Here is a 72,089-nt window from a genome sequence, read left to right as displayed (position 1 = left end):
TCATGAGTCTTTAAAAGCTCTCGATGATCTTTCAAGGTAGTTTCATGAGCTAACTTAAGATTGTTTAGTTCTTTAGTTAGACGCTCAATCTCCTTCTTATCATCGTCATTCGTTTTATCCTGATTAGCATGATTAATAGCAAGTTTATCATAGTTTTCATCACTAGAATTGTCAACAAGTAAATCACCATCACCTAGCAATTCATCTTCATCACTATTGAAATCAAAATACTCGGGTGTGATACCTTGGGGCATTTAGCCACGAAGCATCTTCCAATCCCTTCATTTGGTGAATCAAATATGTCGTAGGACTTGTATGACACAAGTGCGAGACCGGCAACACCTTCATCTTGAGTATATTCGGAGTCGGAGTGATAACTTCTCTCAGGATGGTGGTCGGAGTCGACGCCAGATATCCATTCACCAGCATGAGCTTGATGTCTTCGTTTTGTATAGCTCTTTGATGACTTGTACTTCCTTTCCGAATCCTTGCTTTTGCGAGAGGGTCTTCGTTCATAACGATCATCTCTACTCCTTCTCTCTCTTGGAGGTGATTCTTCTCTTCTGCTTCTTCTTTTAGGTGAGTCTTCTCTTCTTTTGTAGGGAGTCGTACACTCATTGGAGTAATGTCCGGGTCTTCCACAATTGTAGCAATTACATTCACGACTAGAAGATCTTTTGTAATTGTAGGACCTTGACTTGGAACTTCTTTCTTTGCTTCTACTCTTGTAGAACTTGTTGATGTTCTTCACCATTAGGCTCAATTCTTCATTGAAGGCTTGTTTCTCACTTGATGATGTAGGAGCATCACATGAGGCTTTGTAAGCACCACTAGACTTCTTGTGAAGATCTTCTTTATCCTTGAGTGACATCTCATGAGCAACAATTCTTCCAATAACTTTGGTTGGCTTGAGATCTTTGTAATTGGTCATCATTTGGATCAATGTGCACACGGTGTCATATTATCCATCCAAGGCTCTTAGGATCTTCTTGATGATGAATCTATCGGTCATCTCTTCACTTCCTAAGCCGGCAATCTCATTTGTGATGAGAGCAAGCCTAGAGTACATTTCAGCGACGCCTTCACCATCCTTCATTTTGAACTTGTCAAGCTGACTTTGAAGCACATCCAATTTGGATTCCTTGACGGAGTCGGTACCTTCGTGCATATCAATCAAAGTATCCCAAATTTCCTTTGCATTCTCAAGACGGCTGATTTTGATTAATTCTTTGGGGCACAATCCGTTGAAGAGGATATCGCAAGCTTGAGCATTGTATTGCAAAATCTTCAATTCTTCCGCTGTAGCTTCGCGATTTGGTTCTCTCCCATCGAAGAATTCACCTTGCAAGCCAATACACACAATATCCACGTTGATTCTGATAGGTGGTGCTATCGTACATCCACGTTGATGGAGACTTCAACCCACGAAGGGTAACGGTTTCGCGAGTCCACGGAGGGCTCCACCCACGAAGGGTCCACGAAGAAGCAACCTTGTCTATCCCACCATGGCCATCGCCCACGAAGGACTTGCCTCACTTTGGTAAATCTTCATGAAGTAGGCGATCTCCTTGCCCTTACAAACTCCTTGGTTCAACTCCACAATCTTGACGGAGCTCCCAAGTGACACCTAACCAATCTAGGAGACACCACTCTCCAAAAGGTAATAGATGGTGTGTTGATGATGAACTCCTTGCTCTTGTGCTTCAAATGATAGTCTCCCCAACACTCAACTCTCTCTCACAGATTTGGATATGGTGGAAAGATGATTTGAGTGGAAAGCAACTTGGGAAGGCTAGAGATCAAGATTCTTATGGTAGGAATGGAATATCTTGATCTCAACACATGAGTAGGTGGTTCTCTCTCAGAAAATACTCCGTGACTGATGCCGGGCTAGGAGTGAAAGGAGCTCCCTTTTACTCCTCCTATTGAGGTGGATGCATCGTGACATGGACAGTTTGTGGAGCCTTGGACATGGATGCCGGGGTGGCGGACCCGGATGGCGGTCCGCATGGTTGGCTCTCCGGTGGGCACCATGGCGGCGGTGATGGCATTCCCTCTTGGTCGTGTGGGCGGCGGGAGGTGGTGCAGCGGGTGGCTCGGGCGCGCTATTTGTCTCAGATGATGGCGTCGCCCTGATCCGGATCTGGAGTGCTGGGCTCGTCGCGCTTGCCCTGGGGACCTCGTCTAGTGACAGGGGGAGCTGCCAAGCGAAAGCTTCCCGCTTTGTCGCTCACGACTGCGACACTCGGGGGCGACGTTATCTTCTTGAAGACGTCATCGTGGTCCTCCTCTCCGTGTCCGGGTTCCGGGTGAAAACCTATGTCTGTTCAGGACTCGGCAACGGCGACGCATAGCGTCATTCTCCCACCTGGGGGCATTGTCGTGGAACTTAGGTGATATAGGGCTTAGTGTGGTGTTGTTCTCAATTCCTCCTGTACTTTATTTCGGTAGCGTAGTCGCATGCGTGGTGCGTGATCCGGTTAGCCTGGGATCGACATTGTTGGAGGGCTACCCCATCCCCTGGTATTGTTCGGCCGTGTACTCTGTATGATTGGTGCTTTATATATAAAGCGGGGAGAAAGCCTGTTTCGAGAGAGAGTGTTGGCTGACTAAAAGACGACATGTTCAACAGTTAGGTGTGGCGGAGATACGCATGTTGAGATGGATGTGAAGCCACACAAGGAAGGACCAGGTCTGGAATGAGATAGAGGTGGGCATATTCAGCGCAGGCCTCCAGAAGCTCCAGTGCATAGCGGAGGACTAATGCGTGCTGATACTCGAGAGAGGTCGGGTAGATCGAACTTGACATGGGAGGAGTCCGTAAAGAGAGATTTGAAGGACCGGAGTATCACCGAAGAACTAGCCATGGACACAAGTGCATGGAAGCTTGCTATCCATGTCCCAGAATCATGAGTTGATTGCAAGATCTTATGGGTTTCACCTCTAGTCTACCCGAACTTGTTTGGGACTAAAGTCTTTGTTGTTGTTGTTGTTGTTGTTGTTGTTGTTGTTGTTGTTGTTGTATGCAGTCAACTGTCTAAATCGTGTGTTTATGTTGCGTAGGTTTTGCTGCATAAAAGAACTGCAAAAACGTCTTATATTATAGGACAGAGGTAGTACCTTTTTAGCAATCATGTGTTACGCCTCGAGTGTTTGGGCATCTGTTCTTAAGAATCCAGAAGGCATGCTTTGATGATATGTTGATTCAGATGTCTAATTTTGTGCTGTAGATGGTGTACTATCTCTAAGGTAAACTTTTCAATTGCTATTTGCAGGAAAAGGAAGTAAGAAGAGTACAAAAACTCGGTTTTACTTGCAGATGCTCATTCCTGGAGATATGTAATGAGCAGATTTTGGACTTGCTTAATCCAAATGCAACAAATTTACAGGTAATCATTAAAATGTAGTATCTGGTCGTTGCATCTGCCTGCGCGCCGGGGCTCCCCTGGTACGGAGCGCCGCCGCTTAGTCATCCGCTTGCTCGAATCCTGACGCCATCGGCATGGACCATCTCCTACAGACCTACCATGCCCGTGGTCGCCGCTGACAGAAGCACGTTCGTTCTGGGCTGCTGATACTATCTCTCAGATACGTGTACAGAAATGTTTAAGTTGTTGTTGCTGCTGCTCTACCTCCTTCTCTCCCCCTGACCGTGCAATCTGCAAAGGCTGCTGCTCTTCTTTCTCTCAGGAGCTTCTCTCTTTCATAACAAAATACAAGATCTTGCAATAGAATTAATGTATCAATCCAAAATGTGATTTTTTATTGTTATGAAAAATATTTATCTAATGTCAGGTTTAATGCAGAGAAACCTTGACAATAATGTGCACGTATTGTATTCTTGATGTTGCTATTTCATGCCCTATATCTGTTTACTCATATGTCTACAACAACTAACCATCTGTTTTTATGTTTCTCTGCCTCCATCCAACTAGGGCTCTTTTGTGTGTGCAGGACAATCCCAACGATTGTCCATTCATTTCATCCGTCGTGTACATCTTGGAGAACGGAAGCACCAAACTTCATGTCCCGAACCAACCGGTATATTCTGCACCTACGAATAGCAAAGTAGAGCATGCAACAGGCAATACTCAAAATTCAAAGTATAGGCTAGCTTACAGTTCTAGAGAGAAGATAGGTCAGTTATCACATTACAAGATATTTTGTAAAGGGGGGCTCAGATCAGATAGATGCAAAGGTGGTTGGTGATAAGGGTACATTCCATTCCAGCTCCATTATTCATGTTGCTAACCCTCTTTCTTTTTATAACTGTTCATGCTCCTAATTCTCTTTCTTTCTTTTAACACTTGCCAAACTTAGTAAGCTGTTATAAGATGACAAAGTGAAATTCCAAATTACATAAAATGACATTAGGATGCAAGCATATTACACTTTGATTGTAAATTTGCATTCGGATCAGACCAACTACTAGAAATGTCCAGATGATATCTGCATGTCCATTTTATTTTACTGCTTTTATTTTGCCTTCCTCTCCCTAAAATAGTAAGTTGTTTTTAGCAGACCTGGATAAGCATCGGACCATTCTCTTACTTAATTGATCTGCTTTGTGGGACTTCATTAAACCAACTAAGTAAACAGATTTAATTGCCTGCTATTGGAAAAAGAGGAGTGAAGATATTTTTAACTGTTCATGTACTTTCTGTTTTATTTGTACGGAGGCTCATACTCACTCAAACATTTAATGTTTCCATATAGTCTTTTGTTTTGTTACAGAGAATGTATCATCGTAGTAAAATAAAATAAAATTAAAGTTTGCTTGTGGTTGATGCATTTGTAGAATAATGTCAACTTTATTATAGCAAGACCAAATTAGGTTAGGCTGCATATGTTGCACTTTTCCGATATAGAATACATTCTACATACCAATAAGGCAATAAGCATGAGGTATACCATTAATGTCATGTTTTTTTCAGATTTTTATTACTAAATAAAGGGAGCATCACTGATAATTAAATTTACATGTGGTGTTTTGGTTCAGATTGCAGAGCCCAAACCTGATGTTACCCCATTGTTTTGTAATGGGCAAGTTAAGCTTCTGATGCTACATAGTTGGCATGCAGCAAAATCTAGCAACCATTGGTGCAGTGCCAAATAAAGTAACCACAGCCGGTTTTATCAATAGAGTCGTATTTCAAAGGCACCCCTTCGCGTAAGTATGAAACAGTTCTTCGGCTTAAGAAACTAGAGTCTTATCTTACTAAATTAAATCTTATTAATAGCTCATTTTTATTAGAAATTCATGATCCAGGACCATGAGAAACCAATACTTACGTTGTTCAGGGAAGCATTGAGGATATCGTGTAGAGGATAACACGTGCCAAGGGTTATCTAAGTTGAGTTTAATTCGGACTTCAATCGTGGTATTTTCTGACTGTCTAGGTCGGTCGGTTCCAGTTACTATATAGCTTGCTCTTCCTAACAAAAGTAACACAAATTACTATACCTTGAACTTTGCAACCTTAATATGGAAGTCATGAAACAACATTATCCAACTGCAGGTATGAGTCAGAGGTAGTTTATACTAGTGGAAAGAAAACTCAAGAAGTAACCTGGGGATTTTATAACATTATAAAAGGCATTGCAGCATTCAATCTTAACCTGATGAAAAGGTGCGATTTAAAATTGTAAAGAGTTGCAACAATGATTGATGCGTCTGACGAGAGGGCCAAGAAAAATAACGTATAAGCTGTGTAGACAATACATGCACATGGGTAGTTATTTTGAGGGCTTCAGACAAATAGGCCCAGTAGGGATCAAATCTCTTTGGCCGTGCAAGCTTTACTGCCTTAGAAACAAGCTTGCTGAGTTTTTTTTGTCAAATCTACTTCCAATTCTGTACCTGTTGTTACATCTCTGATAGCCACGTTCTCTATGAAATGAAATCGATTTTCATTGTTGCTTACAAGCTTTGTCTGGTTTTGTTAGGAACATCACGATTTTCATCGGTAATATATTCAGTAAAACTTACATGCATGCATGAAAATATACTTATATATTCCTTGGACAAGATGCTCACAGTTTTATCAATTTTGTTGATGCTTCCAGAAAAACAGGTACAGGTTCTTCTGTTCACATGCTTTGATCTTCAATTTCACCTGATCTTTCTTTGCGGAGATATATATTTTGTCGTAGAAGTTGATATTCCATCAGTTGGCAAGTTAGTGATTTTATTTAGAGATGATGTTATTTTAGATGCTGACTATTTACTTGAGTGTCATACGGGTAATTTCTTGGAAAATCTTGGGTGTCTGCTTAGCTACAGATAAGAGTAACGTATTCATTGGAACATTGTGCTACACTCCTGCAATTATATGCAGAACCTGAGAACCAACGGATGGGCTGTGTTCTGCCTTATAACCTGAAGTTACTTTTATTTGCAAATGATAGCAAAGATTAGGAGAACAGTTTAAATAAAATCAACACTGCACACCATCTTCAATTTGACGTGTGATTATTTTATTTTCATTTATAGATGACTACATTCCAAAAGCTTTTTAATATGAAGAGATTACCCTAAAAATAACAATCGGGGTTTTCATTCAACTTGCTTCTCTGGTGCATTATATTTACCTTATTAATTAGCAGGATTTGAGTCCACATCAAAACTCGCTCCAACCTTTGCTGTTTTTCTCAAGATCAAACCTCATGAACACCTACCTCGGCCTGCTACTCCCTCCGTTCCAAATTACTCGTCGTGGTTTTAGTTCAAATTGAACTAAAACCACGACGAGTAATTTGGAACGGAGGGTGAACTAAAACCACGACGAGTAATTTGGAACGGAGGGAGTACTTCATAATAATGACTGGATATAAAATGGTTTCAGAAAGTGCAGGCTTGCCAGAATGAACCCAAGGGCATTGACCATGATGTTGTTGCTAGGATGGATTTCAGAGGGTTAGGCATGTCGGAGAAGTGCATTCCGCTTTAGGTGCGATCTTTTGGTCCAACCCAAGAGATGGTTGTTAGCTTGTTGGTACATGTACTTGGATCTCGGGATAGCGCCGGGCACAGCTCTATCATGCAAAGCTATTTGAGTGATCAAACTCTGTTGTGATGAAAGGTGTTCTTGTTGTAAATTGGCGATCATCTGAAAAACATTTCATCTTTGAGTAGTATGATAACGATCACTCACATGTCTGCCTCGGGTACAAGAAAGCAATCGAAGTACGCTGTTTCCAATGACACGTTTATCTACTCTTGCTGGTTCTCTGCCTGAATTGTTTTGAAAAGGATTTCATTTCAGTGTAATTAAAAACATATGCATTGTACATAATTCTAAGATGCTGGCCATTCGGTGAAGGATTTGTTCGAAGCAAATAGTATCTTTCTTCTCAAATGAACCTTACTTCCTGGAACACAACAGTTTAGTTTTGCCAAAGGGAATTTTCTTATACACAGTAGAGTGCCGCGTGTTGCATCATCGTTCATAGGGATAGAGATGAATGTGACTGGTAATGTCTGGGCAAGCAAGCAATGCCTCGTGAATCGGGTGAGGAGGCTGGACAGGAGCAGGACAATGCTACACAAATTCACCGACACGGCAAATACGCACACTACACAGCCCTCTCCATTTGTGATGAACTTTGAGGACAGCTTCAACCAACAAGTAAGCAGCGGAATAACATAAACAACATGCACGTGTGACACAGGATTTAACGTGGAAAAACCTCCTCAACTTGAGGAGTAAAAAACCACGGCTATGGACCGACCGGTTCACGCAACTTCACTATGAGAATGATGAGTATAAAGTCTTCTCTAGAATCTCTAGAGAGATTTACAACACACTCTCCATGTTGCCAACCGGCAACAGCAACAACAACCACAAGAAGCAAGATTTCAGTAAAGCAGAGTTTACACAGCTTCTGTACCCTTCAGTGTTTTGCAAACTGCTCTTAAACCGCTGAACCAAACAGCACAAAATTTGACAGACAAGTAGACACACAAGTTCTTGAGATCCCCTCAAAATTTCAGCTCAATCCGACATCGTTTGCCTACCCAAACTGTTCGTTTCCCAAAAATACTCTGTTCTGAAACTGCAGCAGTCAGAGCTGACAAAACCACTCTCAAATCTGATGCTCCACTGACCCAATTCTCAAACCAGCTAACCAGATCGAAGTACTCAAAGTAAGGAACGAGCTCACCAAGTTTGGTGTCGATCCAAGCACGTTTGAGCCTCCAACCACCAGCTTGAACACTGTCTAGTCAGATGCAGCAAATCTGGACAGAACCTCTGTTTCTTCTTTTCTCTCTCTCTCAGGTTGTGGTTTCTCTTGTGTGTACTCTCTCACACTCTCACGAATGGCAGCCACCACCAGCAGGGGGTGGGGTGGCTAGGGTTTTCTCCTTGCTCCCTTCACCAGGAAACACTCACAACCGTTGGATGCAGAACAGATCAACGGTTCATATGTGTTGGACTTGTGTGGGTTGATGTTGGGCTGCCAACACACCTCCATGTGGAGGGACTTAGCCCAACAAACTCCCCCTCCCGACATCATGGAGGGTCTCACTGCCTTCCGGCAGCCATGCCAGCGAGCCGGCGGCATACTTCAAGTTTCTTCCTTGTCACCACTTTAGTCAACATATCAGCCCTATTGTCATCGGTGTGAACCTTCTCAAGTTGCATTTGCTTGGAATACAACACATCTCGAATCGAATGATAACGGACTTCTATATGCTTAGACCTTAAATGAAAGGTTGCATTCTTACTCAAATGGATAGCACTTTGGTTGTCACAAAAGAACATATACTTGTCTTGCTTAAAACCAAGCTCACGAGCCAACCGTTTCAGCCACAATAGCTCTTTGCTCGCCTCTGTTACTGCAATGAATTCAGCTTCAGTTGTATTCAATGCCACACACTTTTACAGCCTACTTTGCCATGACACCGCTCCCCCTGCATAGGTAACCAAGTATCCTGAAGTAGACTTCCTTCTTTCAACATCTCCAGCCATGTCAGAATCTGAAAAAGCAATCAGCTTGGCTTCACCACCACCAAAGCAAAGTTTCAGATTTGTGGTGCCCCGGAGATATCTCAAAATCCACTTCACGGCTTCCCAATGAGGTCTTCCTGGATTAGACATAAATCTGCTCACAATACTAACTGCATGAGCAATGTCAGGCCTTGTACACACCATAGCATACATCAAACTCCCAACCGCTGAAGCATAAGGAACATGATGCATTTCCTTTTTCTGCTCATCAGTGGTAGGACATTGCTTTCTGCTCAACTTGAAATGGGCTGCTAGTGGACAACTCACAACTTTAGCATTTTCCATCCTGAACTTCTGAAGTACCTTCTCAATATACTTCTCTTGAGACAAGTACAACTTGTTGCAATTTCTGTCTCGCTCAATTCTCATTCCGAGAATGTTCTTTGCTGGACCTAAGTCTTTCATAACAAAACATTTGCTCAACTCCTTCTTCAACTTAGCAATCCTAGAGACATTCTTGCCAACAATCAGGATATCATCAACATAGAGCAATAATATGATGAAATCATCACCTGAGAACTTCTGAATAAACACACAATGGTCTGAGCTACACTTCTTGTAGCCTTGCTCCCCCATGACAGTTTCAAACTTCATGTACCATTGTCTTGGTGCTTGTTTCAGGCCATAGAGACTTTTCTTCAGTAGCACTGTCATCCCCTTCTCACTCATGTGCCCAAGTCTCTTGTGCCATAGAGCACAATGATCATCCTTCTCTAGTGCATTGACAGAAGCACTAAAGAGCTTAGCATGAACATGATACAACACTGAGACCATTTTACCTCTTGCAACAATCAAGTTGCCTTTGGTGAGCTTGTACTGCCCTTTTCCAAAACTGCTCAAGTAGTCATCTCCATCAAGCAAACCAACTGAAATAATATTGAGATGAAGTGCCTCAACATGCCTCACAGATCTGAGGACTAACCTTGTACCATTTGCGGTCTCCAAATGCACATCTCCTTTTTCAATGATAGCTGCTCTATCATTGTTCCCCATCTTCACAACACCAAAATCACCTGATATATAGTTAGTGAAGAGCTCTCTGCGAGATGGGTAGCACCGCTGTCCGGTATCCAAATCATCTCGTCACCATCCACAAGGTTGGCGGTTTCATCAGAAACAACAGTGATCTTCTCCTCAACAGTGAAACCAAATCTGCCCCCATTTTCTTCATGCATAACAAGCATGATGTCCCTGTCAACTTGCTTCTGATCTTGCTTCTTCTTTTTCTTTTTGTCTTTCTTCCACTTGTCACATTGCCACTTAATGTGGCCCTTCTGATGGCAGTGATGGCACTCATAATCAGCATATTTACTTTTTGATTTGCTCCTACCACTTTCTGCCCCTTTACCTGGACCTTTGCTCTTACTTCTCCCCCTGGACTGAGTGACCAGCACCTCTGAATGTCAGGAAGAACTAGCTTCAGCCACCTTTCTTAACTCTTCATTTAGTACACTGGTTTTCACAAGATTCCAAGTGATAACTCCATTAGGTGCTGAATTGCAAACCGTGACCTTAAAGGTCTCCTAGCTGTCCGGTAATGAGCCTAGTAGCAGCAAAGCTCACACTTCATCTTCAAATGTTATTCCCATCAAAGAAAGCTGATTTATAATGCCTTGGAATGTATTCACATGATCTGCAATTAAAGTGCCCTCTTTGTACCTCAAGCACATCAATTGTTTGATCAAGAACATCTTGTTTGTACCTTCTTTTCGGGCAAACAACTCTTCCAATTTCTGCCATAAGGTGTGTGCATGTGTCTCATCAATTATATGGTTCAAAAAATTGGCATCGACCCATTGCCGAATAAACCCACAAGCTTGGCGATGAAGTACCTTCCACTGACCTTCCTCAATGCCCTCCGGCATCTCAGTGGAGAACACTGGCTTCCAGTATTCTTTCACATACAACAAGTCCTCCATCTTGCCCTTCCATGCTTGATAAATTGTACCATTCAAATATATCATCCTGCTGGTATTCACTTCCATCTTTCACCACAAGAAACTCAGCAATTTGCACAAGCAAACCAAGGCTCTGATGCCACTTTGTTGGAGCTGGACAGCAACAATGCGCTGGACAAATTCACCGACACGGCAAATATGCACACTACACAGCCCCCTCCACTTGTGATGAACTTTGAGGACAGCTTCAACCAACAGGTTAGCAGCGGAATAACACAAACAACATGCACATGTGACATAGGATTTAACGTGGAAAAACCTCCTCGACTTGAGGAGTAAAAAACCACGGCTGTGGACCGACCGGTCCACGCAACTTCACTATGAGAATGATGAGTACAAAGTCTTCTCTAGAACCTCTAGAGATATTTACAACACACTCTCCACGTTGCCAACCGGCAACAGCAACAACAACCACAAGAAGCAAGATTTCAGCAAAGAAGAGTTTACACAGCTTCTGTACCCTTCAGTGTTTTGCAAACTGTTCTTAAACCGCTGAACCAAACAGAACAAAATTTGGTAGACAAGTAGACACACGAGTTCTTGAGATCTCCTCAAAATTTCAGCTCAATCCGACATCGTTTGCCTACCCAAACTGTTCGTCTCCCAAAACTACTCTGTTGTGAAACTGCAGCAGTCAGAGCTGAGAAAACCACTCTCAAATCTGATGCTCCACTGACCCAATCCTCAAACCAGCTAACCAGATTGAAGTACTCAAAGTAAGGAACGAGCTCACCAAGTTTGGTGTCGATCCAAGCACGTTTGAGCCTCCAACCACCAGCTTGAACACTGTCTAGTCAGATGCAGCAAATCTGGACAGAACCTCTGCTTCTTCTCTCTCTCTCAGGTTGTGGTTTCTCTTGTGTGTACTCTCTCACACTCTCACGAATGGCAGCCACCACCAGCAGGGGATGGGGTGGCTAGGGTTTTCTCCTTGCTCCCTTCACCAGGAAACACTCACAACCGTTGGATGCAGAACAGATCAACGGTTCATATGTGTTGGACTTGTGTGGGCTGATGTTGGGCTGCTAACACACCTCCACGTGGAGGGACTTAGCCCAACAGTGTTCTCCTCCGGCTGAGCTGCTAATCTGTGCGCATGGCGGCATGACGTTGTCAGCCATTGCTGTGCTTGGGTCGCCTCCAAACTAGTCTTATGCCTTTGATGAGGTCGTCCAAGCCCAACTCTGCCATGTCGAATATGAGTTTATCTCTGGTGGTTGTAGGAAACGCCAGCTCTAGGCTCTCCTCAAGCAGTGGGTGTACGTGGGTGTTGGTCTTCGTAAATCGTGTGCCGTCGGATGTGGATTTTTAGAACATCTGCACCCGGGCCCTGCTATCTTGGCTGTCCAATATTGCTTTAAGATCTATGCAGCACAACAAACTTTTTATATGAAATTTTCTCTTTTTTGTTTCTCTCACATAGAACATGTCTTGTAGTTCAAACCTTTGCCACGTGGCAAAGTTTTCTATCTAGAATCTAGGATAAATCTTTCAGAATTTTTTGTCAAACATAAATATACAAAATAAAAAAATCATATTTTGTATATTTATGTTTGACAAAAAATTCTGAAAGATTTATCCTAGATTCTAGATAGAAAGCTTTGCCACGCTGCAAAGGTTTGAATTTCAAAACATGTTTTATGCGAGAGAAACAAAAAAGAGAAATGTGTTTGCACGAATCGCGATGCGCAGAATGGATGGCTAGATAGGAAAGGTGCAGATGTTCTATTATATGTTTTCCGTGTGCCGCCGCCTACCTCTTTCTTCGAGCTGATGGAGGCTGACCTCGGCCGGTTGGATCTTGCAGGTCGTTGCTCCGGCGAGATAAATGCCGTGCACGGCCGGCCATGATCCACCCAGCCCTCACGTCTTGGCCTGAGTCATCTGTAAAGAGCAGAGTAGGATTGGGAAATCGGCTATGGTGTAGTTCGAATTCACTCCTCATGCCATCGTCAAATGTGCGGTTATAGGTAAGATACAAGTAAGCTATAATCGGAGGGCGAGAATGGTTTTTACTAGCTGGGGCTACACGGTACCCCTTATCTCAACCTTCCAATCATGCCCATGTTTCATCGAGATATGTGCACACAGCAGTTGGCGCCAGACGCTTAATCCTTAATCATCTGCATGTGAGGGAACTGTTCATGACATGACGTCGCATGTGCCTCTGACTCTCTCGTTTCTTCCCGTGCATGCAACTCTTCTCTCTCTTCCTCTATGCTCTCTTTCCTGCTACTCTCTCTTCTCTTACTTTTTTTAAACTCATGTCATGAACAGTACAACATCCACACCCTGGCAGTCACACCTTTTCATGAGACAGAGTAGTGAGAGAGGGACGCTGAGGAGAGAGAGTATGCGTGTGCATGCATGTCAGACACCGTGAGAGAGATAGAGCTTCTCTTGTGCATGCGCATGCAGAATTATTTTATGAGAGGGAGGCGAGAGAGAGAGAAATGTCCAGCAAATGCTGCATGTGCATGCAGAGTATTTTATGAGAGGATGAGACAGGACGTGGGGAGAGAAAGCAATGTCCAGCAGAAATTAATGTTCATGCTGAGAGAGTGAGACAGCTACAGTCTGCTAATTGTCTGACCCTGTCGCTGAGCATTGCACATATCTCGAAGTGTACCGACGCTAGAGATAGTGGGTAGGCAAATTTGACAATTTTGACCTCGAAACGAAATAAATTCACAGAATGAATTGGGTGCGAAACTATTTCACAACCCTAACCCTTTTGTGTAGCGCCCGCCACACCCTACGGTACAGCGCCTAGCTCCGGGGCGTTGCACCTCTGTCCACCGTGGCAGCCCACGGGCCCGCACCCAGCAGTGCAACGCCTCCGAGCTAGGCGCTGCACGTGTAATGTGCAGCGCCTAGCCTCTAGGCGCTACACGTGTAATGTGCAGCGCCTAGCGGCTAGGCGCTGCACTGTGACTTATCCAGCCACTTGGCTGGGCCCCCCTCCCCACCCCCCCCCCACCACACACTCTCTCACTCTCTCCCCGAGCTTTGCCCCCTCTCCCACTCTCCCCCCTCTCAAATCTTCTTCCAAATCTTGCAAATTTGAAGAATTTGTCCGTGGATTTCGAAGTCAAACCCTCCCTCAAGGTAATAATCTCCGATCCCCTTGTTTTGATCGAAGTAAAGTTCTCCCATTGCTCATTTGTTGGTAGTTTGGGGAAACCCTAGTTTTGTTTGGATCTAGAGATTTGCATGGAGATGTGAGATGTTTGTTTGCCAATTTCTATGATTAGGCTTTGTTAGTATGCTAGGGTTATTCTTATGGGTGTTCTTATGTTGGTGCTAGGGTTAGGTTTAGGGCTAGGGTTATGGTTAGGGTTATGGTTATGGTTAGGGTTATGGTTAGGGTTAGGGTTGTTGTTTCATATATATATTAGGGTTTGTATTCGGTGTTAATCCATGGATTAGTACTCATGGAAGCAATGTTACCTTGTGTTCTTTGAATGCTTATAGGGATGGGAAGAACATGTGTGTTTGTTCATCATGGGGACAAAGACGCCTTTTTGAAAGGCAATAAATTACCGGACCCGGATGAGCTAGACATTGTGTTTGATAGTAGTCCTAGCTATGCGGAGCTCTTGCAACAAGTTAGGAAAGATTTGAATTGGATGGACCCTAGTGATATCATTGAGTTGGAGGGAAGGCATAACGTTGGTTTTGGAATGCACATCCGTTGGAAGACAATGCGTGTCAACTCGGAGCAACGTTGGGTTGCATACAAGGAGACGGTGGCCGAATCACTAGACAAGGCTCTTGAGTTATTTGCAACGAAGAAGGTTGAGTCAAGTTTGCATTTGGACTTGAACCGGAACCCCTCCCCTTTGGTTGCTAGTAGCCCCCCACCCTTGAAGCAAGATGAAATTGTTGAACCTCTTTTGACCCAAGAAGTGAGGCCAACATTGAGCCCGTGTAGAAACAACCAAGATGAATCTTTACAAGAGGACAATGATGAGTATGCGGACGATGACAATGAATTTGATCTCCATGACAACATTGTGGGTGATCTCGACAAATATCATTTGCAAGAGACAATGGACCATTCCATCCCTTTTTCCCGTGCATATGCATCGGACTCGGATGACGATGGTCCCGATGAACAAGTTGATGCGGAGGGGTTCACGGTGAAGGAGGCCGAAGCTTTCGAGAAGGTATTTGGTCAGGATCATCGGACTACATTGTTCAAGGATGTTAGTCTCCCGGATGAAGCCATGGTAGATGGTGGCCAATGTGTAGCTCTTGGGGTTAGGCCAAGCTCTCACCGTGATTTGGTAGACGACAAGAACCGGATTGCTAAAGGTTCTAAGTTCGACAGCTTGTTGGATTTGAAGATGTGGCTCGACAACTCTCGGTTACGCATTATCGTCCACACAAGGTGGTGCACTCGGACGTCAATGTGCGCTACACGGTTGCATGTGCATGTGAAGATGAAAAGGAGGTCCAACTTGGACTTACAAGAGGCCGTGGTGGTGGTAGAGGTCGTGGAAAGGAGGTCCAACAAGGAGTGGCAAGACGCCGTGGCGGTTGTCCGTGGATTGTGCGTGCAAGACCATGGAAAGGAGGTCCTACTTGGCATGTAGTGAGTTGTGTGCCAACTCACATGTGCCAAGGCAAAAGGGTGGATGGCAAGATTGTGTCCCAAGACCACAAACAACTCACGTCCGAGTTCATCGCTTACAGGCTCTCGAACTCAATATCCACACTTCCAACAATGAGCGTCCAACATGTCATTGACCTTGTGAAAGCCATCTTTCATTACAAGGTGAAATACGGCAAGGCATGGAAGGCGAAGCAAGCCGCATTTAAGATGTTGTATGGTACATGGGAGGAAGCATACAACCAAATCCCTAGGTTGTTGTTAGCCATGGCCGCGACAAACCCGGGCATGGTTCATGTGGTCGAGCCTCATGGGCACCAAACAACGGTTCATGAAGGAAGGAAAGTCAGAGTATTTGGCCGTGCTTTTTGGCCGTTCGAGCAATGTGTGAGGGCTTTCGAACATTGTAGGCCGGTCATCGCAATTGATGGCACGTTCTTGACCGGACAATACAAGGGCACCTTGTTGGTTGCAATAGCAAGTGATGCCAATAACCGGGTGTTGCCATTGGCATTTGCTTTGGTTGAGGTGGAAGACAATGACAACTGGGAGTGGTTTCTGCATCTTCTGAGGACGAAGGTGTTACCCGCTCAAAGGGAAATTTGTGTCATATCGGATCGGAATCAAGGGATTCTTAACGCCGTGGAGATTGACATTCCCGGGCATGCTCCGTTGCACCATCGATGGTGCATGAGGCACTTTTGTTCGAACTTCTATAGGGCATGTGTCCTTAAGGAGTTGGCCGATGATCTTCAAGATTGTTGTCTCGCTTTCTCCGATAAGCGCTTCGCCACTTTGTACAACAAATTGCTCGCACACAAAAAACTTGATCCCGGGGGGTCAAGAGTTTCTCAATAGGCACATTCAATACCGGAACAAGTGGGCACGTGCTTTTGATGAAGATGGCCGGAGATACGGTCAAATGACAAGCAATATGGCCGAATGCTTCAATAGGGTGCTCAAAGGTGCACGTGGATTACCCGTGACGGCAATAGTTCAATACACATTTGACAAGATGAATGCGTACTTTGTAAAGTACTCGATGGAAACCGATGCACAGATAGCGGGTGAGAACCCACGGAAGTACAAGTACAAGTTCCCACCCAAAGTTGATGAATGGTTGCTATTTCAATCACGGAAGGCGGACTCAGAAGAAGCTATATTATATGAGAATGAGGAGTGGAAGTACGAAGTGAAAGAGCCAGGAGGAACCACAAACGATGGCCGGCAACATGGAGGTCGGGCTTTCAAGGTGTCGTTAACACAATGTGATTGCACTTGCGGGAGGCCATTGTTGCTTCATCTCCCATGCTCACATTTGTATGCCGCCGGCCGCGTTAGGAATGTGGACATCAATCACCCACGCACCGTGAGGGAGTCCGAGTTCTTAATCATGACGGTCAAGAAAACATGGGCTCCCCGCTTTTACCCATACTTTGACCAATCACAATGGCCGGAGTATCGTGGAGTTCAACTATGGCCGGATCCGGAGTTGAAGGTTGTTAAACGGGGTAGACGTAAGACAAAGCGTCTTAGAGGCGACATGGACGGATGGGGCCATGGTGGGCGCCGCGAAGCGGGAAACGACCAATTCCAAGAGCCTCGTGAGAGCTCCCGTTGTGGGGAGTGCAAAGGTCAAGGACACAACAAATGAAAATGTATGAAACCAAAGAAAAGGTCCAAAAAAAATGATGCAAGCACAAGCCAACATGGAGCTACACAAGGGAGCCAACCAAGTGGTAGCCAACCTAGTGGTCGCCAACCTAGTGGCAGCCAACCTAGTGGTAGCCAACAAGTCAGGTGCCTCTTTATTTATTATTTTATATTTTTGGACGCTGATTTTTTCCTTTTTGATAAATGAAGTATAATTTTTTTGCATTAAAAAAATCACGAGCAGCAAGCACTAGCATGGGCACAAAAGAAGTTCTGTTAATTTTCTAATTTAACTGTCTATATCAAGAGTGAGCGTGCGTACAAACGTTGGCAGTGAGGCTGGGTGCGTACGATTTTTGCCCATGCCCGGCCCGTCCCAGCCAAGCCCAGTTTCCAGCAAAGGCTTCACGTCGACCGATGCAGAAACTGGTGCATGGATACCCCTAAAAAAAACTGGTCCATGTATCGATGAAAGAATAAAAAACTAAAAGAAAAGAAAAGGATGTATGAGAGAAAAGCCTGGAGGGATATCCCACAGCTCCCAACGAGAGAGCGACATAATAAAACAGATAAGACACCGAGAGAGAAATATGCAGCGCCTAGCCCGGAGGCGCCACACTCTATAGTGTAGCGCCTGCGGGTTAGGCGTTGCACTGTAGAGTGCGGCGCCTCCAAGCTTGGCGCTGCATATGTCTGTAGCTATCCAGAGAACAACAGAAGTATGGCAAGTTACAGACCTGTGCAGCGCCTAGCTTGGAGGCGCCGCACTCTACAGTGCAACGCCTAGCTCGCAGGCGTTGCACTGTAGAGTGTGGCGCCTCTAAGCTAGGCGCTGCACAGACACTTAGCAATTTTTTTGCCTCAAACTTGAGGCCTACCTACTGTGCCTCCTCCCCCCTCTACTGGGTCATTTGCAGCCACAATTCAACAATTCGTATAACAAACATTCAGGTTCAAAAAGGGTTCACCACAGACATCATTTCTTAGAAAGGACCATCACAATAAGTTCCAAGTTCAACGACATAAAAGGTACCACCACTACAAATTCAACGACATAAAAGGTACGACCACTCCAAGTTCAACGACATAACAAATTGCACTCAAAGTTCAACATTATAAAAAAACTAAGATGACTAGTGCTTTCCACGCTTGCTGGCTCCTCCCCCCCTCTTGACGCTTATCTTCTTCACCTTCCTAGGAAGAGGAACCCGCTCCGGCTCCGGCTCCGCCTCCGGTTCGACATCGTCATCCAAATAGTCATCCAAAGCCGCCATCCGCGAGGTGCCGACCGTCCTTTTGCCTCTTTGGGTGAAGTCTTCAGGGGTGTACTTGTTGATTCCCCTCCTAGGCTTCAACTCGTATGCAGACCGAGCCTGGTACGTCCCCATGGTCATATCATCAGCAACATATGCATCAACAAAAGATATGGAAAGACCGTGTGTGAGGATATAGTTAGCAATGCATCAACAAATGAGTATATATCGTCATGACATACCTCTTCGGTGACCACACCCACATCCTCATCCTCGAAAGGTTCATCATGGCTCTGCCCCGAAGCGGGATCTGATTGTGTCACCGACCTAGACCGTTCTGGTGATGCATACTCGGGGTCAGAACAACCGAAAAGGTTTGATAGCCGCCTTAACTTTTGGTCCTAGCGCTGCAACATGTACAAGTGAATGAGACATGGAACGTACCAACAAATGCTAAGTGCTAGTTTGAAGGAGATGTGAACCTTAATGAATTCTCGAAGTGCACCTTCCCCATCGCTTTTGCCAGCCGGGGTTGTTTCCAGAATAGTCTCGGTCTCGTCAGCTGCTTTCTTGATCTGGGCACGCTATGAACAGAAACGGTATCAAAGTGTTAGGCAAGCGAAGATGTGAAAAGTGCGAATGGAAAAACAAAAAGGGCTAACCACAAAGTTCATCATTGGAGCTGAAGGGATCACCGAGTTGCCTTTCCTGACTAATGCGTTGTACTGGTGCTGGGCTACCTCATCAAAAACGGTGGGTTCTTCCAGAATGTCCTCAGCATACGCCGGCTGGCATACCTCCACGCGGGTACTTGCAAGAAACCATGCGAGATAGTTGTTGAATGCGATCGGGCAGTGCTCACGAAGCTGGGCTCGTTTTCCAGCCCTTGCTTGCTCCACACTAAGAGCGAACTGCACGACATACTTCCTGTGATGGCTGGCCCAATCCTTGATCTTCCGCTGCTTTTTCCTATCCAACCTGCAAGTTAGAAACAGAATATTAGCATCATCGAAACCGTCGAGAAGCTGCTAAGTGCTCAAGGTTAATTATATCTTACGCGTGTAGCAACTTGTCCGTGTCCTCCCACTCCGGCGGGTGTGGCTGGAACAAACCAAACTGGCGGAACACCCGATGTGGCAGGTGAAGCTCAACCGCCCAGTTGCATATCAGTGGGCACCGCATATGCCAGAAATCCGTATCCCTAATGCACATCGGATTAAGCCTGAACTCTATAGGGTTACCAAAACTCTCTCCTTTTCCATACGGCTCCCATTCCACCCGCATAATGGGATTGAATGCAAAATTGATATCGAGTGAAGATACAAGCATGATAATCACTTATGCAAGGTCGGTTCACCTGCTCAGGCGTGATCGCGTCCAGCTCGCTCTTGTACAACTTGTACATTACCGAGGGATCATCCGTCGTCTCATTTAACACATCCCACTTGTAAGCCCAAGTGGGTAGCCGTAGTGGGTCGTCTTTATCGTCCCAATCCTCGTACTTCACGGTCTTAGGTCGTCCAACCGGCAAACGCTCCCAGCTTCATATGGAAAGTGCGAGCAGACAACCACCAATACCTCCAGTGTGCCTACAACTGGCATCGTCCAACTGCACATAAAAAAGAATATGGTCAAATTTGCCGCAAGAGCGCATTGATAATATATCAATGAAGTGAAAAGGAAACAACTTCATACCTGTCGATACAAGTAAGCTAGTGTCGCCGAACCCCAACTCCATTTGCTATCGAAGACGGTCAACGCCTTCAGCCACATCCATGGAGCATTCTTGCCTGTGCCATCAGCAAACATTGTCCTCGATATCACGTACCACATGTAGACACGAGCATATGTCTTCACCATGTCCTCATTAGCATAATCGGGGCAATGAGCGAAGTTCGATGATATCCACGTGAAAGTAGCGCCCGCTGCGACTCTTTCCTTCGTCTTATGTTCCCTTTCTGGCTCCCGAGGCTCCGGAGGAACCATACCGATAAGGGCTTGCATCTGCGCGCGCCACCCTTCAGAATCGGTGTTCATACATAAAGGATTGCCATCGATAGGAAGACCGGTGATCATAGCAATATCCTGCAGCGTCACGGTCATCTCCCCGGTCCGAAGATGGAAAGTGTGTGTCTCCGGCCTCCAATGATCAATAAGCGCGGTGAGTGCTGCAGCATTGTTGGGTGGCGTCGACCGGCGGACCAACTCAATGAAAGGGAGAAGTCCTGCCTCCCTAACATAAGGTGTGTACCGCTCATCATAGCGCATCCCTCCAAGGCTGATCCCGTGAGACCGAAACTTCAGAGGTGCAAGCTCCTACAAACAAATCATAACATTACATATGGGGCATTTGTGTTTGAAAAAACAGACGAAATTCATAACACCGGCCACTTTTAGTATTACCCGCTGCTGCACCGACATAGCGTACGACCGGTGTTGTTTGTCCCAATGATCATCGAGAAGCCAAACCATCCTAACAATTTCAACAAAGCATTCTTGTCAACACGATTATCTTTTCAATTCAAAAAACTAAAGTAGGCCTACTACTTGCAAGATTCAAAGCATATGTATCCAAAACATGTCAACCTATCTATCCAAACCACATTCTAATCTAACAAGGGTTCCCCAAATATAATATATGCAAGATTCAAACAAAAGTTGCCCAAATCTAATACATGCAAGATTCAAACAAGGGTTCCCCAAATCTTCAAAATATAATATATTCTATGGATAGAAAGAAGGGGATCGGAGGAGAGTACCTTCTACGATGGATTGCTGAAGAAATGCACAGACCAAATCGTCGGATCGGAAGGATTTGGGAGAGGGGATTGAGAGGAGGAGTGCAGATGGCCGCCGCCCTGTTTTTCTGTAACTGCCAATGGGGAGGGTGGGGAGGAGAGGGCTGGCGCGTTTGCAGATAAGTCACAGTGCAGCGCCTAGCGGCTAGGCGCTGCACATTACAGGTGCAGCGCCTAGCTCGGAGGCGTTGCACTGCTGGGTGCGGGCCCGTGGGCTTCCACGGTAGCTCCGGGGCGTTGCACCTCTGTCCACCGTGGCAGCCCACGGGCCCGCACCCAGCAGTGCAACGCCTCCGAGCTAGGCGCTGCACCTGTAATGTGCAGCGCCTAGCCGCTAGGTGCTACACGTGTAATGTGCAGCGCCTAGCGGCTAGGCGCTGCACTGTGACTTATCTGCAAACGCGCCAGCCCTCTCCTCCCCCACCCTCCCCATTGGCAGTTACAGAAAAACAGGGCGGCAGCCATCTGCACTCCTCCTCTCAATCCCCTCTCCCAAATCCTTCCGATCCGACGATTTGGTCCGTCATTTCTTCAGCAATCCATCGTAGAAGGTACTCTCCTCCGATCCCCTTCTTTCTATCCATAGAATATATTATATTTTGAAGATTTGGGGAACCCTTGTTTGAATCTTGCATGTATTAGATTTGGGCAACTTTTGTTTGAATCTTGCATATATTATATTTGGGGAACCCTTGTTAGATTAGAATGTGGTTTGGATAGATAGGTTGACATGTTTTGGATACATATGCTTTGAATCTTGCAAGTAGTAGGCCTACTTTAGTTTTTTGAATTGAAAAGATAATCGTGTTGACAAGAATGCTTTGTTGAAATTGTTAGGATGGTTTGGCTTCTCGATGATCATTGGGACAAACAACACCGGTCGTACGCTATGTCGGTGCAGCAGCGGGTAATACTAAAAGTGGCCGGTGTTATGAATTTCGTCTGTTTTTTCAAACACAAATGCCCCATATGTAATGTTATGATTTGTTTTGTAGGAGCTTGCACCTCTGAAGTTTCGGTCTCACGGGATCAGCCTTGGAGGGATGCGCTATGATGAGCGGTACACACCTTATGTTAGGGAGGCAGGACTTCTCCCTTTCATTGAGTTGGTCCGCCGGTCGACGCCACCCAACAATGCTGCAGCACTCACCGCGCTTATTGATCATTGGAGGCCGGAGACACACACTTTCCATCTTCGGACCGGGGAGATGACCGTGACGCTGCAGGATATTGCTATGATCACCGGTCTTCCTATCGATGGCAATCCTTTATGTATGAACACCGATTCTGAAGGGTGGCGCGCGCAGATGCAAGCCCTTATCGGTATGGTTCCTCCGGAGCCTCGGGAGCCAGAAAGGGAACATAAGACGAAGGAAAGAGTCGCAGCGGGCGCTACTTTCACGTGGATATCATCGAACTTCGCTCATTGCCCCGATTATGCTAATGAGGACATGGTGAAGACATATGCTCGTGTCTACATGTGGTACGTGATATCGAGGACAATGTTTGCTGATGGCACAGGCAAGAATGCTCCATGGATGTGGCTGAAGGCGTTGACAGTCTTCGATAGCAAATGGAGTTGGGGTTCGGCGACACTAGCTTACTTGTATCGACAGGTATGAAGTTGTTTCCTTTTCACTTCATTGATACATTATCAATGCGCTCTTGCGGAAAATTTGACCATGTTCTTTTTTATGTGCAGTTGGACGATGCCAGTTATAGGCACACTGGAGGTATTGGTGGTTGTCTGCTCGCACTTTCCATATGGAGCTAGGAGCGTTTGCCGGTTGGACGACCTAAGACCGTGAAGTACGAGGATTGGGACGATAAAGACGACCCACTATGGCTACCCACTTGCGCTTACAAGTGGGATGTGTTAAATGAGACGACGGATGATCCCTCGGTAATGTACAAGTTGTACAAGAGCGAGCTGGACGCAATCACGCCTGAGCAGGTGAACCGACCTTGCATAAGTGATTATCATGCTTGTATCTTCACTCGATATCAATTTTGCATTCAATCCCATTATGCGGGTGGAATGGGAGCCGTATGGAAAAGGAGAGAGCTTTGGTAACCCTATAGAGTTCAGGCTTAATCCGATGTGCATTAGGGATAAGGATCTCTGGCATATGCGGTGCCCACTGATATGCAACTGGGCGGTTGAGCTTCACCTGCCACATCGGGTGTTCCGCCAGTTTGGTTTGTTCCAGCCACACCCGCCGGAGTGGGAGGACACGGACAAGTTGCTACACGCGTAAGATATAATTAACCTTGAGCACTTAGCAGCTTCTCGACGGTTTCGATGATGCTAATATTCTGTTTCTAACTTGCAGGTTGGATAGGAAAAAGCAGCGGAAGATCAAGGATTGGGCCAGCCATCACAGGAAGTATGTCGTGCAGTTCGCTCTTAGTGTGGAGCAAGCAAGGGCTGGAAAACGAGCCCAGCTTCGTGAGCACTGCCCGATCGCGTTCAACAACTGTCTCGCATGGTTTCTTGCAAGTACCCGCGTGGAGGTATGCCAGCCGGCGTATGCTGAGGACATTCTGGAAGAACCCACCGTTTTTGATGAGGTAGCCCAGCACGAGTACAAAGCATTAGTCAGGAAAGGCAACTCGGTGATCCCTTGAGCTCCAATGATGAACTTTGTGGTTAGCCCTTTTTGCTTTTCCATTCGCACTTTTCACATCTTCGCTTGCCTAACACTTTGATACCGTTTCTGTTCATAGCGTGCCCAGATCAAGAAAGCAGCTGACGAGACCGAGACTATTCTGGAAACAACCCCGGCTGGCAAAAGCGATGGGGAAGGTGCACTTCGAGAATTCATTAAGGCTCACATCTCCTTCAAACTAGCACTTAACATTTGTTGGTACGTTCCATGTCTCATTCACTTGTACATGTTGCAGCGCCAGGGCCAAAAGTTAAGGCGGCTATCAAACCTTTTCGGTTGTCGTGACCCCGAGTATGCATCACCAGAACGGTCTAGGTCGGCGACACCATCAGATCCCGCTTTGGGGCAGAGCCATGGTGAACCTTTCGAGGATGAGGATGTGGGTGTGGTCACCCAAGAGGTATGTCATGACGATATATATTCATTTGTTGATGCATTGCTAACTATATCCTCACACACGGTCTTTCCATATCTTTTGTTGATGCATAGGTTGCTCATGATATGACCTTGGGGACGTACCAGGCTCGGTCTGCATACGAGTTGAAGCCTAGGAGGGGAATCAACAAGTACACCCCTGAAGACTTCACCCAAAGAGGCAAAAGGACGGTCGGCACCTCGCGGATGGCGGCTTTGGATGACTATTTGGATGACGATGTCGAACCGGAGGCGGAGCCGGAGCCGGAGCGGGTTCCTCTTCCTAGGAAGGTGAAGAAGATAAGCGTCAAGAGGGGGGGAGGAGCCAGCAAGCGTGGAAAGCACTAGTCATCTTACTTTTTTTATAATGTTGAACTTCGAGTGCAATTTGTTATGTCGTTGAACTTGGAGTGGTCGTACCTTTTATGTCGTTGAACTTGTAGTGGTGGTACCTTTTATGTCGTTGAACTTGGAACTTATTGTGATGGTCCTTTCTAAGAAATGATGTCTGTTGTGAACCCTTTTTGAACCTGAATGTTTGTTATACGAATTGTTGAATTGTGGCTGCAAATGACCCAGTATAGGGGGGGAGGAGGCACAGTAGGTAGGCCTCAAGTTTGAGGCAAAAAAATTGCTAAGTGTCTTCCGCATAGCTAGGACTACTATCAAACACAATGTCTAGCTCATCCGGGTCCGGTTCTTTATTGCCTTTCAAAAAGGCGTCTTTGTCCCCATGATGAACAAACACACATGTTCTTCCCATCCCTATAAGCATTCAAAGAACACAAGGTAACATTGCTTCCATGAGTACTAATCCATGGATTAACACCGAATACAAACCCTAATATATATATATGAAACAACAACCCTAACCATAACCATAACCCTAACCATAACCATAACCATAACCCTAACCATAACCCTAGCCCTAAACCTAACCCTAGCACCAACATAAGAACACCCATAAGAATAACCCTAGCATACTAACAAAGCCTAATCATAGAAATTGGCAAACAAACATCTCACATCTCCATGCAAATCTCTAGATCCAAACAAAACTAGGGTTTCCCCAAACTACCAACAAATGAGCAATGGGAGAACTTTACTTCGATCAAAACAAGGGGATCGGAGATTATTACCTTGAGGGAGGGTTTGACTTCGAAATCCACGGACAAATTCTTCAAATTTGCAAGATTTGGAAGAAGATTTGAGAGGGGGGGAGAGTGGAAGAGGGGGCAAAGCTCGGGGAGAGAGTGAGAGAGTGTGTGGTGGGGGGGTGGGGAGGGGGGCCCAGCCAAGTGGCTGGATAAGTCACAGTGCAGCGCCTAGCCGCTAGGCGCTGCACATTACACGTGTAGTGCCTAGAGGCTAGGCGCTGCACATTACAGGTGCAGCGCCTAGCTCGGAGGCGTTGCACTGCTGGGTGCGGGCCCGTGGGCTGCCACGGTGGACAGAGGTGCAACGCCCCGGAGCTAGGCGTTGCACCGTAGGGTGTGGCGCCGGCGTGGCGGGCGCTACACAAAAGGGTTAGGGGTGTGAAATAGTTTCGCACCCAGTTCATTCTGTGAATTTATTTCGTTTCGAGGTCAAAACTGTCAAATTTGCCCCGTGTAGCTCGGGCTAGGAAGAAACTTTGCCCTTAGCTTATACCATGGGGCTGTTTATTTTGAGCAATGGAAGCTTATCTGCAAGTCTTGGGGGACAAAGAAGTGTCAGTTTTTCCTCTGGTCAGCAGCGCACAATAGATGCTAGACTGCCAACAGATTAGCACGGAAGGGTCTGCCCCACCTGAGCCAATGCCGTCTTTGTAATCAAGAGACAGAGACAATCTAACACATTTTGACAAACTGTGTCTTTTCTAAACAAGTTTGGTGCATCATCTTCTGTTGCTCTGGTTACCAGACTCCTCCCCACACGCCAGGAATGATGTGTTCTGTGCTTGGTGGCTGAGAATCAATTCTTCGACTCCGGGAAACTTCAAACAGGGGCTTGACTCACTGATCACATGCGGGCATGGATGTTGTGGAAGCATCAAATGACTGTGTGTTTAATGGTGCTACATCGAGTGCCTAGCTGGTGCTTAGACGAATTTGGGAGGAAGGACACCTCTAATGCATGGTCGGAGCAAGGGGCTTGGTGCAGCTGTTAGCTGCTGCCACCTAATGGTAGTTTTTGAGGTAGCTCAGGTCATTTTGTTTTTGTAACAGGCACGTGTTTTCCCTATCCTAGCAGTGGGGTGAGTGGGGTGTGTCAAGTTTTCCTTGTAAATATTTTCTTTCTCCTTAATGCCATTATACAGAGGCCTTATGTGTATTCGTGAAAAAAAAACCTTGGTTATATTTCATCTTTCAAACTTGCTTTCCGTTTCTCATTTTGTCAACATACGTCATGCATGTTGTTCCTCTAATTGCAGATTTTTTTTCTTGTGCTACATACCCATGAAAAACATACAACTATTTCTTGCATGGGGGTGGCCTAGGTTAAGAACCAGTTACCTACTCCCTCCGTTTGAAATTATTTGTCGCATAAATGGATGTATCTAGTACTAAAATATGTCTAGATACGTCCATTTCTCCAACAAGTATTACCAGACGGAGGGAGTACTTGTTTTGTGTTTGGAGATGGAACGGATTTAAATTCTAATACCAAAATAACCTTTTTTACTGCAATCCTTTAGGGGGGGAGGGGGAGGAGGTAAAATTCTCCGGAGGGTGAAATATGCAGTTACAAAAGAAAGATTGGAAGGAGACAGGAAAACATGGTTTTTAAGGCGTCCCTAAGGTGTCGCTTAGGCGCTCCCTGGTCACAAGGCGACGGCCTTGCCTTAGTCATGTGTCTAAGGCGCCCACTTTAGCTCTTAGGGCATCCAAGTCATCAGCCTAGGCGCCATTCTGCCTGCCTTAGATAAATCAAGACGCCTCAGGCAGGGGCTGGGGCTTCAGGCAGGAAACAGAGACCAGCGTGGGAAGAAAAGGGCGGGAACTATTGGCGGGGAAGGGAAATGGAACCCCTCTCGCGTTTCAGTCCACGCGAGGGATCTCCTCTCTGAACCTTTGGCGGCGGCTGGAGCTGCAGATTAGATCCACCCCACCCTCCTGTCCTCCAGTTTCTCCCCCTCCTCTCGGGCAGATCCGGTGAGGCGCCCCCCCCCCCCCCCCCCCCCCCCCCCCCCCCCCCGGCATCAAAGGACAGAAGGAAACGACACTGAGCCACCTGGACCATATTTAATTAGCGCAACACTCTGGGAATCAAGCCATAGATGCTTCACGGAGTTTAGAATCCAGGTGGCCATCATGGCTACTGATGATTACCTTGAGGAGTTGTGGTTGAGATCTAGAAAACCTTTATCGAAGATCATCAAGAAGGAATTCGACTCGGTGGTCATCCTCATTGCTTGGAAACTATGGAAACAGCGGAATGCTAAGATCTTCCGGAATGTGGAGCAGCAGCGATCCATCCCGGCTCTTGTGATTCACATTTGTGATGAACTCCAGACTTGGATGGCTGCCGAAGCAGTGTGTTTACAAAATTTTGTGAGAAAGTAGCTTCTTAGACTTGTGGTGTGGTGTTGACCTGTGGCATTGGTTGCAATGTGAAGAGGCTATTCTTGTAACACACTTTGCTGCCTCCCATATAAATATGGTATGCATTTTGTGTACTCTCGAGAAAAAAAGGCAGTGGGGTGCGGGGACCAGGTGACACTACTTTTAGTATGTGTGGGTCGCCATGGACAGCAAATTTCCCTTTTTAACTGTGCGCTTGGCCAATCCATCCAACACCCAGCCGCTTGCTAGAGAGGTTTTAAACCCAAAATTAAATGGCCCCTTAAAGAATGATGATGTAAATTCAAGAGATAAGTTCTATTGAGTTCCAAGTCCCACACAAGACTGTTACTTCGCACATACAGAAGCACATGAACATGTTCTATATGGGTAATATGACTGTCTAGGAGATATTGCAATGCTACTTTAAAATTGTGGGCTCAGTTAATTCAACAACTTCTTTGACAAATCACCCCATACCAGTGAAAAAAACATAAAGAACCTAATGAACAATGCAAAGCTCAGTGGAATTCACACATTTCACCACACAATGGTGCAGTCCTGGCACCGACAATGATCTCAAGAAAGGAAAAATTATATACAGTACATTATTCGGACTCACCTTCTCCGAAGGTGAAGCACCATCAACGTTGCTATCAGAGGTCGTCAGGTTCCCGGCATCATCTTTGCTGGTTGTACCCTTCGCCGATTCTTCATTTGGTGCCCCTTAGGAACATCACTAGGAGAATCTTTGGGTAGCAAGGCACATCCATGTTTGTTGAGTGTGCTAGCACCCTCGAGAGCACCTTCTCCATAACAAGGAGCCCTAGGTGAAAACAAAGGTGTAAATTTTCAGTCAATAATTTTAAGGTTAGAAATAACATAAGGCCATCAAAGTTTTGTGGCGCAGCTACAATTGTTCCATCGTCCGTTTTAATGACCCAAGGTATTATGTTCCGTTCTAACATCGGGCTAGTGTTTGCACAAATTATTTAGTACAATTACAAGGTACCATACAAATAAACGGCGCATTTTAGAACTGGCAGCAGCAGAGGCATATAACTCTTTCCAAATAGGATAACATCTATTTACTCCAATAACTGCACTATGGTTGAATGTTCATCAGAATACACGTAGCATGCCAAAAGATGACAGGTCCTAACTCAAATGTATTGCTAGCGAAAGACAATAACACTAATTCGACCCACTGAACCCCTCAAACGCCAACACACACGCAATCAGGCTCGCCCCGAACAAATGAAAGACAAATACCGATTGGCAACCACCTCGTCGTAGAACATCTAATAGTGCTCTACACTCATCTCCTAAACTGCAAAACTCAATAGCCCAAAGCAACTATGGACAAATAGATACCAAGGCTGGTCTAAAGAGTAACTAACTACTCCATCCATACAAATGTTGTTTGGACAATGAAAAGTTTGTGTGTGGCTCCCAACAGGTGAGGCGTGCAAGAGTAGAGCCCTAACCTGATCTTGAGGTTGTGGTTGACGCATTCAAAGGCGTTAACAAAATCCCCATCCTTGACAGCATCTGTGTGCTTGTAGTACTTGTCTGGTTGGCCGAGCAGAGTCAGGTCGCGGCTTGCCAGGTCATGCTCCACGATCGACGCACTGTCCCCGTGGACATGGAGAAGAGCAGAGACCTGCCAACGAGAACGCTGGGATGTTGTGTGAATTCCATGGAGAACTCGCCTTGGGAGCGCATCGAGGTCAGCTCGCTCCGGCCGCCAGTATTGGACGAGCGTACGCGTCGTTGTCGGTGCCTTCCTCGACGGCGAAGAGGAAGACCACGCGGAAAGGGCCCGCGAGGCAGTCGAGGACGAGGTGGTCGCACCCGTCCTTGGAGGGGAAGGGGTGCGCGGCCGTGGCGGCAGCCGAGGGAGAAGGACGAGGGCGGTGGGGATGAAGCAGGGGCTGCGCTCGTCGGCCCGGTTGTGGAGGAACCCGAGCGCGGGGGGTGCCGGCCCGGGTGGAGCTCGTGGAGGCGGCGTCGGAATCCCCCGTGAGAGACGCTTGTGGCTCCAGGTCTTGCGGGCCATGGAGGCGCGGAGGAGGCGTACTAGACCATCGGGCGGGAGGCGGAGGCGGACCTCGCCCGGCGGCGAGGCGTGGCGGCGCGGCGGCGCCGCTGACATTGGTGGTGGGTAGGTTTGGGTGCGTGTGCGGGAGAGAGGGTGGGGGAGAGGGGAGGGGGATCATGGTTCGGCTCAACCGGGTCGAGGAGATCTTTTTTACCGTGGTATGCAGCCAGGCTCTACTGCACATGCGCCGGTCAGTGAGAAGAGAAAAATGACGGGGTTCCATCCATCGTCGATACTGTGGACTGAATTTCTTACGCCATTACATTTTTCTCAAAGTTTTTTCCTGGTGAACATACTATGGGTGTTTTTTCCATACCCGTACAAAAGGATTCCCCTGCTGATCAAGATACCCGTACAAAAAATCCACGTGCGCATACATCTTCTCATCGTCAAAATTTAATTTATTAATTAGTGTTTCTCCATCTAAGTTTGCTAGAAATGTGAGAAAACTGGCATTGCAAGAATCCCGAATCCTAGCGAGTTCGACTCGGTCTCAGCGAAACTCCCCTGGCGACGGCGTCGTCTAGGGTTATAAATCCTCTCGTGGGATCCTCTCACGAGAGTCCGGTTAAGTTATCGGGTTGTTACCTTGGCATTCTTTCCTCCCAGTATCTGGTCGTTCTTTGATCTAGGACAGGAGCGAGAGCAACACGTAAGGTGTCGGAGGAGCAGAAACTATGGCGGGGTCAGGTTCAGGTTCCCAGTCAACGACGCACAGCGTGGCGGCTGGTGGATTGGCAGGTGTTGATGAGCTGATTGGCAAGCTGAATCTTCAGGAGAGGGAGGATGATGATCTTAACTTTGATGAAGAACTTCCTGATGAAGTGGATGAGGCAGAATTCATGGCGATCGCTAGGGTTCACACTGATAAACCCTTTAGTCGCGGCGCCTTCTACGACTCGATGCGGTTGGCATGGAGCTTGGCTCAGGGTGCGACCTTCAACGCCTTGGGAGGAAACCTAATTGCGATTACTATTAATTGTCTGGCAGACTGGAAAAAGGGTAACCGAAGAAGGGCCATGGCTCTTCAGAGATCATGGCGTTCTGATTGAGCGTTATGATGGATTCACCAAGCCTAATGATGTGATTTTGGACAGTATCTCTGTTTGGATACAAATTGTTGATCTTCCACCTTTGTGCCGGAAAGACGCTGTCATTAGATCCCTAATGAAGAAGGTTGGGAAGGTGGAAAGTGTGATGCTTAACCCTCGATGGGGAGATGGGAGAATTGTTCGTGTGCGTGTCAAGCTAGATGTGAACGAGCCTTTGATGTGTTTTGTCTCCATCACCAAAAACCAAAAGAAGGTCTACTACTCAATCCTTTATGAGAAAATCCCTGTTTTCTGCTATGTATCTGGACATATGGGGCACACGCATTTGGAGCATGGTAATGGGAAGCACACTCCTGAAAGTATGAATTGGGGTGATTGGATGTTGGCCCCTAGGCTGGGAGGTCAGGGACAACAAGGACAAGGCTGCAACAATTTTGGTCAGAGAGGAGGAAGAAAAAGTGCCAGGGGCCGAGAGTACACTAGATGGAGAATAACTACAAGAAAATGACAACATATGAAAATTGCATACAATCAAGTCGCCTTCTTCTACATTAACAACTTTAACAAGGAAGAATGTTTCTCTTTATAAGAGCAATCTGCAGTCGGGTGCCTCATACCAGTCTCAAAAGCCCGGACGGCCTGCCCGGTCACTGGTCGGGCACGTTTTTCTGACCCAGTCGGGCACCTCAAACGGCCCTCAAATATCCGGGCTGTCCGGCACCCCTCATATCCAGCCCGAATATGGAGGCGCCCGGGCATGCCCGCCACGTCGGCCCGGCCCGCCCCTACCCCACTCCGTCCCCACAAATATCCCAATCCGGAAACCCTAGCTCACTCCACTCTTGATCCGTCTTTGCTTCTTCCCTCCGATTTCTCCTATTCGATCCACTCCGACCACTCCGGTGACTGCGTCCACCATGTCGAGCGCCGGCAACCGCTCCTCCGATCCTCCGACTCCGACGAGGATCTAGCCCTCCGCATCGCCCTCGAGAGGTCCAAGGTGGACACGGGTGTCCGTTCCGGATGGGCCTCGCCTCTCCCCCGCCACCGCCACCGCAACGAGGAAGTCGGCGCTGGCTCCTCTCAGCCCACACTTGGCTCAGCGCGGGGTGCGCAGTCCACGCCTCCCCCATGTCGTCCCCTTGCCCCGCCGCCTACTGCTCCCCCACGTGGGCAGCGGTTGGTGCTTGTGCATGCCCCCGCTGCGTCGGCCCAAACACGCACGCCGGAGTCAGAGGCGCGAGCCACCCGCCACGAGAGGCAGCGAGCAAGGGAGAGGGACGCGGCGGAGAGCTCTGTCCGCCGCCGTGGGTTACCCACGGAGCCCGACGAGGACGAGCGGCTCCTCGCGTGGGTCAATTAATTTCAAGTTTTAGATGTAGTTTCAAGTTCTCCGTCGTTTGAACTTTGGTGGTCGTTTGAACATCCGATCTTTTGGTGAAAGTATTGTGCTTGCCTGTGTCCATTTGTTGATCTACATACTTTGATCAACGTTGCATGGTTTAGTAGGATATAGGGGATCGGATATAAGATACACGAATGTGAGGACGCTATTTGAGGAGTGCCCGGTCACTAGGGACGCGTCCGCGAGCGTTTGAAGGGTCATATTTGTCCTCTTCGGCTGTAGATGCTCTAAGCATGTTGGTGCATGCGACACAGATGAAAAGAGCGCTCGATGGAATTATTGTGCCTGCCCATTTAATATTTTAGAATATTTCCAATGATTCGTGGTTAATTGTAGAGGCTCACGTGGCTCATTCATGCATGCATGACATACTGGATCCTTATTCATCGTGGCTGCGAATAGCGACAACCCAGACGTCGACCACCTCCTCAGTGACTCGACGAACAACACATATGCATCCTCTCCCGTTGCTCCATATGTCATCTTATCCTCTCTGTTAGAGTTGGCGTTTGGTTCACTGATAGTAGCAAATCGATATAATTATGGTGATTGTTTCTTATAATCTCGATCGCATCACCAGCTTCAACAACCCGTCGCTTGCTTTGGCTGTCATCGCTACTTTCTCTGTCTAGGTTTTGGGAAAATCTGAATTTCGTAAGGTGACTTACACACCTAGACGGAGGGAGTATTATTTTTGTTTTTCAACAACCCACACGCCCTGTAAACTGAGAGAGAGAGGAAGTATTCATGATTTATTTGCTGTTTTTTTTGAACTAAACTTAATAAGGTAGGAAATTCATCAAATATTCAACAGAGCTTTACTTTGGTGAGGTGCGGTCACTGCACGTTGATGTTTGGCACTTGGCAGGGCCGCAGCCGGCCGCCGAGCGCGTCGAGCTGGAGAACGGCCTGTTGACCGCGAAGCGCGGGAGAGAGCAGGACAGACACAGACGAGCACAGTACCGAGTAGTACGCCACGCCGCAGGCCCCTTGACGGACGGGGTCACGGGAGCAGAACGTGGGGTGCAGAGGCGGAGCCAGTAGAAAACTGGCTTGTACGGCGTTCATCGGAGCTGGTTGACCGGAGCAACGGTGCCCCTCATTCTCGCTACGCTACGACGGTCACGGTGGACCGGCTCCACGTACGGCAAGCTCGTTTCTCTCGGCAGCCTGAACCAGGCCAACGGGCTGAAGAGTGCACCTGCCCGAAGCAGATGAAGAAAATCTACCACAAGAGCGGTTGCTGCATTTTCTGGGATATATACTATGTCGCTCGCCGGAGTGGACGCGCGGCCCTGTCCTGTCTCTTCACCCACCCTGCCTAGGCTAGCCTCCCATCATGTTTGTGCTGGCCGATGTGCCCAGCCCAGCGGTTCAAGGACGCAACGGTGTCCCGTGACTCAGGCTAGAGCATAGCCGACACCACATTCACATGCAGCATCGTCTATGCTCTACATCGAGTACTACTATATACAACTCGCACAAATTGGAAACAAGTTAATGGCACCTCCACCGCCCGACCCTCAAATCTCTCGTCACTCTAAACCGCGAAAGTCCTTCAACGCGTCCGTGGTGTGATTCGGACCTACTTTTTCCCGCGAACCGGAGATAAATGCGGGGTTTTATGAGAGACCGGACCGCTCCCACGTCCGCTTCTGACCACCCTCACTGACCCAAACCCCTTCTTTCGCGCTCGCGCGTGTTTTCGCCCGGCGCCAGCCGTAGAGCGCGTCGCTCCACGTTGAAGACGGCTCAGGACGAACGCGACCTGTCACCGCCTCCGCCACTGGAGCGGCGCGCTGGCTGAGGGCACCGCCCGCGACGCATCTCCGATGTCCGCGCATGTTTAATGTCGGAGACGCGTGACTGGACTGGGCGGGATGGATATCTACCACGCCCGTTCAACGCCCCATCCATCCATATGCCGCTCGCCGGCCGAGGAACCCACTCGACGTCTCGCCTCACCAGAATCCGCTATTTAAAGGCGATCACACTCAGCTAACTCCACACCACAACACAAGCCACTCCACATCCTCCTCCCTTGCACTGCATTCGCCATGACTGCAGGCGGCGAAGCTCTGTGGGAGAGCCTTTTCACGAAGATGAAGCACGTCGTGGCCGCCCTTACCGCTGCCTGGCAAAGTCGCCGTGCTAGGTGGATCGAGGTCGGCTTGCCAGCCAGCTCGCCCGAGGTCTCCGACTACGAGGACGACACCACGATGGAGACGGGCTCCGACGACACTGCCCCGGCTCTCGCGCCTCCTGTGCACGCCGGCTTCACCATCGAGCAGTCACATTACAATGCCGCCATGTGGGAGGTGCAGCCTGCGCCGGCGTCTTTGTCAGTGTTCCAGCAGGTGCAGGAGGAACAACGGTACAACATGTTTTTCTGAAACAGCACGTACCGGCTGGCGGAGGGCTAGATCAATGGCCAACGCGAGGGCGAGGATACCGTGGCGGCCATGACCGCGCGTGTCATTTACATGTTATCTACGCTCAAGCCGCCGGTGGTCAGAAAGCGGACGCCGCCGAGGCGCAGGTTCGCCTCCTACGTGCCACGGACAGGACGACGTAGCGGCACATGCACAGTGAACGAATGCTGAACCGCGAGGGAGAGTGCACGTGCATGCCGAGGAGGCGAGGCGAGTCGAGTGCGGAGCATGGCGACAACGCGAGGAGACACGAGATGGTTACATGATACACACACAAGTTTCTTTCTTTTGGTGTTTGGCCAGCCGTTGTTCTGCAGCCTTTCTTTTATCCTTGTTGGCTGTCCACATGGTTAGATGATACACACGCAAGCCATCACATTGTTGTACGTTCGGCTGTCGACATTTTCACCGGTACCATGCATGAGGTCGACGCGTCCTTGTTGAAGTATAATTACATAGCTCATTTTTCCCCATCAGTTTAAACTTTCAGGTGAAGTGATTTGTGCGTGTAGTTTTACATGGTGTCGGAGTCAAAAGGTCTTGTGTTCAATACCAAATTGACACAAATAAATTGTAGCTCACCTTCGATCCACGTTTATGCGTGAGGAAGCATCACATGAGGAGGAATGTATAATTGTGTAACCCACCTTCCCCATCAGTTTGAGTTTTTGGGTGAAGTCAGTTTCACGGTCATGAGCGGAGCTGACCACCGAAAGATACCACGAGGTGCTTCAGGCTGGCAGCCGCCCTACTTAGACAACGCGTGAGAAGAGATAAGACTGGACGGTTCCAAGATCGTTGACACATCCGGAATGGACAAGGTTCACACGGTCGAAGATTGCAGCGCCGCCTTCTTCATCGTGGTATCTTAGTTTCAGGAAGTTGCAGATACCGGAAGGTGGAGCGCGAGGGCCTGCCAGGAGACGAGAGTTTAGAGAGTGAATTGCAAAAAACCACCACATTTCAAGTTTTGTTTTGGAATTGCCACCACATTCCTTGGGCGCCCTAAAAATCTACCGGTTTTCTTGCTAATTTTCTCAATAAACACTAATGATCGATTTGGAGTGAATTAATCCAATTCTGACATACCGGGCCCACAGATCAGTGCCATGTGGCAGTTCAAGTCAACACAAATGGTGTTGACCGTTAAGTTGGACATTGGACCCACCTATCAGCACACTTGTCTCTCTCAAACCTTCTTCTTCTTCTCTGTGGGACGTTCAGTCGAACAGCTTGGATGCGAGGGAGGTTGCAGAGAGGTGGCTCGCTCGCCTACACGCCGCGCTGCCTGTACCAGCTCGCTGGCCTGCGCACACAAGCAGTAGCGGCAAGCAGCAAGTAGCAACGGCAAGCAACAGCAGCATGCATCAAGCTAGCATCCATGAAGTACCACGCGCGCACGAGCAGTACATCCATGGCGAGCTCGGTTCGCGCCGCCGGTCGGACAACGATGTGGGACACAACGCGTCTGGGGAAGAGAGGGTGTGAGCCGCCCATGTCAGGGTCCCATCCACGACTCCCTCACTGGGGCCAACTACCATCACTGGCACCGAAACACGATGAGACGCAAGACAACAATGTCGAGCACGAACAGAACGACACAATTTGTGCTGGGGCTTCGGTCGAGGGAGTAGGTGTGTATTTATATGTGCGTACAACGGCTTGTTGAATGGCCAAAGAAGTCCCTACCGAACACCCCATGGGCATAGGAAGTAGATGTGTAGTTTGTGTCGGAGACAATTACGGGCGCAGGACGGATTGGATCAAAAGCAGAAGGATTGGATCAAAGAAGAAGAAGGAGATCGGGCTGGATCAAAGAAGAGGAAGGAGATCGGGTCTGCTGCGGTAGCCCACCGTGCTCCTGGTAGAGAGGAAGAAGGAGATCGTGTGATGGAGAAGATCGGGTCGACCCTGGCATCATACCGATACATAAGAGCGCTTCCTCCTGAATGGGAAAAAGGGAACAAAATAGACTCCCAATTACGTAAAAACGCATGGAAAAAGATTAATAACCATATGAAGAACTAAGAAAGCTTTTTTTATTATCAGATATATGAAAGAAGTAAATTATGGATTGATACGTATGTCCCTGTTTCGGCTAGTGAGCCTCCCTGGCATATCACCTTTGTTTATGGCGAACCACGCGCGGAAAATACACCAAGTGTGGGATGCAATGCGGCACTTGTACAGCCAGAGTAACCTTGCCATGGATGATTGTTGGAGATTTTAATGAAGCCATGTGAGACTATGAGCATATGCCAAAAACTCACTGAGATTTTAATGAAGCCATGTGGGACTGGTCGCGCGGAATTGCGAAAAGAGATGGACACCATGAATGAACTGCTCTACAAGGAGGAAATGATGTGGCTTCAACCGTCTCGCATTGATTGGTTAAAGGAGGGGGACAAAAATGCAAAAAAAAAAAATCCACCGCAAGGTTGTTTGGCATGCTAGGAAAAATAGGATCAAAGGTCTAACAGATATCAATGGGGGCATGGCAGCAGGATCAGAGTGTTATGATGAACATGGCAAAAGAGTACTTTGAGAATATGTTCACGTCCGATCCAAATATCTATCCAGAGGAGATCATGCACCTGTTCCAAGAAAAAAATAAGTCCAGATATCAACGGCGAAGCTATGTTGGGCCAGGGGGCGCTGCCCCCCCCCCCCCCCCCCCCCCCGGCTTAGGCTTAGATCAATTTCTGAAGAATTATTTTTTGGGAGACTAAGATTAGAATTTTTAAAATATTTGGCACCCCCCCCCCCCAAATACTGAGGATTTACGCTTCACCCTCCAGTGACTTTCGGCTAGCTCCGCCACTGCCGGATATGAATGATAAATCGTCTGCTCTTTTCAGTCATAAGGAGTTTAGCAATGCACTATTTCAGATCAGGTCCTTAAAGGCGCTAGGACCGGAAGGCTTCCATGCGAGGGTTTTTCAGCAGCACTTGGGCATATTGAAGTAGGAGGTTATTGGGGCTGTCGTGCTATTTTTTTAGTCAGGTATTATGCCAAAGTGAATTAATCCACACCCATTGTACTTATTCCGAAGGTGCCTAAACCCACTAGGCTCACTAAGTTTCGTCATATCAGCTTATGCAGTGTGGTCTACAAGGTAATCTCAAAATGCCTAGTAAACTGTCTAAGACCCTTACTGGATGATATTGTGGCACCAGAGCAAAGTGCCTATGTACCTGGAAGGTTAATTACTGATAATGCTTACATTCCTTTTGAGTGTATCCATGGCATTAAGCGGGAGAAGGACCCTGTAAGTAGTTTTTGCGCATACAAGTTGGACCTGTCAAAAGCATATGATAGGGTGAACTGGGAATTCGTGAAGTTGTTCAGTTAAAAGCAAAGACACCAATTGGTGTAGATGGACGCTCACTAGAGATATTGCATGAGAAGTCTGATAATACCCTGGCTGCTAGATGGACTGACTGTACATGGCCAGATGAAGCTCAATGTAGATGGTGCCTACATCAAGGAGGCAGGCGAGGCCAGTGTGGGGATGATCCTCCGTGACAGTACCGTCGGGATAGTCTTCTCACCGTGCAGAAATCTCTTGCAGTGTGTGAGTCCATTGCAAGCTGAGCTAGTGGCATGCCTGGAGGGGCTCAATTTTGCACTGCAATGGACTACTCTTCCAGTCAATGTTGAGATGGATTGCAAAGTCGCCGTGGATTTCATTCAGTCACAGTCCATAAACAGATCAATGAATGCAATGCTGGTGAATGAAGTGAGGAAGCTTCTTGATAAGAGGGATAGCTCAATTGCTCATATTAGTAGGAACCAAAATGCTATAAATCATAGATTAGCTACTTTTGGTTGAAGCCCCTACGGTTCTCTGGACCCTACTAATGTACCATAACTCTGTATGGAGCATGTCCCTCCAAGTTGAGCAAGTTGAGCAATGAAAGCCCTTTAGCCTTGCAAAAATAAGTAAATTATTCACTTAATTGTGACAAACTGGATGAAAACGGTCGTAACACGTTCATATAGGGCACCTTTGGCCGATCAGGCTACCCATGTTGATCCACATGACGGGTTTGTCTGTAAAATGTGTGCGTCGTCACTTTTCTCCAGGCAAGCAACTCCAACTTCCGCATAAATCTCTACTCCTAATGTCTGAGTTGATAGTCTCCGTCGGTTAATTTTCGTCCCGCCCATCATAATTTTTTTTGTCCTCCCTCCCACCTCACGGTTCTAAAAAAACCAACCAAAACCAACTGAGCCCCGTCCCACGAAACGAAATCAGAGGAACGAGGCCCCCTCAACTCCTCTCTCTCGATCTGTTTCCTAGGGTGTGAACGCCACCGCCGTCGCCGATCCCATCTTCCCCGGCGACATGCCTCGCCGGCGGCCTCCTCTCTCCCATCCACGCTGGCGACCTCCCTCTACCCCGCCCTCTCCGTCAACCCGTCTCTCCAGCAGCTCGGGCGAAACCCTAGCCCACCCGATGCCATGGCGACCTAGCAGGCAGGCGGGACGAGCCCTGCCCGGCCATGGCGACACCGCCGGCGACCTCCTCCTCCCCCTCACCTTCTCTCCCTCTCCCAAGGGAGGGAAGGGAATGGAAGGGATCCGGCGGCAAGGGGAGGCAGCGCCCAGATCCGCAGTCGCACCGGCGGGCCGCCGTCCCTCGAGGTCGTCCATGGAGGTCCGACCCGGCTGCAGCCATGGACTGAGACGCCCGAAACCCTAGCTACCCGTGGAGGTTCGACGCCTCAACCTCCAAGGAAAGGACGCGCGCCGGCTGCAGGCCATCTCCGGCGACCTCTGACCATGGTGTGCGCGCCTCCTTCCCTTGTCTTGTCGGTTTCTTCATGCCCCTCCTTGTGATTCCTTTCCTTTCCTTTCCTTTGTTTTCTGTGCAGGTTGCTCGGATCTGGACCAGCTGCTGCTCCTACTGCTTCAGGTGGATGAGGACGAGCCCTCCCTCATGGCTGTTGCGGCTGCCTACTCCCTCCTCCTACCCCCTGGCATGGTGTGGTGAGCTCCACCCCCTTCCATGCACATCTCATCTTTTGATTGCAAATGGTTTGGACACAACTTGGTGGTGTTTGCTAATGTGCACGTATCCGTCCAGTTTGAACGTGTGTGCAATCAAATTGCTATATATTGTGTTGCTCTCCTACAATCGTGTATAGATAGACACAATCATTGTTCTTCATTTTTGACAGCCCAAAGTTATTCTTCTGCACCACATAATTCTAATTGCTCGCTTGTATGGATTTCAAGTAATCTCTCTAGCATCCTTATTCTAACAAGTGGTTTGGTGCATGTTATTTATTAATGAACTTGATCAAAACTTCTTTATTTTAAGTACATTTGTACTTCCAGTTTATTCATCCAATTAGATTTGCAAACAACTTGCTTTTCTAGCATGGTCATTTCTTGTTGGCATTAGAAGATGTCTCTGCTTCACATTATCACTTGCAATATGGATTGTTCTTCAAAGTGGCAAATGCCGCATCATTACTTACGGTTCTGCCGATTGAGGAGAGCAGTATTCTTCCATCTCCAATTAGAAATAGCTGCTAACTAAGCGCATCAATTAGAAGAGAAGTTAGAGCTGACGGGAGTGGTGCTAACAGTTTCCACAATAATCGTCTGACAGATAAATATATATCTTCTCATTTTTCAGATTTTTTCGTTCAATCCAGTTAAATCTATTAGCTTACTGGTTGTGGTATAACTATTTCTAGAATTTACAATGTGGTTTCCATGCCTATTGATTTAACTTGATGAGAAAAATTAAACCTATGTTATTCAAAATTTAGTGGGGACCGTTCTTGATTTTTGAATGCACTGCCTATAAGGTAGCTCTGAATAAATCTTCTATAAAATAAACATATTTTATTGTTAAATTTTGTATTTTTAGAAGCAGATACCATTCATTGTTTTTTCATTTACAACTGCACATGTTCAGTTATGTGTTCATATATGCGGTGCGGAGTTTTAGAACCGTAAGTAATGATGCGGCATTAGAAGATGTCTCTGCTTCACATTATCACTTGCAATATGGATTGTTCTTCAAAGTGGCAAATGCCACATCATTACTTACGGTTCTGCCGATTGTAGGAGAGCAGTATTTTTTAGATTTTGTTGTTCAATCCAGTTAAATCTATTAGCTTACTAGTTGTGGTATAACTATTTCTAGAATTTACAATGTGGTTTCCATGCCTATTGATTTAACTTGATGAGAAAAATTAAACCTATGTTATTCAAAATTTAACGGGGACCGTTCTTGATTTTTGAATGCACTGCCTAGAAGGTAGCTCTGAATAAATCTTCTATAAAATAAACATATTTTATTGTTTTTCCATTTCAACTGCACATGTTCAGTTATGTGTTCATATATGTGGTGCGGAGTTTTAGATATGAAGCAAACAGTTCAAGGTATTTCGTATTGGTAGAGCTTAATCCGTGATGTGTGATGCTTTCTAATGGCACCGTATATTGTATAATTTAAGATATAACTCGTTATAATTCTGTTAAGTCGTACTTATACATCTTACAACCAACATGTGTAGTGATCTACTCAGCCACCTTCTTAAAAGTGAAATTTCTTGCCAATTATAGCTGCATGCAAGAATTGATTTTCTATCTGGTAGCTATTAGTATGTTTTAGAAGGGAGATTACTTTGCTTCAGGATACAGGATGTTGTGATCTTTGTTTTTATTGCCTTCTTGTATTTCTGACATTGACTTCCTTCTTTTCCTTTCATTCTCAGTGAACAAAGGAATCCTTGCGCCAAGGAGAAGCAAAACTCTCGCTGTTTCTTGTATTCACCGTACCGTAGGAAGAAATGTCCAAGGTAGTCAAAATTTATTGGGGATACCCATGCCTGCAATTAGATTGCAATACATATTTTTTATGACAGTTGAATGGCGCTCAAATCTGTGTGCTAAAAGTAGCTCAATGGTGTTTACCTGAATGAGTGCCCACAATGTCTAGTAGAGGTGTGATGCTAATCTGAAGGTGTTTGTTTCAGTCTAAGGCAAGGAAGTTTTAGAGTTCGTCGATAGCTTTCCAAAGATACAATGTTTGTGCAATTCAGAATAGCTTTCCAAAGCAGTTCTGCTGCTCCAGGATTTTCAGTCCAAGCAGATTTATGTTTTGCAAGAATTAGTCTACTTATTATAGGCAGAACTAGTTTTTCATCACGACATGAGTTTCCTGCCGATATACTAAGTGTGCTCATCTGCTTGATTTGGTCAAGTAGAGCAAGCTTTACATATTTCAGAATCCAGTTAATGGCAGAAGTTACAATTCTGGTTCCTTTTCAGTTGGTAGTGGGCATCATATATTTTGCATTATGTTGTTGCAAAGTAGTACATTTAATGATATGGTCTTACCACTAGCTCTACAAGGATATCATCCATGGTCCCTGCTTGTATTGCATTGTAGATAACACGATTTGTTTGATAGCTTGACTGAACTTTGGCTGCTGCTCCATCGATGGCCAAATCATAGGTTGCAGCTCGATCTGGGACTTGCAGTAGGAAAGCAAGTATCGATGTCTTCTTAGGTAAGTGAATTGTATCCTTGTTGAAATGTACATCCCGAGTTATTTAACTAAACATGCTCCACTTTTATTGTCATGTCAAGATTAAAATCTTGCATGCATTATAATATCAGGCACTAAATGCCTATGCTATTTTTGGTTAGTTTGACTCGGAGGGAGCTGTACTCCAAGGGTCCATGAGATTTCATTTCCAAACTGAGATTTCATTACCTATTTTCTTTCTTTTATCGTTATAAGGAAAGTATGGATCCCAAGTTCAAAGCCATATCCAATTAGTTTGTCTCTCAAAAAAATAAAAGAAATGCTAAAGGATGATTTACCCATGGAGGCATGGACCGAGATTGCTTTAATTTGGTCGTACGGAAGACAACGAAAAAATAGCGCGCTATAACGACGCTATAGCGCCGTTATAGCGTATTCAGAAGGAAACACTATATTTTAGCAAATTCAGCCGCTATGGCGCTATTCACGTAATTAGCGCGCTACAGGGCGTTGTAGCATGTAGCGTCATAGCGTTCAAATGATGAAAAATATCAGGAAAATAGGGAAGGATAGGTTTATTTTGTGGTTATTGCACGGTAGATGTAGGCTAGGTGCTTAGTGTTCAGAGTTAATATATGTTAAATAGATTGACTATAGTTTGACATTTAGTTTAAAATTTGTGCTTCCTATTTGGCTAGATTATGTCGAAGGGCCCTTGGCCGATCTTTATTAGAAAGAAAGCAAGCAGTACAAGAACAAACAGTCTAGGCGGGTTAGACTGAATACAGAGTAGGACATGCACTAACTGGGGCGAGGCCCTGTTACAACATCCCCAGAAAAATAAATGAAGATCCTGGAGTGGCTGGTCGCATTAGTCTGGTAGCCGAGACTAGTCTGGTAGGTGGACGATGCAGCCGGCCGCCCGCCACATTGTGATGTCATCTTTGCACAGGTCCAAAATCCTCTGACAGGAACTGGCTCGTTGATCAAAAATCCTTGAGTTTCTCTCCTTCCATATCCTCCAGTGTAACAGGATGACCACCATGTCGAAATTCCTCCTTACGTGCTTTGGGATAGCTGCCCTGGCCTGCAGCCACCAATCTTCCGTTGTGTGGAATCTATCTGCCGGCTCTTGAAAGTCTGCTCCTGTCCATGATTTGAAACATAGCCATAGCTGCTGCATGAAACGGCAATGCACGAATAGATGCGTGCAATCCTCGTGGTGAGATGTACATAATGGGCAGCAACCATTGGAGGGCCAGTTCCTTCGCTCCAGATTATCCGCCGTGAGGCATCTTCTCTGCACCACTAGCCACATAAAGAATTTACAACGTGGTGGGGCCTTGGATTTCCAAATTGGCTTGTAGCAGGCGAAGCTTGTATTCCCCAGAAAGAACAACCGATAGGCGCTTGCGACATAAAACTGTTGATCCTTAGTCCTGGTCCAGATTGGGGTGTCACGTGCACCCCCTTCCAGCAAGGTGGATTGAGCCAAATCCCAGACTTTGAGGTATTGTGCAATAGCCGGCAGGGAGATCCCCCCCGCGATCTCTCTTGTCCATGCGTGGTTGCTCAACGCCTCCATTACCGATCGTCCTTTATCCTTGACGAAGGAGAACAATTGTGGCGCCATTTCAGCAATAGGACGGCCATCCGGTAGCCATTTGTCTGTCTAGAACTTGGCCAACTCCCCGTTGCCTAGTTTGATTCGACAGGCTGCATGGACAATTGCACCTACTTCCTTCTCTGTGGTGTCGGGCAGCCCCTGTCATGGTCTCGCTTCCTCCTCCCAGCGCAACCATGGCCATCTGCAGCGCAAGGCGATCCCGAAATATTTGAGATTAATCACTCCAAGCCCGCCTAGCTCCTTGGGCATGCACACTCTGGCCCATGGCATGAGGCAATGTCCACCACTTATATCCTCTTCTCCTTTCCAGAGAAAGCCTCTACATCGCCGATTGATGACTTTGGTTGCCCATGCTGGCAGCGGCAGTGCAGCCATGAAATGCATGGGCAAGGCCATAAGCACCGAGCGTGTGAGTGCGAGTCGCCCAGCCACGGCCATCATCTTAGGCATCCAGCCCTTCATTTTGATGGAGAATTTGTCTATGAGGGGCATTAGGTCCTGGCGCTTAAGCCTGTAGATCGAAAGGGGCAATCCCAGATACTGAATGGGGAAGGGCTGTTGTTTACACCGGAAATGCTCCGCCACCGCTGCAGCAAGGTACTCGTTGCAACGAATGCAAGTGACCGCACACTTGTGCAGGTTAATCCTTAGCCCTGATGCTTCTTCGAATAGTTGCAGAATCGCCGAGATGACTTGCAAGTCGTTGCTCTCAGGCTTGAAGAACAGGACAACATCATCAGCAAAGATAGATGCCCTTGGCACTGTATTGCCACATCGAAGGTCGGACAGTAGTCCCTGCTGGACGACCCAATCAAGCATGCCATGGACTGCGTCTATGGCCAAGATGAATAATGCAGGGGATATAGGGTCCCCCTGCCTTACTCCCTGGCCCATAACAAATGGTGCACATAGCTCGCCGTTGATTAGGATGGAGGTCGAGGCAGTCGAGAGCAAACCACATATCCAGGAGCACCATTTCTTACCGAAGCCTCTTGCTGATAGAATATCCAATAGGAATTCCCATGACAAAGTGTCAAAAGCCTTCGATATATCAATTTTCATTAACACCGCAGAATGCCTCTTCCGATGCAGCATCCTGGCCATATTGCATACGAACTTGAAATTCTCATGAATATTGCGCCTCGTGACGAATGCACTCTGAGCCTGCGAGATTAGAGCCGGCAACAGCGGGGCCAAGCGGACTGCAAGTACCTTGGCAAAGATTTTTGCAGCCCCGTGGATAAGATTGATTGGTCTGAAGTCCCCAATCTCCAGGGAGTTTGCTTTCTTGGGCAGAAGTGTAAGGATCGAGTTGTTTAGGCCCCCAAACGAGTAGAACTTGCCGTCATGTAAGTCCTTCATCACAACCATCAGGTCTGAGGATATGATATCCCAACACACTTTGAAAAACAGGCCCGTAAAGCCGTCCGGTCCGGGTGCCCGGTCTGACGGCATGTCCATAACCACCCCTTTCACTTCCTCATCCGTGAAAGGAGCTTCCAGCCCTTGAGCCAAATCCGGCGGCAGATGTCCCAGGTTAAGCGATTCCATGCGCAAGCCTTGCCTGCCATGAGTTGGTGCCCCCATCAGAGAACTGAAATACTCCCGAGCCATATTCAACTTTACGATGGTGTCTTAAGGTACTGAAATACTTTATTTGTGGATATATTTAGCATTTTGTGTAAACGCTATTTTGAAATATAGCACGCTATTAGCGCGCTATAACTTGTGTAGCATTTTGAGAAGGGGCTCGCTATATTTTGTAGCGCGCTATTTTTTTCATTGACGGAAGATAATGTTTGATCACACTGAAGGAAATATGCCCTAGAGGCAATGATAAAGTTATTATTTATTTTCTTATATCATGATAAATGTTTATTATTAATGCTAGAATTGTATTAACCGAAAACTTGGTACATGTGTGAATACATAGACAAACAAAGTGTCCCTAGTATGCCTCTACTTGACTAGCCCTTTTATCAAAGATGGTTGTGTTTCCTAACCATAGACATGTGTTGTCATTTGATAAACAGGATCACATCATTAGGAGAATGATGTGATGGACAAGACCCATCCGTTAACTTAGCACTATGATCGTATAGTTTGTTGCTATTGCTTTCTTCATGACTTATACATGTTCCTGCGACTATGAGATTATGCAACTCCTGAATACCGGAGGATCACTTTGTGTGCTACCAAACGTCACAACGTAACTGGGTGATTATAAAGGTGCTCTACAGGTGTCTCCAACGGTACTTGTTGAGTTGGCATAGATCGAGATTAGGATTTGTCACTCCGATTGTCGGAGAGGTATCTCTGGGCCCTCTCGGGAATGCACATCACTATAAGCCTTGCAAGCATTGTAACTAATGAGTTAGTTGCGGGATGATGCATTATGGAACGAGTAAAGAGACTTGTCGGTAACGATATTGAACTAGGTATTGAGATACTGACGATCGAATCTCGGGCAAGTAACATACCGATGACAAAGGGAACAACGTATATTGTTATGCGGTTTGACCGATAAAGATCTTCGTAGAATATGTAGGAACCAATATGAGCATCAAGGTTTCGCTATTGGTTATTGACCGGAGACGTGTCTCGGTCATGTCTACATAGGTCTCGAACCCGTAGGGTCCGCACGCTTAACGTTCGGTGACGATCGGTATTATGAGTTTATGTGTTTTGATGCACCAAAGGTTGTTCGGAGTCCCGAATATGATCACGGACATGACGAGGAGTCTCGAAATGGCCGAGACATATAGATTGATATATTGGAAGGTTATATTCGGACACCGGAAGGGTTCCGGGGGTCACCGGATAAATACCGGAGTACCGGGGGTTTACCGGAACCCACCCCCCGGGGGCTTAATGGGCCTACATGGGCCTTAGTGGAAATAGAGGGTGGCAAGGGGAGTGTGGGGCGCGCCCCCCAAGGCCCAAACCGAATTGGTTTAGGGCAAAGGGGGCCTGCCCGCTCTTTCCTTCTCCTCCTCTCCCTTTCCTTCCCCCTCTCCTACTCCTACTAGTAGGACTCCCCTCTTGGCGCGCCCCTCCTTGGCCGGCCACCTCCTCCCTCCCTCCTTTATATACGGGGAGGGGGCACCCCTTGGAGGCACACAAGTTGATTCATTGATCTCTTAGCCCTGTGCGGTGCCTCCCTCCACCATAATCCACCTCGCTCATATCGTAGCGGTGCTTAGGCGAAGCCCTGCATCGGTAACTTCATCATCACCGTCATCACGCCGTCATGCTGACGGAACTCTCCGTCGAAGCTCTACTGGATCGTGAGTTCGTGGGACGTCACCGAGCTGAACGTGTGCAGATCGCGGAGGTGCCGTACGTTCGGTACTAGGATCGGTCGGGGCGTGAAGACGTACGACTACATCAACCGTGTTATCATAACGCTTCCGCTTACGGTCTACGAGGGTACGTGGTCGACACTCTTCCCTCTTGTTGCAATGCATCACCATGATCTTGCGTCTGCGTAGGTGCAATTTTTTTAAATTACTACGTTCCCCAACAGTGGCATCCGAGCCAGGTTTATGCGTAGATGTTATATGCACGAGTAGAACACAAGTGAGTTGTGGGCGATACTAGTCATACTGCTTACCAGCATGTCATATTTGATTCGGCAGTATTGTTGGATGAAGCGGCCCGGACCGACATTACGCGTACGCTTACGCGAGACTGGTTCTGCCGACGTGCTTCGCACACAGGTGGCTAGCGGGTGTCAGTTTCTCCAATAGTTGAAATTGGTATTTCATACTCATGCCCGTGTCGAGAGTTATGAGACCTCTGACAGTACTTTGCCTACAAGATGGAGGAGAATAACTCAACCAGTGACCATGTACTCAGATTGTCTGCGTACTACAGTTGCTTGAATCAAGTGGGAGTTAATCTTCCAGATAAGATAGTAATTGACAGAATTCTCTAGTCACTATCACAAAGTTACTAGAACTTCGTGATGAACTATAATATGCAAGGGATGACGGAGCTCTTCGCGATGTTGAAATCAGCGAAGGTATAAATCAAGAAAAAGCATCAAGTGTTGATGGTTGACAAGACCACAAAGTTTCAAGTAAAAGGGCAAGGGAAAGAAGGGGAACTTCAAGAAGAACGGCAAGCAAGTTACTGCTCAAATGAAGAAACCCAAGTCTAGACCTAAGTCTAAGACTGAGTGCTTCTACTGCAAAGGGACTGGTTATTGGAAGCAGAACTACCCCAAAAATTGGTGGATAAGAAGGATGGCAAAGTGAACAAAGCTATATGTGATATACATGTTATTGATGTGTATTTTACTAGTGTTCATAGTAACCCCTGGGTATTTGATACTGGTTTCAGTTGCTATGATTAGTAACTCGAAACAGGAGTTGCAAAATGAACAGAGATTAGTTTAGGGCAAGGTAACGATGTGTGTTAGAAGTGGTTCTAAGGTTGATAAGATCACCATCGCATACTCCCTTTACCTTCGGGATTAGTGTTGAACCTAAATAAATATTATTTGGTGTTTGCATTGAGCATAAATATGATTGGATCATATTTATTGCAATACGGTTATTGGTTTTGCGTTGAGCATGAATATGATTGGATCATGTTTATCGACATACGGTTATTCATTTAAGTCGAAGAATAATTGTTGTTCTGTTTACATTAATAAAACCTTCTATGGTCATACACTTAATGGTTTATTGAATCTCGATAGTAGTGATACACATATTCATAATATTAATGCTAAAAGATGCAAAGTTGATAATGATAGTGCAACATATTTGTGGCACTGCCGTTTAATGTAAAGCGCATGAAGAAACTCCATGCTGATGGGCTTTTGAAATCACTTGATTATGAATCACTTGATGCTTGCGAACCATGCCTCATGGGCAAGATGACTAAGACTCCGTTCTCCGGAACAATGAAGCAAGCAACTAACTTACTGGAAATAATACATAGTGATGTATGCGGTCTAATGAGTGTTGAGGCTCGCGACAAGTATCATTATTTTCTGACTTTCACAGATGATTTGAGCAGATATAGGTATATCTACTTAATGAAACACAAGTTTGAAACATTTGAAACATTCAAAAAAATTCAGGGTGAAGTGAAGAATCATCGTAACAAGAAAATTAAGTTTCTACGATCTGATCGCAGAGGTGAATATTTGAGTTACGAGTTTGTTATTCAACTAAAACAATGTGGAATAGTTTCACAAACTCATGCCACCTGGAACACCACGGCGTAATGGTGTGTCCGAACGTCGTAACCGCACTTTATTAGATATAGTGCGATCTATGATGTCTCTTACTGATTTACCATTATCATTTTGGGGTTATGCATTAGAGACAGCTGCATTCATATTAAATAGGGCACCATCTAAATCCGTTGAGACGACACCGTATGAACTATGGTTTGGCAAGAAACCTAAGCTGTCATTTCTTAAAGTTTGAGGTTGCGATGCTTATATGAAAAAGTTTCAACCTGATAAGCTCGAACCCAAATCGGAGAAGTGCGTCTTCATAGGATACCCAAAAAAGAAAATATTGGGTACAACTTCTATCACAGATTTGAAGGCAAGTTCTTTGTTGCTAAGAATGGATCCTTTCTAGAGAAGGAGTTTCTCTCGAAAGAAGTGAGTGGGAGAAAAGTAGAAACTTGATAAGGTAGTTGTACCTTCTCTTGAATTGGAAAGAAGTTCATCACAAAAATCAGTTCCAGTGATGTCTACACCAATTAGTGAGGAAGCTAATGATGATGATCATGAAACATCAGATCAAGTTACCACCAAACCTTGTCGGTCAACCAGAGTACGTTCCACACCAGAGTGGTACGGTAATCCTGTTCTGAAGGTCATGTTACTAGACCATGACGAACCTACGAACTATGAGGAAGCGATGATGAGCCCAGATTCCGCGAAATGGCTTGAGGACATGAAATCTAAGATGGGATCCATATATAAGAACAAAGTGTGGACTTTGGTTGACTTGCTCGATGATCGGCAAGCCATAGAAAAATAAATGGATCTTCAAGAGGAAGACGGACGCTGATAGTAGTGTTACTATCTACAAAGCTCGAATTGTCGCAAAAGGTTTTCGACAAAGTTCAATGTGTTGAATACGATGAGATTTTCTCACTCGTATCGATGCTTAAGTCTGTCTGAATCATGTTAGCAGTTGCCACATTTTATGAAATCTGGCAAATGGATGTCAAAAACTGCATTCCTTAATGAATTTATTAAAGAAGAGTTGTATATAATGCAACCAGAAGGTTTTGTCGATCCTAAAGGTGCTAACAAAGTGTGCAAACTCCAGCGATCCATCTATGGACTGGTGCAAGCATCTCGGAGTTGGAATATACGCTTTGATGAGATGATCAAAGCATATAGTTTTATACGGACTTGCGGTGAAGCCTGTATTTACAAGAAAGTGAGTGGGAGCTCTACAACCTTTCTGATAAGTATAAGTGAATGACATATTGTTGATCGGAAATGATGTCGAATTTTCTGGAAAGCATAAAGGAGTGTTTGAAAGGAGTTTTTCAAAGAAAGACCTCGGTGAAGATGCTTACACATTGAGCATCAAGATCTATAGAGATAGATCAAAACGCTTGATAACATTTTTCAATGAGTGCATACCTTGACAAGATTTTGAAGTAGTTCAAAATGGAACAGTCAAAGAAGGAGTTCTTGCCTGTGTTACAAGGTGTGAAGTTGAGTAAAGACTCAAAACCCGACAACGGCAGAAAATAAAAAGAGAATGAAAAGTCATTCCCTATGCCTCAGTCATAGGTTCTATAAACTATGCCATGCTGTGTACCAGACCTATTGTATACCCTGCCCTGAGTTTAGCAAGGGAGTACAATAGTGATCTAGGAGTAGATCACTGGACATTGGTCAAAATTATCCTTAGAGGACTAAGGAAATATTTCTTGGTTATGGAGGTGATAAAAGAGTTTGTCGTAAAGACTTACGTCGATGCAAGCCTTGACACTGATCTAGATGACTTTAAGTCTCAATCTAGATACATATTTAAAGTGGGAGCAATTAGCTAGAGTAGCTCCGTGCAGAGCATTGTAGACATAGAAATTTGCAAAATACATATGGATCTAAATGTGGCTGGCCCATTGACTAAACTTCTCTCATAAAGCAAAACATGATCATACCTTACTACTCTTTGGGTGTTAATCACATAGCGATGTGAACTAGATTATTGACTCTAGTAAACCCTTTGGGTGTTAGTCACATGGTGATATGAACTAATCACATAAAGATGTGAACTATTGGTGTTGAATCACATGACGATGTGAACTAGATTATTGCCTCTAGTGCAACTGGGAGACTGAAGGAAATATGCCCTAGAGGCAATGATAAAGTTATTATTTATTTCCTTATATCATGCTAGAATTGTATTAACCGGAAACTTGATACATGTGTGAATACATAGACAAACAAAGTGTCCCTAGTATGTCTCTAATTGACTAGCTCTTTTATCAAAGATGGTTATGTTTCCTAACCATAGCATGTGTTGTCATTTGATAAACGGGATCACATAGGAGAATGATTTGATGGACAAGACCCATCCGTTAGCTTAGCACTATGATCGTATAGTTTGTTGCTATTGCTTTCTTCATGACTTATACATGTTCCTGTGACTATGAGATTATGCAACTCCCGAATACCGGAGGATCACTTTGTGTTCTACCAAACGTCACAACGTAACTGGGTGATTATAAAGGTGCTCTACAGGTGTCTCCAACGGTACTTGTTGAGTTGGCATAGATCGAGATTAGGATTTGTCACTCCGATTGTCGGAGAGGTATCTCTGGGCCCTCTCGGTAATGCACATCACTATAAGCCTTGCAAGCATTGTAACTAATAAGTTAGTTGCGGGATGATGTGTAGGAGATATGCCCTAGAGGCAATAATAAATGTTATTGATTATCTCCCTGTTCATAATTATGTTTATGTTCCATGCTATAACTACTGTGGTTCCCGAGCCCGTATATCCATAAAGGCTCTGGGGAGAACCCATATGCACGTGTGGAATAATAAACGATAAAATGTATTCCTAGTCATGCCTCTAAGACTAGCTCAAGTGTTGCATGATGATTATGTTTTCCCAATAATGGGCATGTCTATGCCAAGCAACTTTGAGGGCACAATGTCAGGAAGGACATTTGTGTTGAATCGACCCGAATTGATGTTATGCTATGAGATGCATTCGTCACAAGTTTATTGGTACATAACACAGAGATGGTTAACGTTTGCATGATTCCTTAGACCATGGGAGTATGGAGTTTCTTCATGCTTGCTTCATGAACTTTGGGGTTTGTTAAACGTCATCCGTAAATGGGTGGCTATTACGGCGGCTTACGGGTTCATGGAAAAGTGTGTCAAGTAACTTGATAGCTCAAGATTGGGATTTGCTCCTTCAACGATGGAGAGATATCTCTGGGCCCTCTCGATGTTACGGTATCCATCATCGTCTGGCCAGACACTTTGTGATTTGATCACGGGGATACCGGAACACGATAACGAGAAAAGAGAACAATACCGGTAACGAGGTAACTAGCATAGTGGACAAGTTGTTGATCCACGGGAATGCCAACATGTCTCACCTCGGGTATTTGTAACATATCGCGAAGCAACAGGAATAGCACACGACAACTGGAGGTTCACTCGAATATTTATTCGTGTGGGTATAGGGGTCAATATGGGTGTCCACGGCTCCGATGTTGATCATTGATCGGAAGGGGTTCCGGGTCATGTCTATACTTCACCGAACCTATAGGGTCACACGCTTAAGGGTCATCTATCTGCTGAATACTAGACAGGGAGTCTGAGAGAAAATCACCGAAAAAGTTTCGGACAGCGGAATCGTACCGCTGAGAGAGGTCATCGGATAAGTTTCGATGATACCGAAAAGTTGTTTCGGGATACACCATTAAGTCAAATTGGTTTCGGCACATGCCTGATAATTCTTGGAGGATGCCAGAATCATTCTGGAAGCTTTTTGGAATTTTCTGAGATAAAAACCGGAAATGTTCCGGAGCTGCCGGAGCCACTTCATATGCGTTTCGCAGATGAAAATCACTAAAACCGGAATTGTTTCGGAACGCGTTGAAAATCATTTTAGTCGGTACTGGAAATGTTCTTAGCCCACATAAATATTTTCAGTTCGATCAGACGCTGAAAAATGTCGTCGTGAATAGTGAAAATCAGCTTTATGGTTACTTTATGGAAAGCCACCTTTTGGGGCTTTGCTCCAAAAGATCTTGGGGATGACATGGATGGATAGGAGCCATTTTTTGGGCCCGTCATGGGGGTGTGGCCGGCCACATGGGGTATCCCCCCTTGGGGACCCTCTTGTTCCTTGGTTTCACTCCCAGGTCCTTGTGGAAGGACTTCATTCATGTGCATTTTGGGTTTTTTGTGAAACTACCCTACCCCCTTGGGATTTCCTATAAATAGAGGTGGAGGGGCAGCCCTCCACACTCATCCCTTGCTCTCATACACATGCCATGCATTATCCGGCTTCTTCTCTCCCTCCCACGAAAAGAGTTTCGTAGAGCCGTAAGGCTGTCTGGGTTCCGGCAGGAACTAGTTCTGGACGGCGAAGCCCTGCCGGATAGATGACACCGTATGTGTGCAAATCTATAGAGAGATCGTAGTTTTGGTCTTAGTTCGTGAGTGCCTCCCGAAGGGCTGTCCGTGTGACCGTCCGAGTTTCGAAGGTCCTCCCGAAGGGCTGTCCGAGTGACCGTTCGAGTTTTGAAGGTCCTCCCGAAGGGCTGTCCGCGACACCGTCCGGGGGGCTGTTCGACCGCCTCCCGAAGGGCTGTCTGAGGAGCAGATGAGGGTATACATCCTCGCGGTTGGGAGGTTGTAAATCCTAGCTGCGGGGATCTGCACCGCGGATCGTCATCGACTCTACTTCCCGCTGCGCTACGAGTCGGTAACGAAAAAGATCAAACCATGTATGCAGTCTCCATAGTGGTCCTGGGCTGGTGCGTAGGTCGGAAAATTTTTGTTTTCTGTCGCGTTCCCCTTCAGTGGCATCAAGAGCCGTGCTATGCGTAGATGCAGGTTTCGATCTAGAATACATGGAGATGTATGGGTATTGCATAATATAATTAGGTAGTAGATGAGATCTATTGCTGAAAATTATTTATGCGGGTGACAGATGAAATCTGTTACCCGACGTTCTTGTTGCTTCCCTAGAATTTGCGTTTGCTCAATCTCGAGACGGCATGGTGGAATTTGACAAAGTTCTAGCAATCCGTGATCCTGATTGATCATGGAAGTGCTATCAGTTCTTTGGGTTCTGCCGTAGTCAAAAGAAAGATGAAATTCGCAGATGAAAGGGCATTGCAGATATTATCTGCACGGGGGTCATGCGTATGACGAAGTTTAGTATGGGGCTCGAGATTTAATTATCTCTTGTTTCATACACCCCGAGATGTTAATGTAGCAACTTGAATAATCATACTTGATGATAAAACGTTGGTAGCTGCGGTTTAAGTCAAAACCTTAGAAGCCACGTAAAATAAAATTTTGCATAAACCTATTAGAGGCGTCTAACTTGGTTTTGCAGGATGTGCATGTGATGTGGTATAGCAGTGCTCATACTAATTCGATTATGTATGAGATGACTATATGATGTAATTTGATTAACATGACCTGCGTGTCATGGTTCGGCATGATGGCTGGAGCCATATGATTGCACTTTAATGACCTGCGTGTCAACCTTAAGTAATGCATTAATTTTATACGCTATGGAGATAGCAATATTATCTGGTGCATCGACAAAGTGGTGGCAATCTTCGCGAAGGTGAACACCAACACGAATGCCGAAGACGAAGAAATGAAATACTTTTCCGTCAGAAAGGGCTATACCATATCATGCTATTATGAATTGCCTGAGATGTTTATCCCTTATGTTGCACCCTTCTTGATTGCGCGGTAGTCGCTTTTTATTAGGGTGATCTCTCACAAAAATACCAAGTAGTTAGTGTTCTCCCAAGTGTAGCACCGTCACGGCACCTATCTTTTCGGGGTGCGCCGTGTCACACGGGTACGAACGATTAGAGAAGTGTGAGGCGGGTGAGTTGAGACCTCGCAGCAAGATCACCTGGTTGTCTTGACGTTCAGGCATGACCGTCATGAGCTCGGAACACACGCATCGAAAGATGAACAAGAGTCACATAGAGATGTGATTGGCAAGTTGGCCTACCAGTTGAGATTTTTCATCATCAGTGGTGTTACACCAATGGCGAACAATTGAAATGTGGGTCTTGTATCACGCACAATCAATTTTGAGAGATATTGATTTGAGTGGGAGCGCACTGTTGAATTAACATGTTTAATTCTCAGTGCAATTAATTATGAACACTGTCTAAGTATTTCTTGCATAATAGTTGTAGAATAATGGCTCGCATTTCCACCTTCCCTATTAAAATTGAATAGTTGTTAAATATCTGGTTAAAACTTTACGATTGGTAACGTAATATGAGGATTGTCCTCAAAAGTGCCGAGAAGGACTTTGTCCTATCGCATGCTTTCCGTATCCTCTCGCTAATGCTATGGATCATGTGACTCTCGTCCTTCGATCCAAAAGCTATAATTCCGTTTCAGTCAAGTGGAATATGTTTGCTTCCATGAAACCCAAACTTCGAAGGTTGGGATAGTTATATGATATTCATGGAACTGAAAATTATTTTCAGATACAAACAAAGCAATGTTTGTTTGCAAGTATTAGTAAAAGTGTTTACTATGCATTTGACTGTTGGGAAAGGGATCCAGAAGAACGCCTATTATATAATGAAAGGTGAATAAAACAATAACTTAAAGAGAAAGGAAGTGTCCAAAGGGTGTTAGTATGACTTACACGCCTAGGAAGTCCGGGGCTAATGCCACTCTTAAGTTGGGTGCTTCTTCTGAGAGTAGGAGAAATACTAAAAGTTAAACTGTTAGAAGTATAAAGGGAAAAGAAAGAAGACTGGAATATCCAGCTCATGTATGAATGTCATACAAGTTTTTGATGTATAGAAGGCTGGTCAAAGATATAGTTCTTGCGAATTATGGTTAAACATGTTAATCACTAATTCTTGGGTATTGTGAGTTCATTACAAAAATGCCCGCTCGATTGCATTCTGTTGCAACTCGATGTAAGAACTACTATGGCCTGAAAGACTAGCTAGAAATGAGGTTAAGGTATACACAGGGAACATAGTAAATGTTACTATACCTTCCATCGGTGTATTGCCGTCTGTATTTATTTTCATAATTCATTTAGAGTTTTACAAACTCTATCCCATTGCATAAGGCATCTTGCAAGAAGGTTGTTCATAATAGAACGTTTTATGTTCGATGTTATGAATAACACAAGGGCCATACTTTCATTATGAATGAGATGTATGTTATGAATATTTATAATAATACAATACCTCTGGGTTTACTTTTCATAATTCATTTTAGAGTTTCATACACTCTAGCCCATTGCACAATGTTTGTTGCAAAAGAGTTGTTCATAAAAACAACAATTGTTGTTAAGTATTATGAATAACATAAGGGCCATACTTCCATCATCGATGGGACGTACGTTATGAATATTGAGGGTAATATGATACATCCATAACACTGACGCTAAATGTCGCAAGACTAAAAGAATACCACACAAGTGTGGCACTATATTTGGTCACGTTGGAGAAACCGCATGGAAAATTCCATTATGATGGATGTTGAAGTCTTTTTGATTTTGAATCATCTGAAACTTGCAACTTTCCTCCGAAAAGTGAAGTGACTAAAATACCGTTCACAGGCCATAAGGAACGAACAACAAACTTATTAGTGATCATACATTTGATGTGTGTAGTCCGATAAGTGTTGTTAGTGGTGGATTTATTTATCTTCAGAAATGACTCAAGTAGATATATGGATATTTACTTGATGAGACGTAAGTCTGGATCTTTTGAAATCATTCGAAAGGTTTTCAAAAATGAAGTAGAAGTTATTGTAACAAGAAAATTATCTTTCTGCAATTTGATTGCACAAAGGAATATTTGAGTTACATGTTTAGCGAATGTCTGATGAGTTGTGAAAGGGGTTTCATAACTTGCACCTCCCGGAACACCACTGCAAGTGAAAAGTCCGTGGAGATGTAATCTAACCATTTATGACATGGTAAGGTCAAAGATGACGTAAATAAATTTGCCATTATCCTTTTTAAAGTGATGCTTTAGAGATTGCGGCTTTTACACTGAAAAGAGCTACGTCGGGTCTGTTGAAATGAAGCCACGGTATGGTACGCCCATCCATGTTGTATCTTTTCTTAACATTTGGAATATGGGGCTTGTGTAAAAGGTTACAAACCTATTCCAAATCAGACAAGTGCTACTTTGTAGGTTATCCCAAGTCATTGGGTATTCCTCCCTCACTATACCGAGGCAAATAGGTTTGCCACAAAGAACGGTATGCTTTTAAAGAGAATGGTTCTTTCTAAAAGGTGAGTGGGAGAATAGTGCAACTCGACGAGATAAACAGTATCTTCATCAGATCAAAGGAAAGAGACCTTGGAAGTAATTCCAGAGTTTCCTACTGCGACTGATATGGAAGTCTCTACAATAAAATGTATGAACTTCGGTCGAACTTGCATCTGAACCACGTAGGCAAGGCTCGTGCAAACCTCTCAGGTGCGCAAACGAGATATTGTTGTTAGACAACGTTATACCTACGATACACAAGGAAGCGTTGATGGGCCCTGACTCCAGAATTGGCTAAATGCCAATACAACCCGAGTTAGTTTCCATATAAGTGATTCAAGATTAAAACCTTGATACACCTTTCGGAAGACTTAGAGTCTAATGAATATTTATGGAACTTAAAACTGATACGGATAAAAATATTTTATCCATAAAGCTCGACTTGTTGAAATAACAAGTTCAAGAGTTGACTACGATGAGGTTGTTTTCATCGTAGCGATGCTTAAAGTCGGTTCGGGTTGAACTAGCAATTAATACATATTTCAATCATGAGATATGAAACATGGATGATAAAAGGATTTCCATCTGATGGAAATGAAAGCTAGGACTTGTATATGATACAGTCCAAAGTAATTTGTCGATCCAGAGGATGCTAGTAGGTATGCAAACTTCAGAGTTCCAGCAATGGACAGAAGAGAGCAAAATGGAGTTGGAATCTTCGTGTTTTGATGAAATGGTCAAAGGGGTTTTGACTTCATCAATGAGTAAACGAAGATGCTTGTAGTTCAAGAAAGTAAGTGGGAGCGTAATAATATTTCTAAAAACCTTATGTGCTTGGCACATTGGTAATTGGAAATAAATTTCTTGACACAAATTAGGACTTCATTTGAAAATAGTTTTTCGATGAAGTGCTTAGGCTAAATAGCCTCAATATTAGGCATGATGATCTATGGAGATAGATTTACCTAATGGGGCTAAGCAATGAATACATATTGACAAGATGCTAAAACCTTTTAGCATTTAAAACGCCAAGGAGTGATTCTTGCCAAAGTCACATGGAAAGAGTTTTTGCAAGACTCGGTGTCCCAAAACACTGATGAGTAAAATACATGATGCAGATTCCACACACTTTTGTGTTTGGATTAATCATGTATTCCATGGTATGTAAAACAACCAGATATGTCCGATACTCCCAAGGTGTTGCGAGTATGGATACCAAAGTGATCAAATTACTGATCATGGGACAACAGTGAAAGATGTCACACAGTACTAGAGTAAGTACCGATGACATGGTTTTCTCGCAAGCAGACATCATGAAGAGTTCGTTGTAAAATGTTACGTCGATACAATCTTCATCTTTTCTCCATGCGATTTTCGATTTCAATTAAGGGTTTTGTGTAACACACAATGTGGTGGCACAGTTAGTTGGAATTTGTTCAAACTAGTTACTGTGGCGAATTCTATAACAAGGGCTAAGTATGTTGAAGCTTTAGAAGCGACAAAGAAGATGTTGAATCATATAGTTCATTCATGAACTTAGTATAGTTCCAAGATGGCTTTTGACAATGGGACACTACTGCAGGTAGTTGCTCCATAACTCAGTTTGAGGAATCCAGGTTCGACCTGTGATTCACATACATACAAAGCCAAGTCCACACAAAATATGAATTTTGTGAAAACGCGAGGACATGCAAAGATACACACGGAACTGAAGTCGTCAGATCCATTGGACATCAGGCTATACCACAAGCGAAGCATATTTACACCGGTGTGCCACAGGTTTGAAGTGCATTAGCATAAGCTAGATTATTATCTCTAGTGCAAGTGGGAGTCTGTAGGAGATATGCCCTAGAGGCAATAATAAATGTTATTGATTATCTCCCTGTTCATAATTATGTTTATGTTCCATGCTATAACTGCTGTGGTTCCCGAGCCCGTATATCCATAAAGGCTCTGGGGAGAACCCATATGCACGTGTGGAATAATAAACGATAAAATGTATTCCTAGTCATGCCTCTAAGACTAGCTCAAGTGTTGCATGATGATTATGTTTTCCCAATAATGGGCATGTCTATGCCAAGCAACTTTGAGGGCACAATGTCAGGAAGGACATTTGTGTTGAATCGACCCGAATTGATGTTATGCTATGAGATGCATTCGTCACAAGTTTATTGGTACATAACACAGAGATGGTTAACGTTTGCATGATTCCTTAGACCATGGGAGTATGGAGTTTCTTCATGCTTGCTTCATGAACTTTGGGGTTTGTTAAACGTCATCCGTAAATGGGTGGCTATTACGGCGGCTTACGGGTTCATGGAAAAGTGTGTCAAGTAACTTGATAGCTCAAGATTGGGATTTGCTCCTCCAACGATGGAGAGATATCTCTGGGCCCTCTCGATGTTACGGTATCCATCATCGTCTGGCCAGACACTTTGTGATTTGATCACGGGGATACCGGAACACGATAACGAGAAAAGAGAACAATACCGGTAACGAGGTAACTAGCATAGTGGACAAGTTGTTGATCCACGGGAATGCCAACATGTCTCACCTCGGGTATTTGTAACATATCGCGAAGCAACAGGAATAGCACACGACAACTGGAGGTTCACTCGAATATTTATTCGTGTGGGTATAGGGGTCAATATGGGTGTCCACGGCTCCGATGTTGATCATTGATCGGAAGGGGTTCCGGGTCATGTCTATACTTCACCGAACCTATAGGGTCACACGCTTAAGGGTCATCTATCTGCTGAATACTAGACAGGGAGTCTGAGAGAAAATCACCGAAAAAGTTTCGGACAGCGGAATCGTACCGCTGAGAGAGGTCATCGGATAAGTTTCGATGATACCGAAAAGTTGTTTCGGGATACACCATTAAGTCAAATTGGTTTCGGCACATGCCTGATAATTCTTGGAGGATGCCAGAATCATTCTGGAAGCTTTTTGGAATTTTCTGAGATAAAAACCGGAAATGTTCCGGAGCTGCCGGAGCCACTTCATATGCGTTTCGCAGATGAAAATCACTAAAACCGGAATTGTTTCGGAACGCGTTGAAAATCATTTTAGTGGGTACTGGAAATGTTCTTAGCCCACATAAATATTTTCAGTTCGATCAGACGCTGAAAAATGTCGTCGTGAATAGTGAAAATCAGCTTTATGGTTACTTTATGGAAAGCCACCTTTTGGGGCTTTGCTCCAAAAGATCTTGGGGATGACATGGATGGATAGGAGCCATTTTTTGGGCCCCTCATGGGGGTGTGGCCGGCCACATGGGGTATCCCCCCTTGGGGACCCTCTTGTTCCTTGGTTTCACTCCTAGGTCCTTGTGGAAGGACTTCATTCATGTGCATTTTGGGTTTTTTGTGAAACTACCCTACCCCCTTGGGATTTCCTATAAATAGAGGTGGAGGGGCAGCCCTCCACACTCATCCCTTGCTCTCATACACATGCCATGCATTATCCGGCTTCTTCTCTCCCTCCCACGAAAAGAGTTTCGTAGAGCCGTAAGGCTGTCTGGGTTCCGGCAGGAACTAGTTCTGGACGGCGAAGCCCTGCCGGATAGATGACACCGTATGTGTGCAAATCTGTAGAGAGATCGTAGTTTTGGTCTTAGTTCGTGAGTGCCTCCCGAAGGGCTGTCCGTGTGACCGTCCGAGTTTCGAAGGTCCTCCCGAAGGGCTGTCCGAGTGACCGTTCGAGTTTTGAAGGTCCTCCCGAAGGGCTGTCCGCGACACCGTCCGGGGGGCTGTTCGACCGCCTCCCGAAGGGCTGTCTGAGGAGCAGATGAGGGTATACATCCTCGCGGTTGGGAGGTTGTAAATCCTAGCTGCGGGGATCTGCACCGCGGATCGTCATCGACTCTACTTCCCGCTGCGCTACGAGTCGGTAACGAAAAAGATCAAACCATGTATGCAGTCTCCATAGTGGTCCTGGGCTGGTGCGTAGGTCGGAAATTTTTTGTTTTCTGTCGTGTTCCCCTTCATGATGCATTACGGAACGACTAAAGAGACTTGCCGGTAACGAGATTAAACTAGGTATTGAGATACCGACGATCGAATCTCGGGCAAATAACATACCGATGACAAAGGGAACAACATATATTGTTATGCGGTTTGACCAATAAAGATCTTCGTAGAATATGTAGGAACCAATATGAGCATCCAGGTTCTGCTATTGGTTATTGACCAGAGACGTGTCTCGGTCATGTCTACATAGTTCTCGAACCCGTAGGGTCCGCACGCTTAACGTTCGGTGACGATCGGTATTATGAGTTTATGTGTTTTGATGCACCGAAGGTTGTTCGGAGTCCCGGATGTGATCACGGACATGACGAGGAGTCTCGAAATGGTCGAGACATAAAGATTGATATATTGGAAGGTTATATTCGGACACCGGAAGGGTTCCGGGGGTCACCGGATAAATACCGGAGTACCGGGGGGTTACCGGAACCCCCTCGGGGGCTTAATGGGCCTACATGTGAAGGAAATATGCCCTAGTGGCAATAATAAAGTATTATTTATTTCCTTGTATCATGATAAATGTTTATTATTCATGCTAGAATTGTATTAACCGGAAACATAATACATGTGTGAATATATAGACAAACAGAGTGTCACTAGTATGCCTCTACTTGACTAGCTCGTTAATCAAAGATGGTTATGTTTCCTAGCCATAGACATAAGTTGTCATTTGATTAACGAGATCACCTCATTAGGAGAATGACGTGATTGACTTGACCCATTCCGTTAGCTTAGCACTCGATCGTTTAGTATGTTGCTATTGCTTTCTTCATGACTTATACATGTTCATATGACTATGAGATTATGCAACTCCCGTTTACCGGAGGAACACTTTATGTGCTACCAAACGTCACAACGTAAATGAGTGATTATAAAGGTGCTCTACAGGTGTCTCCAAAGGTACTTGTTGGGTTGGCGTATTTCGAGATTAGGATTTGTCACTTCAATTGTCGGAGAGGTATCTCTGGGCCCACTTGGTAATGCACATCACTATAGGCCTTGCAAGCATTGTGACTAATGAGTTAGTTGCGGAATGATGTGTTACGGAACGAGTAAAGAGACTTGCCGGTAACGAGATTGAACTAGGTATCGAGATACCGACGATCAAGTCTCGGGCAAGTAACATACCGGTGACAAAGGGAACAACGTATGTTGTTATGCGGTCTGACCGATAAAGATCTTCATAGAATCTGTGGGAGCCAATATGGGCATCCAGGTCCCGCTATTGGTTATTGACCGGAGACGTGTCTCGGTCATGTCTACATAGTTCTCGAACCCGTAGGGTCCGCCCGCTTAACGTTACGATAACAGTTTTATTGAGTTTTGATGTACCGAAGGAGTTCGGAGTCCCGGATGAGATCGGGGATATGACGAGGAGTCTCGAAATGGTCGAGACATAAATATCGATATATTGGACGACTATATTCGGACTTCGGAAAGGTTCCGAGTGATTCGGGTATTTTTCGGAGTACCGTAGAGTTACGGGAATTCGTATTGGGCCTTAATGGGCCATACGGGAAAGGAGAGAAAGGCCTCAAAAGGTGGCCGCACCCCTCCCCATGGTCTGGTCCGAATTGGACTAGGGAAGGGGGGCGCACCCTTCCTTCTTTCTCCTTCCCCCTTCCCTTCTCCTACTCCCACAAGGAAAGGAGGAGTGGTGGGAGTAGGACTCGCCCCTATGGCGCGCCTCTCCCCTTGGCCGGCTGCCTCCCCCTTGCTCCTTTATATACGGGGGCAGGGGGGCACCCCAGAGACACAACAATTGATCCTTGAGATCTCTTAGCCGTGTGCGGTGCTCCCCTCCACCATATTACACCTCGATAATACCGTTGCGGAGCTTAGGCGAAGCCCTGCATCTATGGAACATCATCATCGTCACCACGCCGTCGTGCTGACGAAACTCTCCCTCAACACTCGGCTGGATCGGAGTTCGAGGGACGTCATCGAGCTGAACGTGTGTAGAACTCGGAGGTGCCGTATGTTCGGTACTTGATCGGTCGGATCCTGAATACGTATGACTACATCAACCGCGTTGTGATAACGCTTCCGCTGTCGGTCTACGAGGGTACGTGGACAACACTCTCCCCTCTCGTTGCTATGCATCACCATGATCTTGCGTGTGCGTAGGAAATTTTTTGAAATTACTACGTTCCCCAACAGTGGTATCAGAGCCTGGTTTTATGCGTTGATGCTATGCACGAGTAGAACACAAGTGAGTTGTGGGCGATATAAGTCATACTGCTTACCAGCATGTCATACTTTGGTTCAGCGGTATTGTGAGATGAAGCGGTCCGGACCGACATTACGCGTACGCTTACGCGAGACTGGTTTCACCGTTGCGAGCACTCGTTGCTTAAAGGTGACCGGCGAGTGTCTGTCTCTCTCACTTTAGTTGAACCGAGTGTGGCTACGCCCGGTCCTTGCGAAGGTTAAAACAGCACCAACTTGACAAACTATCGTTGTGGTTTTGATGCGTAGGTAAGAACGGTTCTTGCTAAGCTCGTAGCAGCCATGTAAAATATGCAACAACAAAGTAGAGGACGTCTAACTTGTTTTTGCAGGGCATGTTGTGATGTGATATGGTCTAAGACATGATGTGATATAATGTGTTGTATGAGATGATCATGTTTTGTAACCGAGTTATCGGCAACTGGCAGGAGCCATATGGTTGTCGCTTTATTGTATGAGATGCAATCGTCATGTAATAGTTTTACTTTATCACTAAGCGGTAGCGATAGTCGTAAAAGCAATAAGTTGGCGAGACGACAACGATGCTACGATGGAGATCAAGGTGTCGCGCCGGTGACGATGGTGATCATGACGGTGCTTCAGAGATGGAGATCACAAGCACGGTGCTTCGGAGATGGAGATCACAAGCACAAGATGATGATGGCCATATCATATCACTTATATTGATTGCATGTGATGTTAATCCTTTATGCATCTTATCTTGCTTTGTTTGACGGTAGCATTATAAGATGATCCTTCACTAAATTATCAAAGTATAAGTGTTCTCCCTGAGTATGCACCGTTGCGAAAGTTCTTCGTGCTGAGACACCACATGATGATCGGGTGTGATAGGCTCTACGTTCAAATACAACGGGTGCAAAACAGTTGCACACGCGGAATACTCAGGTTAAACTTGACGAGCCTAGCATATAACAGATATGGCCTCGGAACACGGAGACCGAAAGGTCGAGCGTGAATCATATAGTAGATATGATCAACATAGTGATGTTCACCATTGAAACTACTCCATCTCACGTGATGATCAGACATGGTTTAGTTAATATGGATCACGTGATCACTTAGAGGATTAGAGGGATGTCTATCTAAGTGGGAGTTCTTAAGTAATAGGATTAATTGAACTTCATTTATCATGAACTTAGTCCTGATAGTATTTTGCAAATTATGTTGTAGATCAATAGCTCGCGTTGTTGCTTCCCTGTGTTTATTTTTGATATGTTCCTAGAGAAAAATTATGTTGAAAGATGTTAGTAGCAAAGATGCGGATTTGATCCGTGATCTGAGGATTATCCTCATTGCTGCACAGAAGAATTATGTCCTTGATGCACCGCTAGGTGACAGACCTATTGCAGGAGCAGATGCAGACGTTATGAACGTTTGGCTAGCTTAATATGATGACTACTTGATAGTTTAGTGCACCATGCTTAAACGGCTTAGAATCGGGACTTCAAAGATGTTTTGAACATCATGGACCATATGAGATGTTCCAGGAGTTGAAGTTAATATTTCAAGCAAATACCCGAGTTGAGAGATATGAAATCTCCAACAAGTTCTATAGCTAAAAGATGGAGGAGAATCGCTCAACTAGTGAGCATGTGCTCAGATTGTCTGGGTACTACAATCGCTTGAATCAAGTGGGAGTTAATCTTACAGATAAAATAGTGATTGACAGAATTCTCTAGTCACCATCAGCAAGTTAGTAGAACTTCGTGATGAACTATAGTATGCAAGGGATGACGAAAGTAATTCCCGAGCTCTTCGTGATGCTGAAATCGACGAAGGTAGAAATCAAGAAAAACATCAAGTGTTGATGGTTGACGAGACCACTAGTTTCAAGAAAAGGGCAAAGGGAAGAAGGGGAACTTCAAAAGAACGGCAAGCAAGTTGCTACTCAAGTGAAGAAGCCCAAGTCTGTACCTAAGCCTGAGACTAAGTGCTTCTACTGCAAAGGACTGGTCACTGGAAGCGGAACTACCCCAAGTATTTGGTGGATAAGAAGGATGGCAAAGTGAACAAAGGTATATTGGATATACATGTTATTGATGTGTACTTTACTAGTGTTATAGCAACCCCTCGGTATTTGATACTGGTTCAGTTGCTAAAGAGTAGTAACTCGAAACGGGAGTTGCATAATGAACAGAAACTAGTTAAAGGATAAGTGACGATGTGTATTGGAAGTGGTTCCAAGGTTGATAAGATCACCATCGCATACTCCCCTTACTTCGGGATTAGTGTTGAAACTAAATAAGTGTTATTTGGTGTTTGCGTTGAGCATGAATATGATTTGATCATGTTTATTGCAATACGGTTATTCATTTAAGTTAGAGAACAATTGTTGTTCTGTTTACATGAATAAAAACCTTCTATGGTCATACACACCAACGAAATTGGTTTGTTGGATCTCGATCGTAGTGATGCACATATTCATAATATTGAAGCCAAAAGATGCAAAGTTAATAATGATAGTGCAACTTATTTGTGGCACTGCCGTTAAGGTCATATTGGTGTAAAGTGCGTGAAGAAACTCCATACTGATGGGATTTTGGAATCAATTGATTATGAATCACTTGATGCTTGCGAACCATGCCTCATGGGCAAGATGAGTAAAACGCCGTTCTCCGGAACTATGGAGAGAGCAACAGATTTGTTGGAAATCATACATACTGATGTATGCGATCCGATGAGTGTTGAGGCTCGTAGCGGGTATCATTAATTTCTGACCTTCACAGATGATTTGAGCAGATATGGGTATATCTACTTAATGAAACAGAAGTCTGAAACATTTGAAAAGTTCATATAATTTCAGAGTGAAGCGAAAATCATCGTAACAAGAAAATAAAGTTTCTACGATTTGATCATGGAGAAGAGTATTTTAGTTACGAGTTTGGCCTTTAGTTAAAACAATGTGAAATAGTTTCACTACTCACGCCACCTGGAACACCACAGCATAATGGTGTGTCCGAACGTCATAAACGTACTTTATTGGATATAGTGCAATCTATGATGTCTCTTACCAATTTACCACTATCGTTTTGGGGTTATGCATTAGAGACAGGTACATTCACGTTAAATAGGGCACCATCAAAATCCGATGAGACGACGCCTTATGAACTGTGGTTTGGCAAGAAACCAATGTTGTCGTTTCTTAAAGTTTGGGGTTGCGATGCTTATGTGAAAAAGTTTCATCCTGATAAGTTCAAACCCAAATCGGAGAAATGTGTCTTCATAGGATACCCAAAGGAGACAGTTGGGTACACCTTCTATCACAGATCCGAAGGCAAGACATTCGTTGCTTAGTATGGATCCTTTCTAGAGAAGGAGTTTCTCTCGAAAGAAGTGAGTGGGAGGAAATTAAAACTTGATGAGGTAACTGTACCTGCTCCCTTATGGGAAAGTAGTTCATCACAGAAATCTGTTCCTGTGACTCCTACACCAATTAGTGAGGAAGTTAATGATGATGATCATGTAACTTCAGATCAAGTTACTACCAAACCTCGTAGGTAAACCAGAGTAAGATCCGCACCAGAGTGGTACGGTAATCCTGTTCTGGAGGTTATGTTACTAGACCATGACGAACCTACGAACTATGAGGAAGCGATGATGAGCCCAGATTCCGGGAAATGGCTTGAGGCCATGAAATCTGAGATGGGATCCAAGTATGAGAACAAAGTATGGACTTTGGTTGACTTGCCCAATGATCGGCAAGCCATTGAAAATAAATGGATCTTCAAGAAGAAGACTGACGCTGATGGTAATGTTACTGTCTATAAAGCTCGACTTGTTGCGAAAGGTTTTCGACAAGTTCAAGGGATTGACTACGATGAGACCTTCTCACCCGTAGCGATGCTTAAGTCTGTCCGAATCATGTTAGCAATTGCCGCATTTTATGAAATCTGGCAAATGGATAAACAAAACTGCATTCCTTAATGGATTTATTAAACAAGAGTTGTATATGATGCAACCAGAAGGTTTTGTCAATCCTAAAGGTGCTAACAAAATATGCAAGCTCCAGCGATCCATCTATGGATTGGTGCAAGCATCTCGGAGTTGGAATATACACTTTGATAAGTTGATCAAAGGATATAGTGTTATACAGACTTGCGGTGAAGCCTGTATTTACAAGAAAGTGAGTGGGAGCACTACAGCATTTCTGATAAGTATATGTGAATGACATATTGTTGATCGAAAATAATGTAGAATTATTCTGCAAAGCATAAAGAGTGTTTGAAAGGAGTTTTTCAAAGAAAGACCTCGGTGAAGCTGCTTACATATTGAGCATCAAGATCTATAGAGATAGATCAAGACGCTTGATAAGTTTTTTTTCAATGAGTACATACCTTAAACAAGATTTTGAAGTAGTTCAAAATAAGACAGTCAAAGAAAAGAGTTTCTTGCCTGTGTTACATGGTGTGAAATTGAGTAAGACTCAAAGTCCGACCACGGCAGAAGATAGAAAGAGAATGAAAGTCATTCCCTATGCGTTGGCCATAGGTTCCATAAAGTATGCCATGCTGTGTACCAGATCTATTGTATACCCTACACTGATTTTGGCAAGGGAGTACAATAGTGATCTAGGAGTAGATCACTGGACAGCGGTCAAAATTATCCTTAGTGGAATAAGGAAATGTTTCTCGATTGTGGAAGTGACAAAAGGTTCGTCGTAAAGGGTTACGTCGATGCAAGTTTTGACACTAAATCTAGATGACTCTAAGTCTCGGTCTAGATACATATTGAAAGTGGGAGCAATTAGCTAGAGTAGCTCCGTGCAGAGCATTGTAGACATAGAAATTTGCAAAATACTTACGGATCTGAATGTGACAGACCCGTTGACTAAAATTATCTCACAAGCAAAACATGATCACACCTTAGTACTCTTTGGGTGTTAATCACATAGCGATGTGAACTAGGTTACTGACTCTAGTAAAACCCTTTGGGTGTTGATCACATGATGATGTGAACTATGGGTGTTAATCACATAGTGATGTGAACTATTGATGTTCAATCACATGGCGATGTGAACTAGATTATTGACTCTAGTGCAAGTGGGAGACTGAAGGAAATATGCCCTAGAGGCAATAATAAAGTATTATTTATTTCCTTGTATCATGATAAATGTTTATTATTCATGCTAGAATTGTATTAACCGGAAACATAATACATGTGTGAATATATAGACAAACAGAGTGTCACTAGTATGCCTCTACTTGACTAGCTCGTTAATCAAAGATGGTTATGTTTCCTAGCCATAGACATAAGTTGTCATTTGATTAACGAGATCACCTCATTAGGAAAATGACGTGATTGACTTGACCCTTTCCGTTAGCTTAGCACTCAATCGTTTAGTATGTTGCTATTGCTTTCTTCATGACTTATACATGTTCCTATGACTATGAGATTATGCAACTCCCGTTTACCGGAGGAACACTTTGTGTGCTACCAAACGTCACAACGTAAATGGGTGATTATAAAGGTGCTCTACAGGTGTCTCCAAAGGTACTTGTTGGGTTGGCGTATTTCGAGATTAGGATTTGTCACTCCAATTGTCGGAGAGGTATCTCTGGGCCCACTCGGTAATGCACATCACTATAAGCCTTGCAAGCATTGTGACTAATGAGTTAGTTGCGGAATGATGTGTTACGGAACGAGTAAAGAGACTTGCCGGTAACGAGATTGAACTAGGTATCGAGATACCGACGATCAAGTCTCGGGCAAGTAACATACCGGTGACAAAGGGAACAACGTATGTTGTTATGCGGTCTGACCGATAAAGATCTTCATAGAATCTGTGGGAGCCAATATGGGCATCCAGGTCCCGCTATTGGTTATTGACCGGAGACGTGTCTCGGTCATGTCTACATAGTTCTCGAACCCGTAGGGTCCGCCCGCTTAACGTTACGATAACAGTTTTATTGAGTTTTGATGTACCGAAGGAGTTCGGAGTCCCGGATGAGATCGGGGATATGACGAGGAGTCTCGAAATGGTCGAGACATAAATATCGATATATTGGACGACTATATTCGGACTTCGGAAAGGTTCCGAGTGATTCGGGTATTTTTCGGAGTACCGTAGAGTTACGGGAATTCGTATTGGGCCTTAATGGGCCATACGGGAAAGGAGAGAAAGGCCTCAAAAGGTGGCCGCACCCCTCCCCATGGTCTGGTCCGAATTGGACTAGGGAAGGGGGGCGCACCCTTCCTTCTTTCTCCTTCCCCCTTCCCTTCTCCTACTCCCACAAGGAAAGGAGGAGTCCTACTCCCGGTGGGAGTAGGACTCCCCCCTATGGCGCGCCTCTCCCCTTGGCCGGCTGCCTCCCCCTTGCTCCTTTATATACGGGGGCAGGGGGGCACCCCAGAGACACAACAATTGATCCTTGAGATCTCTTAGCCGTGTGCGGTGCTCCCCTCCACCATATTACACCTCGATAATACCGTTGCGGAGCTTAGGCGAAGCCCTGCGTCGGTGGAACATCATCATCGTCACCACGCCGTCGTGCTGACGAAACTCTCCCTCAACACTCGGCTGGATCGAAGTTCGAGGGACGTCATCGAGCTGAACGTGTGTAGAACTCGGAGGTGCCGTACGTTCGGTACTTGGTCGGTCGGATCGTGAAGACGTATGACTACATCAACCGCGTTGTGATAACGCTTCCGCTGTCGGTCTACGAGGGTACGTGGACAACACTCTCCCCTCTCGTTGCTATGCATCACCATGATCTTGCGTGTGCGTAGGAATTTTATAAAAATTACTACGTTCCCCAACAACATGGACCTTAGTGGAAATAGAGGGTGGCAAGGGGAGTGTGGGGCGCGCCCCCCAAGGCCCAAACCGAATTGGTTCAGGGCAAAGGGGGTCGGCCCCCTCTTTCCTTCTCCTCCTCTCCCTTTCCTTCCCCCTCTCCTACTCCTACTAGGAAAAGGAGGAGTCCTACTCCTAGCCCTCTTGGCGCGCCCCTCCTTGGCCGGCCACCTCCTCCCTCCCTCCTTTATATACGGGGAGGGGGCACCCCTTGGAGGCACACAAGTTGATTCATTGATCTCTTAGCCCTGTGCGGTGCCTCCCTCCACCATAATACACCTCAGTCATATCGTAGTGGTGCTTAGGCGAAGCTCTGCATCGGTAACTTCGTCATCACCGTCATCACGCCGTCGTGCTGACGGAACTCTCCCTCGAAGCTCTACTGGATCATGAGTTCGTGGGACGTTACTGAGCTGAACGTGTGCAGATCGCGGAGGTGCCGCACGTTCGGTACTAGGATCGGTCGGGCCGTGAAGACGTACGACTACATCAACCGCGTTGTCATAACGCTTCCGCTTATGTTCTACGAGGGTACGTGAACGACACTCTTCCCTCTCGTTGCGATGCATCACCATGATCTTGCGTGTGCGTAGTTGCAAATTTTTGAAATTACTACGTTCCCCAACAGACACCCAAATGGCACAAAAAACAAAACAATTGATAGAGAAACATTATCTGGACATGAAATTTTGGGTATGTTTTTAATTCATTACATAATTTTTCTATATTCTAATTTTTAATCACCTTTCTAACCAATTATTTTATATACTGATTTTTTAATTGTTTTGGCTGGAGATTTGCTTGCTGGTGGCTGGTGCCCTGCATGGACTTGGTGGTGCTGTCGGCCGCGGCGCCGCCGCCACCGTTCGTTGCAGCAGCTAGGCCGGGAGTTGCCGAGCAGGGGAGAAGCATAATTGTTTTCTATATTCTGCTCCTCCCACCGGCCAGTTGAGGGTTGGAGTCATCGGCCAGCGCCGTCGTCAGGCGTCGGCTAAGTTAAGGAATTGGGAATCAGGCGACTGGCTGGTTCGTACGGGTGGGCTGCTCTTAGTGCTCTGCCAATTTGGCCTTCAGATTGTTGCCTCCTTAACTGCTTGTGGGATGTATAAGCACAAAAAACAGTGCAAAAAATTACAAATGAAATATAATATTTCAAAAAAATGTTCATCACCATAAAAATGATAACTTTTTAAAAATATTCTCAATTTTTTATTTAAATAACACCTCAAAATAAAAAATATCCGTGCTTTCTGAACAACCAAAAAAATACTTTCATCTGATGAAATGAAAGTGCGTAGCTGAAATAGGTATGACGAACTTAGGGTACGACCAAATTTCATGGTCCAAAAAAATCATAGTTAAAAAAGGCGCGCTTAAGCGCGCGTAGGCTTCTAGGGCGTTGGCAAAACGCATTGCGAATAACTACGCTTAATCTGCGCATAAGCATGCGCTTTGGTCAGTAAACGCAAGGAGGTGGCAAAACACACAATTAACGCCTAGCGC

The 72,089-nt window shown here is 45.4% G+C and overlaps 1 protein-coding gene and 1 long non-coding RNA gene across 2 annotated transcripts; one reads left to right on the top strand and one right to left on the bottom strand.

Moving 5' to 3' along the window:
* Nucleotides 1-28,180: 28,180 nt before the first annotated feature.
* Nucleotides 28,181-30,117, bottom strand: LOC123075518 (uncharacterized). The gene is made up of 2 exons (XM_044498108.1): nt 29,401-30,117; nt 28,181-28,739 (listed from the first exon to the last, which is right to left on the bottom strand). The coding sequence occupies exons 1-2, from the start codon at nt 30,066-30,068 to the stop codon at nt 28,580-28,582; spliced, it is 828 nt and encodes a 275-aa protein (XP_044354043.1). The 5' UTR covers nt 30,069-30,117; the 3' UTR covers nt 28,181-28,579.
* Nucleotides 30,118-39,159: 9,042 nt separating this feature from the next.
* On the top strand, nt 39,160-41,926 carry LOC123075517 (uncharacterized). The gene is made up of 3 exons (XR_006436150.1): nt 39,160-39,692; nt 39,782-39,896; nt 41,642-41,926. It is a non-coding gene; the product is annotated as an uncharacterized lncRNA (long non-coding RNA).
* Nucleotides 41,927-72,089: the final 30,163 nt, after the last annotated feature.

This window comes from Triticum aestivum, chromosome 3D (assembly GCF_018294505.1).
Source record: "Triticum aestivum cultivar Chinese Spring chromosome 3D, IWGSC CS RefSeq v2.1, whole genome shotgun sequence".
NCBI classification, from domain to species: Eukaryota; Viridiplantae; Streptophyta; class Magnoliopsida; order Poales; family Poaceae; genus Triticum; species Triticum aestivum.
Note: the sequence above shows the minus strand (reverse complement) of the source record. Positions and strands in the feature narration are given on the sequence as shown.

Excerpts from the sequence above, each read along its gene's own strand:
- LOC123075518 (XM_044498108.1), bottom strand. The coding sequence starts at position 30,068 with ATGTCAGCGGCGCCGCCGCGCCGCCACGCCTCGCCGCCGGGCGAGGTC. Across the intron at positions 28,740-29,400 it reads AACCACAACCTCAAGATCAG|GGCTCCTTGTTATGGAGAAG; the intron begins GTTAGGGCTCTA and ends GTTTTCACCTAG.